The sequence below is a fragment of the Dermacentor variabilis genome, unplaced genomic scaffold (assembly GCF_050947875.1).
Source record: "Dermacentor variabilis isolate Ectoservices unplaced genomic scaffold, ASM5094787v1 scaffold_13, whole genome shotgun sequence".
NCBI classification, from domain to species: domain Eukaryota; kingdom Metazoa; phylum Arthropoda; class Arachnida; order Ixodida; family Ixodidae; genus Dermacentor; species Dermacentor variabilis.
The window spans coordinates 20,169,150-20,241,238 of NW_027460291.1; the positions used below are offsets into that span (position 1 = coordinate 20,169,150).

At 45.1% G+C, this 72,089-nt stretch overlaps 1 protein-coding gene and 2 non-coding genes across 3 annotated transcripts; all 3 read right to left on the bottom strand.

The window, feature by feature from the left end:
* Window positions 1-1,132: 1,132 nt before the first annotated feature.
* LOC142566620 (uncharacterized) lies at window positions 1,133-58,291 on the bottom strand. Its single transcript, XM_075677457.1, has 7 exons — window positions 58,166-58,291; window positions 57,026-57,140; window positions 48,657-48,729; window positions 32,037-32,082; window positions 18,041-18,057; window positions 2,625-2,697; window positions 1,133-1,153 (listed from the first exon to the last, which is right to left on the bottom strand). The coding sequence occupies exons 1-7, from the start codon at window positions 58,289-58,291 to the stop codon at window positions 1,133-1,135; spliced, it is 471 nt and encodes a 156-aa protein (XP_075533572.1).
* LOC142566871 (U2 spliceosomal RNA) lies at window positions 10,727-10,913 on the bottom strand. Its single transcript, XR_012825151.1, has one exon. It is a non-coding gene; the product is annotated as a U2 spliceosomal RNA (small nuclear RNA).
* LOC142566907 (U2 spliceosomal RNA) lies at window positions 33,088-33,271 on the bottom strand. Its single transcript, XR_012825173.1, has one exon. It is a non-coding gene; the product is annotated as a U2 spliceosomal RNA (small nuclear RNA).
* Window positions 58,292-72,089: the final 13,798 nt, after the last annotated feature.

The following is a 72,089-nucleotide window of genomic DNA, read 5'->3' on the forward strand; positions in this document are numbered from 1 at the left end:
GTACAGAACGCAGAGCCCCATCTGTGTGTTATTTAAAATCAGGCGCTCCTGTAAACGTGAAAACCTATTTTGTACTCACCAAGTATTTCTTTTAGCACGGAATTTTAGTGTCTATTAATCATATGAGACCTTTATAATCCATTAGTATCTGTTAGTATGTCATAATCGGCGTTTATTAACGATATGTGACTGCATCATGTAACAGCTATTAGTTTTGAATTCTTTTACGTCTTTGGAATGACGACCAGTGTGGCTCTTGGTAAAAAATGTGGCCATACTATGGTCGTTTAAGCTTCCTGCAAAGTGCTTGTGACACTTTGCACAGTTCTTTGTTACAATATTTATACCAGACACTACACAGGCCATCCACACCTGGGGACTTACTAAGGCGCAGTGTCCATTGCGCTTTCAATATTTCAAGCACTATTGTAGGCGCTTCTTTTTGATTAGGGAGGTAATGTGGCATGCGGCCTAGATGGACGGCTTCAAATTTGTTTACGTCAACTTGTGCAGAGGCAAAGCGATCTTTGTAGTGGCGAAAAAAGTACTTCGCGATAGTCCTGGTTTCATTTAGTCCTACGTTACTTCTTCCATATAAGCCATGCATCTGCTCTCTAATGAATGAGTGATCCATGGTATCGTTCCTTATAGAATATTTCAATCTTTCGCTTTATGATTCGCAGGTCATCCTCAAATGCAGCGGACTTTTTTCACTTTCGAAAGCTATTATATTAAAAAGCTTTTCTTGGAGCCCCCTTTCTTTCATTCCTTCTTGATTATTTGCAGCACTATATCTCGAAATGGGCTCTCATTTCGACACATGGTTTTAAAGGTTCCCTTTCATCGGCAATATTATAGGCGTGAGTTACCTTGACGTTGTTCATGTTTTCTATGTCCCAGTTGATAAAATTGTGATCCGGAAGTAATTTTGCTTTAAACTGTATATTTGCCAACAAAAAACAGTTTTTGTTTCTTCCCAGCGTTGCACCTAACAAATCAACCCTTGGAGAAGCAAACTGATACCACTGCATAAATACTGCTTGTGGGTATCGCTTCCAGTGGCAGATACATCCTGTCAATTCGCGCATGACTAGCTCCTTGACGATGCATCAAATGAAATTCCTGCTCCCCTTCAAGCACTCAGCTGCATCTCCTATGTCGTAATAACTGAGTGGGTCAAATCTTTGGCACTTATTTCTCTGACATGATAGTTACTAATTTTTTCCCTCGTGCTCAATAGACAGCCACCCAAAAAAGTAAGTTGTCTTTGTAGAAACAGATTATTGCTTTATTATATCACAAACATTAGTTTCTCGTATCGTTTCCGCATTTTGTGCTTTACCACAGGTAACACGCCATGATGTGCGATTTGCAAGGAAATCACAAGTTATTACTTTTGCTGACTGACAACAAAAGTGATTTTAGGCATTCGGCCCCACAAATTTTTAACAACACGCACGCCTCGAGCGGCAATTACATTCGCACGACTTACAACATTATAGGATTTTGAAGTAAAACGTAGCATTATGTTCCGGGTCTAAACAAGCGCTTACTTCCAACTCTGTGTAATGAGGAACGAAACTATAATTTTGTACATGCTGGTAGGAAGCAGTATCGCAACGAAGGGAGAAAATACGGCACATTAGGAAACAACACTGTGACCAAACTTGGGGCGTCAGCAAATTAACCGGAAAACAGGAGCTCACATAACAGCCTAACCAAATCCTCGCGAACGCCTATCGTACGGGCCAACTCATTCCAAGAAAGTCGTTTTTTTTCAGTTTGTGACACAGAAGGCTTAGTGCCACATGTGTGATGACATTTTTTTGTTATTATAAAGACTCACACAAACTAAAAATATTTATGTGGTCAAATGAAGGAGAACGCAAAAAAATGATTTTTGTAAACGCGTACCCTGTCAAAAGATGAAGCCAGCTGAACAATTTTGGAATAAGTTTTAAGAAAGACCGGTAAGCAATATTTAGGCGCTTGTATACCGTATGCCGTTCCGTCTATTCTAAACAGGTTAGTTACAGATAATAGCTGTATTTATTTCAGAATACTAGATCATCAGGTGACGTATGCATGGTTATGAGAAGGCTAGTTATGCATGTACGAGTTAATGCAATGGGAAATTAACAATTAATGCATGGGAATCGTGATTTCCTTAGGTGTGATTGAGAAGCTTTGTAGAAAAAGTACAAAGAACGCTATTCGTAGTAGTCATCTTGGCAAGTACTCAGTAATGCAGTTGTGTCTTTTTTATTGCAGGTAAGTGTGAATAGCACGAAACATTGAATAAATAGATTAAAAATACGAAACATTATACCACTACAGTGAAAATACATTGGGTGATCGTAATACTCCAATATAATACATTATTAGGCGATAGCTTATTACAGAATAAACTATTTCGCACTTAAACCACCTGGAAAGTTTAATTTATTTAGCACGCAAGCTTTCGTTGATTAACTTGTTCTTAATTTAGAGCCATGCTTTGTCCCAAATAACTGCCATTGAAATAAACGCTTTGCAGCAGATCACGCAATTCACAAGCAGCGAGGCAGCTCACCTCCTCATTGCGCAAGCACTGTTCAAAATAACCACGAAGAAAGGAAACTGACCTTCATTGCAGGCTCGTAGAGAAATACTTCAACGGCGGATGTGGCGAAGCTCAGGTGCAGTCCAAACTTGCCCCTGGATTTCAATGATCAGGAGAAAACAAAATGAAGCTTGTTACAGGTGTCCAAGGTGAACTGTAGACTAAATACTTTTAACGCTATAATGAAAGCACATGTAGATATCACGCCAAAAATGTATCAATGAAGAGAGATATAGAAATAACTTTATTGAGTGCGCAACAATTTAGCGAAAAAGGCGGGGAGCCTATGGGCTGCCAGTAGCCCTTGGGCCCTCGCGGCGTCCTCGGCCACCAGGACAGCCAGCGGTTGGTCTGCCGGGCTCGAGCTGAGCAGCACTCTTTCCCATTGCTCATAATTAGCTATTACGAGGCGCTGTAGGGTCGCCTGAAGGCAAGCCCGCAGAATGTGTGGCAGGTCTGCCCATTCCTTACATATTCACATTTGTCCGAATACTGGCCTAAGTAGTAGAGACTACAAACCAGCGGGTTCCGGTACATATTGATTTGAACGAGGCACCAGGCTACTGCTTGCTGCTTAGTAAGTGTTGGGCACGTGGGGGGGATACTGGACTCTTCCCAATCTATAATGACTCGTGGTATTCCTGTAGTAAACAATGCGGTACCTTCTCGGCCCTAGCAGGGGTGGCTCAAGGGCTCGGTATATAACTGCTCGCGCCATGGCATGAGCAGCCTCGTTGCAGGGGAGGGAGGAGCGCGCGGGCGCCTAGATGACTTGGATAGCCCGCTGGTCACCAAAGTTAACGAGAATCAGTTTTGCTTCCGGAGAGATGGGCTCCCTAGTGAAGTTGTGGACGGCGCCTTTGGAGTCGCTGATCACGTATTTGGCTTGCTTGGCACCTATTTTTTCTAATGCAATGACCGATTCCTCGCTTACTTGGGCGTTGTGGGTTCGAACGGAGCCGCTTACTTTGAGATCAACATCTTGTGTACTACCACGATGGAAAGGTTGCGGTGACCTATGCACTCTGCCGCGTCGACGAAAGCCACGTACAGAAAATCTTAGAATCTTTTCTCCATGGTTTTAGCACGTTCTTCCGGTCTTTCTTTTTAGTGTTCGGGATGTATGCTTCTGGGTAGAGGGAGTATCTGAAAATGTTTCCGTATGTCGTGGGGAATGTTTACCTTTATGCTCTACGTGATGCTTCGTTTATGTCCACTTTGCTGAGTACATGTTTGTCAGTGGAGCTCTTTGTGAGTCTTTCATATTGTGCTGTCTTATAGGCGTGTATGAGTTATTCGAGTCTATTGTGGATACCTAGGGCTACCAGTTTGTCGCTAGCAGTGGGTATGGGAAGTCCTGCTGCTTGTTTGTGTGCCCGTCTAATGATACCTTCGATTTTTATCTTCTTCGAAACTTGGAGATTTAGGTAGGGGTTTACGTACATTACGCGGATAATAACGGAGACGTGTACTAGGCATGCCAAGTTGGCCTCCATCATGCCAGGATGAGGACTGCCTAATCTCGAGATGAGCCTCATCGTCTGTTGGCCTCTCTTTTCTAGCATTTTAACGATTTCCTCGTTACACCCACTCACAAGGGCGTGAAGCCCCCGTACTGTTACGCTATTTATTGACCACTATTGCCTTCTGCTTCAAGTGCAATGTTTGGTTTGTCCGTAGAATTCTTGCAGCCAGGAACTCTGATTATTGCGGTGCACATCCGAACCATCTATGCATCGCATACTTTTCAACCTTATATAAGGTTGCTTGTAGAGCTTCTTCTATCTGAGTGTCGCTGCCACCTGTTGCCCATAGCTTGATGGCATCAGTGTACAGTTATGCTGTAACCTTTAATGGTCTTCAGTTCTGCTGGTAGGTTTAAGACAGATACACTGAATAGAAAGGGAGACAGGGCAGATCCCTGCGGCATGCCCTTCCTTCCAAGTTCTATATCTTCCGATCTTATCTCGCCTCCCGTGATTGGCGAGCTGCGTTCTGCGTAAGTCCTTAACTTAGACGTAGGCTTGTTGACCCACTCCTATCCTTTGTAGGTTCTCTAAAATAGCCTTTTGTGGGATGTCAAAGGCCATCGTGAGATCCAGTCAAAAGATAGCTTTGGTATTCGCTGTCTGAGATCACATGTCTATTATGTGGTGTTTAATTTGTAGCATAATGTCTTGCGAAGAAATTGTTCGCATCAACCCGATTATAGTGTGCCGGAAAAGGCGGTTGTCAAACATGTACTTATTTAGATCCTGAGTGTTCCTTCTGTAAGAAACAATATATCGGTGAAACAGGACAATCAATGAACGTCAGATTAAATGGACATCGCGCGGGCACAGCTAAAAAAGCTGCCCAATGCCGTCGCCGAGTATTTCAGCCAACCAGGTCATAACATTGACGAACTTAAACTCTACTTCTTACAGTAAATTTCCGTTCTGAACGAGAAAGCGAATACAGAGAATCATACCTTATCCATAAGTTCAAGACATTGCAACCAATAGGCATAAACGTTTCAAAGGGACCGTTAGAATCTACGCGCTATGCTAAATTTCAAGCTAATAATAATATTTGGGGTTTTACGTGCCAAAACCACTTTCTGATTATGAGGCACGCCGTAGTGGAGGACTCCGGAAATTTTGACCACCTGGGGTTCTTTAACGTGCACCTAAATCTAAGCACACGGGTGTTTTCGCATTTCGCCCCCATCGAAATGCGGCCGCCGCGGCCGGGATTCGATCCCGCGACCTTGTGCTCAGCAGCCCAACACCATAGCCACTGAGCAACCACGGCGGGTAATTTCAAGCTATAGGCAACAACACTTAGTTTGATTTCTTGGCGTATCCCCCCCTTTTTTATTCCTCCCTTTCTTGTTCAACCTGCCTGTCAGACGCACTGACGCGCAGGCTAACAAGCGTGCGTTGACAGACCGGGGGGGGGGAGGGGGTGGCCCTGGCCTAGGCCTTGTGCACAGCATTCCTTTACTCGCAATTCGACACGCTAACGCACCTTCCCTCTTGGCCGCACCCTCCCGCCTTACGTCCTCTCCCCTTTAGAAGAACCCCACCTATATATATACTGTGGCGAGGAATGCATACCTCGCATTGAAGAATAGGTGTCCACTTGTGGAAACGTTGGCTCCTGGTTTCTCATTGTTCACGTGTTGCTCATCATCTTGAATTTCCATATCCCGCATTCCCCGTGTTTTCCATGTACTTATTTCGTTGTTTTGAGAACAACGTGCTCTAGAGGCTTTCCTGTGCGCCACGTTAATGTAATGGGCCAGAGATTTTCTAGTTGCAGCGTGTTGCCTTGCTTTGGGATAATTGGCAACTGAGTGGTTTTCCACTGACTCGGGATGCTGCCTTGCTCCTAGTATGCGTTCACATACCTGGCGAAAGCCGTGATCGAATCATCATCGAGATTTCGCAGGATCTTGTTAGCGATTTGTCGGGGCCCGGCGCGGATTCCGTGCACCTCAGCAAGCACCGCTCGAACCTCCCCATCAATTATCGGGCTGTCAAGGTTAGGGTTTCCCTTGCCGGTGTACGTGTGCTCTTCCTTGGTTGTACAACCTACGTAACACGTTTGTATTTCTTCTAAAAGGTCTTCCTCCTTGCCTAAGTATGTCAGAACTAGTTTGTTAAGATTATGTCTCTGTGTGGTCTTGCCATTCTCCGAGTCTAGACGATAGAACGCGCGCAGTTGCTAAACAAGCGGACCAATGTGCGTTTGGCACCGCGCGTCACTGTATAATCATGGGTCGACTGGTCCTTGGAATGAATGACAACGCACTGAGAGAACGTCTTCTACGTGAGAAAACACTCAAACTGGCGAATGTGATGGACCAATGCAAGACGGCGCAACTGTCTAAGACGTACGCCCAAGAAATGCAACCACAGGAAAGTTAGATGTTCGCACCGGATAGGCGCTACCAACCAGTCTCACAACCTGATGATGGACCCCGGGAGGTGCACCATCATACCCTCAACCGCCACAGCATCATTCTAAAGCACAAAGGACGTGCTTGAGGTGTTGTGAGTAGCACCAACGACGCCAGTGCCTAGCATATGGTCAAGGATGTCACAACTGCAGCAAACTACGCTGCATTATGTCGACAGCCACCACACCAATTCCACTGAGATCATCCGCGTGTTGCGCGAGCATTGTACGAAAACAACGAAGATGCACCTCTCTCGGTCGATGTGCTGGCTGTTCGTGGCGTCCACAACTCATTGTCACCGTTGCTCCAAACGATCGAAGTGACAGGACATGACGTTTCATTCAAACTGGCTACTGGTTCAGATGGCAAGCACGTCTCTGCAGATGAACTGCAGAAATAGCTCAATCTCCCACTGCTCACTGATCCCAGTGCCTACATAACCACCTGTACTGTTGAACCACTGACATTACAGGGAGAGTGCCTTCTTAAGTGCAGCTCGTGAGACACATCAACAACATTGAAGTTCTGTGTATTTGGTTTTCCAGCTGCTCCCTTCTTGGGCATCGATATCTGCCGGACGCTGAAGCTAATTCAACGCGTCAGCCAACTGGACTGCAGCGTGGCTGATGACATACCAACAAGGAATGAGACACCAAAAACATTCATGAAGTTAATTGGATTTGTCTTGACCCTCCAAAATGCAATGAGGCAATCAAGCCTCAGACACCACCAAAGCCGCCTGCTCCGCAGCCAGTGACGACGTCTCTGATCGCGAGCACTGTACTTGTCGGTGTCACACCAGCAACAGATGCCTCGGCAACAGCAAATGACCCTACAACAGCAAATGTCACAGAAGCAGCCACCTGGCAGTACCGTGGTGCGACGATATGGCACGGTGGTCTGTCCTGTCACCCAGATGCAGCTCATGCAACAGAAGCAGCAATCGCTCCAGCAGATGTAGCAGCATAGGCAGCTCGAAGACTCAGTAAGCCAGCAGAACACGATTTCATTAAAACACCCGCTGTGCATCGCTGAATAAGTTTCTGTTTGCAACATTGTATTGCTTTCTCGTTGCATTTTCCCACATAAATTGCGTGATCAAATGAAGGAAGTCAGGCATCCTGGCTATTTGCCAACGTTGCGTTAGTACACTCGCTGCCATCACAGGCCAAAGATTAACATTTTTGAAATTTGGAGGTCACTGTACCACCTCCCCTAACCTTCCACGCCTTTCAAACTGGCGAATCCGAAAAGAGATGCCACAAGAAAATACTGACATCGTTGTCCATGTTTGCTTCTCTCTGTCCACGTGTAGCCTTGAGCCCTAAGCACATATTTTAGGATGACGCACCAACTATCCCAAATTTCGGCAGTTATCTAACTAGCTCCTGAGCGTACCATTAGTTACGCTAATATCCCTCGTTAGTTATCATGGCAGGTGTCAGCAAACCTAACTTGATGCCTCGCTGAATGCATGCAGAAGAAGACAGAATACTAACAGATGACGGGTATTTGAATTTATGTTTCGAGTAGATCGGTACGTCGATGCACGGATCGTGCTGCTTACCAAAATGTCTATTGCATGGCATCACAAGGTATCACGCCGATACAGAGCCTACGATAGGGGACCACGCATAAATTTACAATATTACTTTGCGGCAAGATAGGCAACAAAATGCGGTATAAGAACGATTCACATCGCCGATTGGCAGAGGTCGTGCGGCAAAGTACAGTGATGGGGATGATGATATTTATCAGCACCAAAAACCTTTCAAACAGGGTGGAGCCAAATCGTCACCTAGCCTGCTTGAGGTATTCAGGTTTTCAAACATCTCTAAATGGTGACCAAGACCCGACTCATGGATGGATGCTATGAGCGTCCCCTTTGAGCGTCCCCTATGAGCGTCCCCTCTTATTATTGTTTTGACAAATATCTTACAATATTTTGAAAAAGAAAAGAAAGTAAGACAAGAAAAACTGAATTCCCAGCATCAAGCTTTCTTAACCACTATTAGGAATGTTGCTTTTGTACGCCCCCATTGTTTGTGATCTCCATATTTTCCTGCCACCAAACTTCCAGTCGCCTCTTACTAATTTCTATAGCGCACATGTTTACTTCCTCCCTGCTATCACTGAATCCAAGGGCTTCAAGGAGCATATAGGTGCCTAATCCGACCGCTAGGCAGATAACTTCACATTCTAATCCATCACGTTTCATCGTTTCCGTAGCTTTACGGCAGTAGGCGCATGATTCTTCTTTTTTGTTGTACCGCGCTTTATAAATACGCGTTCTAAGGTATCCTTATCTTGTTTCGAAAACTAAAGAGCTTCCCTTTGAGGTATAATAAAAACTTTCTTCCCTAATTTTGTTTTTCTTATTAGGTAGTTACTCAAGGCAGGTTTATTTTCCATTGCCGCCATTCACGAGATTGTCTCATCCTCTCTGACTTTGCGTTTGACGTTGTTTATTGCCATGTTGCTTACTATAGATCATTTTATCGGGGAGGAGGAACGTAGCCTCGAACTAGCGCGCCGCGCCGTTCTCCTTGCCGCACTGCTATGTGCGGATTCCGTTTTTTCCCAGTAGCAGCTTGGAAATGTAGCGGTTTGATTGCGAAACATTTCGAGTGTAACGTGTTCTGTCTGGGATTCCTGCGATGTCAGATGACTCAAGGATAACGGGCTACCACTCTGCTGTGTTCGGCTGCAAAAATTACTTTCGGAAACAAGCGTCAAGTGCATCTTCAGCCGCGGCGACTTCGTGTACACCGCCATTGCGATAGCAGAGAAGCGTCCGCTCTGTATTGCCAGCATAAACAGAATGGACTTGCTGCCATCGATTGTATGTTCGGACAGTTTTGTTCCCAGTTAGCGCACGGCGACAAACTCGGAACTCGGAACACATGATCAAACTGGGATACGAAAGAAAGATGCGTATTCCGAGTCGGTCAACTATTGCGAACGGATGAAGTTAACTATTTCTTCGTGCACGCACAATAAACTTATCTGTTCAAACGTGTTATGAGGTTATCATGCTTGGCAACCAACGTTCTGGTGGAAGTTGACCGAGGTCGTATTATGAAAATAGTACGAGCAGCTAATAAGTGAACATATGTTCTTTTCCGCTCTGTAACCGACCGAGGGCCGGCGGGCCCTTGTTCACATGGGCTCTACTATGCTGCAGAATCTCGCCGGCAAGCTGTTGATGCCGCTCATCGCGTGCTGTATTAGTGTAGAAAATAAAGTTACTGTTGCAATGAGTAGCTATTCGTTTATCAACTCTCTTGAGGAGGCGAGGTACCCTTGCATACAGAGGCACCATTCGAGACCTAGAGTGCGCATTATCTTCCAACGCGTCACGTGCGTCTGGTAGGTCGTGGTACATTCGCGACCACTGTCATCAGCTCATTTTATCTATGTTTACAGCCCTTTTTATGCAGGTATTTAACGGTTCTTTATTTTGCAAAGCTTGATGTCCATGTTCAAGATAAACAATGTTTAGAAACTCGTACCACGAATTCTATATGAGCACGAAAGCTAGCAAAACGTGTTTCCTCGGAGCTTCGTAGTTACCTGGACTGAGCTTTAAGCTCGTGCGGCACACCACCTGACACATCGACATATCTGATTGTCGTCGCCTGAGTGATACCGTAAGAGTTCAAGGCTAGACACACTCGCGGTACATGAACGCGGTACATGAACGCGGTAACGCGGTACATGAATGCGTTACGTATCGACAATGTTCAGACTTGACTCGCGTCCTATTTCGATCGTGGGCATAGCTGCGGGAGCCCCTCTAGGCCCGTCGCCGTTCTATATTGCCCCAGTTCGAAGCTGAAAGTTTACTGACGACATGCTAAGAAGTTTCTCAATCCAAACATCTTGTTGACATCTTTCTGGAAAGCGCCAAAACATGCCACTCGTCGTGGACAGCACGTTCGCCGTGCACCTTCCAGCGCGATCCCACATTTCAGCATAGCGCCGTAAGATAGACGGCGCTGTGATCGCAATATCGCGGCGCCCTCAATAAAGCGGTATATACCGGTCGCATATTTGCTAGAAAGCTTTCTAGTTGTTTTCATCCACTGTGAATCAATGTTTTTACAGCCAAGCTGCATATGGCTAGGTAGTAGAAAAAATTGCGTGCGTTATTGAGCCGTGCCAGATCGAGAATTTCTGCGCAGACATAGGCTGATACCGAAGATAGTGAAATACCGGCCGACCAGCGGAGGAGCTGCAGCAGGCTCCCAGCACTCCGCCAAATTGCAAAACTAAGTTCAATATCTGAGGTCCTAATGCAACCCGTATCATATACGGGTTGATAAAAACTGATAAGAATGATGCTACACTTTGACCCGCGTCGGCCATGTCCACGTTCGCACAGCCCTCTCTTTGTTGGCGTGCCAAGTGCTTGCGTATCTCCTTTCCTTGCGCTCTCCCGTAGTGGTGGCAACGTAAGCGTGCTGCCCGCCAGGACCACGAGGTGGAAATAAATGCGAACCGTCCATGTGGCCCCGATCCCGCAAACTTGGAACGTTTCACAGGATGTTGTGACTTCGGGGGGGGGGGGGGGGGGGGGGGGGGGAGGACGAGAGACGGACGAGAGACGAAGAACCGAACAACTTTATACAATATTTACAGATAGTGAATGATAGCCTACATGTATATGTGAGAGCGCATCAGACCGACTGGGCGGCTGGAGGCGACTCTCTCCTTCACAACGGGCCGGTTCTCCCTTAAATCCCTTTGGCGACTTCTCGTCGGCAGGAACCAGGCTGGGCGGTTGATGACGTCATTCGCGTCGAATACTTGATTCGTCGTGGAGACCGCTGGCTGCTTCGTGAAGTCCCCTCCCGTGTCGAATTCTCGATTCGTCGCGGAGAAGTGTGAGCTCTCATCGCCTCGATGATAGACACCTAGTATGGCAGCTCTCGTCGCCTCGATGACAGGCACGTGATTTGGCTCTACAGAACCCCAACCGCCAGATAATACATCCAGCAGTCGAGCTGTTCGACGTGGCTCGACGTATGCGATGCGCTGATTGAGCGACGTTCTTGATGGGGTTAAGGAAATGGCTTTGCCGCCCTTTCAAGCACTGGTCTTTCCTATTCTTAAATCTGAGAGAGGTCACGGAGTGACCGAACATCAACGCCAACCACTTCGGCGAAAGTGAGCACCCTCCCGATGTTCTCCACAACGCCAGACCAAACGCCACGAAAACAAACGCTCTAACCGCCTCTGTGCTCTCAACAGAACCATTCCGTTTATAGTACTGAACACTAAACACGCAGCCGATAAAGAGCCCAGGATACAGACCTCTACAAATAGTGCTCTAAAAGAAGACACATTCAAAGAGAATAAACAGCTAAAGAATAGATTGCAAAGTTATTGCTACCAGTCATTCGGGCATGCCAGACACAGCTGAGGCGATCGAATAAAGTTTATATTTTGCCATGTGTCGCTCCGAGCGAAATTCTGTCACTTGGTTTGCAATGATATGCCATTCGCGTAGCTGCGGTAGGCTCTCTAGCGATCCGAATGCTCATTTTAATCGGTGACACTAACATTACGATACCCTTCACATGCTTGTGTGTCATAAGTGATTGTCAATGACCTTGAATGTGCTAAAATAATTGAAGAGGCAAGAGTATACATGAAAACGTAGCATTAAAGGTTTCAACTTCTAGGATAAGCTCTTCGATAAGCATACGCTGCAGCCTAAAAGGGTCTGCTAAGTCCGTCAGCATTTGTACGCAGCTTCTAAAATTGTTCTCTGATATTGGGCGCCAATTTCATTGGGGCCTTCCACTTGTCGTTTGATTTACCAACTCGCTGACATGCGTTGCATGACCGAACGAGTGTTTCAACCTCTTTCCAGCATCCTGGCCTATAGATATCTTGCGCTAGCCTAGCCTTTGTCCTCTTGATACTGAGGTGACCCGCCCAAGCATTCCCATGCGCTAACTCTAAAAGCTGTGTTCGCTACTTTTCTGGCACGCGTTCTTGGTTGTACGACTGACCCTTCGAATCCTGATATTTCCGGTACTTGAGACCTGACCTACTGTAGAACGAGATGTTCTTTCGGGCCACTCTTTCATTCACATTAGCCGGTAGCACAGTTAGCGAAAGGTAAATTTTCGGTGCCGCGATACGCGCCTCTCGTTCAACCCTACTAAGCTGCTCCAAGTAAATTCATGCGGGACTAAGCAGTGAAACTTCCACTTCAGCCCTAGGCGCCCCGTTTTCCCGAGTCTCGAAAGGCTCCTCACCCACTGTCGCTGATCCACTAATTTATCCGTCACAAGTCTGAGTCCTCTTCTTTTCATCAGCCGTATCTCCCGGTCTAGGCTGCCGCTGTGAGGACGTTACATTGTCAGCTTCCTCGTTTGAAGATGAGCTTTCTCGTTTCTATGAGAGGGCGCGTGACCGCAATCGCGTTAATGCCATGCAAGCGAGAATTCTAGAGAAGGACGGGCCCTCCTTTTCCAAAAGCTGCTCCAATTTGTTCGGAAAAAGATATGAAAAGTGTTCAGGTGAACTTGGACTCACGGCTGCCTCCGTTTGCAACCTTCCAAAACGCCCTCGATGTTTACCTAGGCAAGTCGCAAGCACGCGCTCTGCCCTTCTGCGACTTGTCTGATCCAGGCGCATTCCCCTGTACGCATGAATAACATTTATGGTGGCGGCGGAATCGCGAAGTGTCATGCACATTTTCCCGTTTACCACGACCTCCTGCATATATGGCTCGAGCAGTCCAGATTTTCGTCTGACTGGTTAATGCTGGCGGATTCGATTTTATCCTTGCAATTTGAGGAAATATGACCTTCCTTGTTGCAGCTGAAACAGATAATTGGTCTCCGGGCCTCGAACGCGCACTCTACGTCTGCCTTACCTTTAGCCACCCCAGCCGACTGGGCTGTCTCTGCTAGCTCTTCCCTCGCCACGTCAGCATTAGTCGATACTCCTTTGCTGAACTCCGTTGCTTGCAGATGATTTCTTATTCGGCAAAACGGGGTTGCGAGGGGAAAACCGCTTTACAGAATAGTCCTCTTTTTTCTAGCCTATCTTCCGAAATAGGTTTTTCTTGGAAGTTTCGTCGCGTGTAATATTCCTCCGCGAGCTGCGCTGCCTTCTCAAGGTCTACCTCTGGGAGCCTGTCCTGCAGCCAAAGTCTAACTTCTTCTTTAAGAACTCCGTAAAACTGCTCCAGTGCTACGCATTAAAGCACCGTTGTCGTGTTTGCCATACGCTTCTGCACTTTTGAGCCACTCTTTTAGGTTAGACTTTAACTCTTACGCGAACTCAGTGTGTGACTCGCTGCCCCTATTCGCCTGTCTACACCGATGTCGAAAGGCCTCGGCAGAGAGGCGGTATTTGCGAAGAAGCGCGGCTTTTACCTTTCTATAGTTCTCATAGTCTTCTTTAGGCAAGCATGCGAGAACTTCCGCGGCCTCTCCTGGGACAATTGAAAGGAGTTTTTGAGATCAAAGGCTTTCGTCCCGCCCTATCTTTTCACACGTGCGTTCCAAATTCACGAGAAAAAGTGCGATATCACCGTCTATCCTGTATGGCACCATCAGGTCCTGTATTCTCAGTTTAGGCGTATCGCCTCCACCGGAAAAGGGACTTGAACACGCCGAGATAATTCGACTTGGCTGTATTTCCAGTTCTCTTATTTTAAGAGCATGATCTCGCTCTTCGCGACTTTTCTTCTCCTCTGCCTCCTCGCGCCTTCTTTTCTTGCCTCCTCGCGCCTTTCTTTTTCTTCTGCCTCGTGGCGCATTTTTTTCTCGCTTCTCCTCTCAACAATTTCTCCCCATACCTCTTTTACTTCCTTCTCAGTTACCTCTTGTGCCCTCATAACGTCCAGAATGGCTTTCTTTCGCCTTGCCGCGGCAACCGAAATGCCCATCTCCTGACAAAAATCAAGAAGGACCTGCATCCTGAGCTTCTCCATTGCGATCTGCCGGCTCGTCTCCGATTTTGCCTTTAAATTAGCTTTGCTTCCGAAGCCGGAACTCCATGCAAGGCCTGAAGCGAACTAAGACAAAACCACTACAACCCTTTCAGAATACTTGAGCAATTGTCCTTAGCATTTACGTGTGCGACAGAGGTCTGGCGATGCGAAAGGCAAACGTCGTGCGCTCACCCCTCCAAAGTAGCTGACGCCGGTCGACCTCATGGCTGTCGTTCAGCGGAGTAGCGGGTGTTATCTGGCTTTGAATCCCACCACTGCCACCACTGTTGTGACTTTGGGGTGGAGGACGACAGACGGATTCTTTCCGCAGACGAAGACGAAGTGGATGATGGCGTACATGTAGCTGTAAGAGCGTATCCGACCGACTGGGCGGCTGGAGGCGACTCTCTCATTCATAATGGCCCGATTCTCCTTAAATCTCTTCGGAGACTCCTCGTCGGCAGGAACCAGTTTGGTGACTTCTCGTTGGCAGGAACCAGGTGGGGCAGGTGATGATGTCGCCCGCGTCGAATTCTTGATTCGTCGCGGAGATGGCCGGGTGCTTCTTGAAGTCCCCTCCCGTGCCAAATTCCTGATTCCTGGGAGCTCTTGTCGCCTCGATGATGGGCACATAGTATGGCAGCTCCTGTCGCCTCGATGATAGGCACGTGGTATGGCACTACACGGAGCCACAGCCAGCTTTCAGAGGGAGTATGTGGGGAACCAATTTTGTGTGGTCTGTGTTATACGTGACTACTTGTGGTTTTAGAGTGACCTAACAACCATGACTGCACTGCGGGACGTTGGCCAACGCAAGTTTGCCCTTACTACAGTGAAGCAATGCGTGCCCTAGGAGTGCGGTGAGGTGCGTGTCTGTGCTACGCGCCGCGCTTCGTTGGTAAAAGGTGTGGTGCGCGTTTTACAACAATACATGGGTATGTATACCCCCCCATCGCCCTCCGGTGCCTCATCTTCAGAGGCACCACATCAGAGCAGAGCAGGGACTAGTTGCGTCTCACCTTCCATTTATCATGCGCACGACGTTTGCGCACGGCAATGGACAGTTCCCCATTAAGAGGCTCCCATACACAGCTTCGCTAGTCATCCACCTTCACAGAGTTGAGTGGCACTGAATTTTTTTTCTTGTACAAATATCTGAACGCTTTAGCAACCCATTTACGATCTTGAATATTCCTAAGTCGTTCAAAATAAATCTTACCTTGAGCGCCCATCAGTTAAAAAATTGTCCAGCCCTGCACAGCTTCATTTGTAAGGTTCGCGTGAGTTCCCAATACAAGACTTCCCGCTGACGTTTGGTTGCCAGCAAGTCCTGATTGTTTACACCATGTTTACACCATGTTCACACCAGCAAACGCGACCTGCCCGTCGCCACAACAAAACAGTTCTTGTTCGATGCCGTTCACGTATGCTTGCGCTGTCATTACCGCGTAAAATGGCCTTCAGCGTGTTGCTTAAGCAGCTTTGCCACTGCATTCGTGCGACGGAAAATCGAGCACTTATCGACTAAGGTAAAACAGTTGTGATGCGCAGCCTTTTGCGACCGGTCGCTTGGAGACCAACTTGATCGAATTCTGACCTTCGAGATCGTTAGGACACGCCGTCGTTGAGGTGATCTCGGAGGCTATGCCTCAACATTGCCCGTCTTTTTGTTGTATCGTCATGAAATAATTACGCAGAAATGTCGTGAATGATATTGTGTCATGTATAATAAGCGCGGTTGATTAAGCAAAACAGGCTGGTTCATCGTTCTCGAATTGAATGGTAACGATTCTCTTTTACTTTGATAGTGACAATCTCTTTTTATTTTTTTCATTTTTGCACGCCACACAAGAAGGGAATATGCAGTGTGTTCACCGTCACAATTAACGCAATAAAGTACACCGTTACAGTTTTCTGAGGCATGACTGTGGTCGCCGCATTTAGTACAGGTTTGTCGGCCTCTGCAGCTACGCAAACAGTGGCCGAACCGGTGACATTTGAAACATTTACAAGGGTTCGGGATTACGCCGTTATGCGTATATCAACATACCGAGCCTCAATTTTCGCGGGCAGTTTCCTTGAACCAAAGGTAAGTATCAAATGGTTTGTTGATTTCTTTATCCTCCCAATTCATAATTACTCTGTGTACCTACATGCCGTTCTGGTCGTTCAAGCGCTCTGGGAGCTCTTCACTGAAATTCCAAATGCCATCGTCTGATATCACTCCTTTGCTTGCAATGACAGACCGATGTGGTGTCACCGTGACTTGGGCATCCCCATATGCCACGACATTAGAAATCATTTGACGCGGGAGCTTCCCGCGTGCCTCAAGCAGGGGGTCGGCGCTAGCCATTGTTCTCAATTTGTAGCCAGTTCGCCGCGTGTCTGTGAGGCATTTAGTAAAAATTAATTGTGGGATTGTTCCGACAGGCTTTCCAGGGTTCCCAGCGTGTATGTCATGGTTAGGCGGAAAGTTTTCTCTGCGTCGGAAAAAATGGTTAAAGTTTCTTCGATGCGTCCTCTCGCAAAATGGACAATCAGGTAGCTTGGGCAAGGAAGGTAATGTCAAAAAGCTTTAAATAATTTGGCCAGCGATACCAGCTACACTCCACCCAGCCTCTCAAGGGGACGTGACAATAGCTCCTGCAAGCGAAGTCCTGCCAACGCGGGTTGTACTGTGTTGTTATAACCAATTACGACATAAACAAGACAGGATAGCCACACAAAGGTAACCCTTGTCACCAAGAAAACAAAATCAAGTTTTAAAAAGATAAAAGGGGACAGGACAGGTATGAAAGAAAAACACGAAGAAAAAGGCAACGGAGGAAGAGGACAGGAAAAGATGACTGCCGATTCCTCCCGAGTGGTTGAATTCATGGGTTGCCGTCTACGTGAAGCAGAGGCCAAAGAGGCATGTAGCCTTTTTGGAGGGGCCTTGCAGGTCCAGTCCCTCAGCATCGACTCAACCCCCAGAGTACCTTTCGCCGGACACGGCTAAATTCTAAGCTTGATAAGCAAGCTTGAATGATAAGCGTGTGAGCATGCTTTGGCTTGCTTTGCCAAGAACTACCTACTAACTACGCCAATTTGCACGGCCAGCGCCTGCTAAGGTCCCCTGCTTTGGAACACACACAGAATGAGGCCGACGCATGAGAAGCATGAATATAGGTGTTAAGAATGCTCATGCTTCACGTATATTAACGTGAAACATCCAAAAACCATTTAAATATGTCGAATTCTCTTGCATAAAAGCCCTTTAGGATCCTTCGAAAGTACCTGCAAAAAAGTTAAAGGGAGAGAGCTGACGTACATCTAGCAACGTCCTTTCCTTAACGTGATACCGTGCGCACGCAGCTTCTTTGCTTCGGCGTGAGTCTGATAGGTTCACCTGTTAATAATAAAGCTTTTGCTGAAGTGAGTGCTTGTGCGTGTCCGCATCGACAGCGCGCCTAAATGATACCGAATATGTCTCACCGGGACGGCCGCACGTCTACGCTCCCACCCTCTCCCCAGTGCCCGTATTTTGAGCGAGACTTACGTTGTTTCGTTGAGACCCTGAAAAAGAAAGAAACAAAGGAAGCGTCAAATAATGTGGTAAGTGAAGTTTCGCGCAGCCATCAACATGACTGAGCAGTGTTACAGCATACACCAATGTACGCGAGACCACGCACAGCACTGTGTGTCATCGCCTCAGCCAAAAATTAGTGTACAACTGCGAACCTCCATAGTGCTTAAAATACCGGGACATACATAGACAGGACAACACACAGCACGAAGTTCCTATGATTTCTTCCGGAAAGGCAACTGTCCTTTATGGGCTAATAAACAGTTGGAATAAACGTTTGGAAGTTAGTGCAGTGTGTTGTCGTTTCTACGTCTGTCTCCGTCTTTTTAGCGCTATTGAGGTTCCGAGTATGACAGACCAACTAGTCTAAATCAATGCGTTTATTATTGTACAAGTATCTTCCTACAGGTCTCTTATTGGCAATGAGGCAGTACGAACCACTCCTCAGAAAAAAAATGTTTCGCGAGTATATCTGCCTTGTTTTCAGCTAGATCAAGGCAGAAGCCAACCTTTCAGCAAGTGGACTTTGCTTTTTCAAGGCGGAATATGCTATCCTTGGCACTGTATATATAGGTACGCTTCTTGTAAAAGTGAGAGATGGTAAGGTGAGCGGGCGAGGTAGCAACCGAGGGTCTGTTAGCGGCGAGGGTGTAATTGAAAAGACAGATGATGCGCTACTGAACGACGGTGGACGAATGTGAGGTAGCACCGTGTTTCAGCCGGTTGATGTTTCACTCTATATATATTGTGACACTCATACGTGCGTAGTGGGTTGACGCCTCAACAGTACGTGGGGCCTTAAAGACAAGTGAAGGAGGAAGATAGCGCGCGGCTGGCTAGCTGAATCTCGTTTGGCGCTCAGCTGATGAAGGCTGTCTCGTCTAATTGTACCTGGCTTGTCAATAAACGTCCTTCGTGGGCGTAACAGAGTGGTGGAGGTGCAGGGTGCGACACAACGTATCGTGCAGCCGCAATACCTAGAACTTCGTCTGAGCCATCGTCGTACCGGTCTCTTGCTAGCGACTTTTCCCATGGCTCAGAACGGAAGTGGACAAAGGCCAGCGCTAGTTGTACCTGCTCAAAGGTCAGAGCCAGTTGGACCTTTGCAGCACTACATGGAACCGCGGTCGTTTGCGGGAAAAGCGGGTGAAGATGCCGACGAGTGGCTGACGCATAACGCAAGCGTGAACCGCTACAACCGTAGGGACTCTGTCACTCAGCTTGAATGTGTCGCATTTTTTGTAAGTGAGACAGCTTGAATGTGGTATTAAAACACGAAGACTCCATAACAACATGGGAGCGCTTCGTTGAGAAAATTAAGAAATATTTTGGCGTGTCGTAAGGCCAAAGAGAAATGCGCAGAGATAGCACTAGTTCAAAGAGCTCAAACTCCTGGAGAACCGTGTACTACATACATAGAAGAGATCCTCAAGCTGTTCAAAATAGTAAATTCACAGATGTCTGAGGAACACCGAGTCGGGCATCTCTTTGAAGGAATTGGAGATGACTACAATTTCCCTATAAGCAGGGAACACGTTAATTCCTTCTAAGATGTCCTACGTCAGTGCCGTGCGTTTGAAACATCGAATACACGTCAAATTGCGCCAAAATATCGACGCTAGGCGAATGTGACAACCGTTGCCAGAGTCGATGAGAGCCCATCCGACGATCTTTCGCCTGCTATACGGCAGATCGTGCGTGAAAAGCTGCTGGGACACCAGGTAATTGCGCGCAACGTCATGCAACCTGATACTTATTACCCGCAACACATGGTGTCAGCAGCACCGTGCGCTTCATGGTAATCGTCGGTATGTGTCACATACGTCAAACACACCGAAGCTCCATAGCCACGTCAGGGCACATTTACGCCCTAAGACGTACTTGGAGAACACCCTTGCCCCTGCAGATTCACACACAGACCAACGGTTCCTCAGGTGAAGTAGGCTCAGCCACTGCACTCTGCTACACGGCCCCCATGTCTGCGCGCTTTGAGGAGCAAATCATCGATCGTCGTTTGCCTGTGTGCAATGGTTATGGCGACTTGGGTCACATTGCTAGGTACTGCAATGCCGCCAACTACTGAGGTTCGACCGACCGACGATGTCTACGCCGTACCGCGCTGCACTTGGCGAAACGTATTCGCCTTCGCTCACATATCCAGAAAGCCTGCCTCACCAACACCCGGAGCCGCTGCGGAAACGTTCTCGAGCATCCGATCACAGCTTGACAGCAGCACTACCCTCTCCTCGCGTAAGCTGGTCCTAGTCTCTGCGGCTCCGTTACCCGTCGCCACTTCCGGAAAACTAGTCAACGTGGCCCTTGGAGGTGAAGTCACTGGACAATCTTCGATGTCGACAGAAATACCTTCACCCATTTGTATGTTTAAGAATAAGACGTCTGTTCTAATTGACGCAGTTTAATCAATGGCCTAGTGGACACGGGAACAACTGTTTCAGTGCTCAGTCTTTCAGTTAAAAGCATCCTAGGACGAAAAGTGATGTTTTGTTGGGACCGCGCTAATATGTTTCGCGGAGTTAGTGGGGATTTGTTGTATTTTGTCGGTGTGTTCTATGTAGACGTTATCTTGGGTGGTGAAATATTTAAAGCAGCGTTCACTGTTCTACGTCATTCTACGCATGATGCAATCCTGGGCCTCGATTTATTTAAACTGTGTGGTGTCACTGTCAACTTCAGAACGGGAGAAAGCAGTGTAGGCACAAGCTTTTCTGCTGCGTTTAATGGAAGGCCCGCCGTATCACGAACGTGTGCTTTGTATATACAGGGATATAGTTTTGCCTTTGTTATTCGCAGCGTGTGTTTCAGTCGCTCGTTCTCCTACTACCAACGAAACGTTTGACGCTACCCTGGAGCTAGTTCATCTGAGTTGCAACAAGAGAAATGTGCTGATACCGTATTGCCCACTGTGAGTTGTTCAGGGACACACTAGCTTATTGACCTTAAACTGTTCAAGATAACCTGCAATGCTACCACAGGGTCTGACACTTGCCGCCTACCATGAAGATCAAGTTCTGTCCCTCACCATTCTTACAGAGGTCCCTGATTCTGCGGAAGAACGCCATTTCGTTAATACATTGCCCTGCTGCGCACTCTTGCATTCTAGCTATGGTGAACAAGTCACTCAGCTACAACCAGGGTCATGAAGTGGCGAATATTTTTCTAAAACATGCCAGGCTGTTTCACTTTTAGAAGGTAGATGGGCCACCATTGTGTCCTCCTTCTCGAATACATCATCGCATAGATACGTGATCTCGCCCAACCTTTGCGACAGAAGTAGCTTAGAAGAACTTCTTATTGTGCTAGTTGGTGCATATTAGCAAACAGTTTTATAACTGCGCAAACAAACGGCCACAGAGAGAGAGCACACAAGGACAGGCGCAGACTTGCAACTAATCTTTACTTCACAAAGATCACATATAAGTACAGCCGAGAAATACACCATTCCGCTTGCGCGGAGAAAGCATTATCACCCAAAAGCTTTCTGTTGAAGCAACGCGCAACCTAACTACGTTCATCAACAAACCTCATCACATTACTTAACATGCTCGTGTAAGCCGATCCTGAAAGAAGTGAAAATGCTGTGCCGGTGCCGAAATAGCCGAGCGAGAGAGTTACGCGAGGCGTATCATATAAGAAAGAAGGGCGATGATTGTGTCAGTGGCACCTCAGTTTTATCTGTACAACAATGAGGTGAGGTTTCTTCATCAACGTACTTAGGTTGCGTGTCACTTGATCAGAAAGGTTTCGGGTGATTATGCTTTCTCGGCGCACCTGCAGTGGTGTATTTCTGGGATGTATTTATATGTGATCTTTGTGGAATAAAGATTAGTTGCATGTCTGCGCCTGTCCTTGTGTGTTCTCTCTCTCTGTGGTCGTTTGTTTGCGCAGGTTGGAAAACTGTTTGCTTAGCGACAGAAGCAGTATATCATCAGAATTCAAGGTGATCAACGGCCAAGTGCGTGAAATGCTAAATAAGAACGTAATCCAAGAATTCTGCAGTCCGTGGGCAGCGCCAGTGATTATGGTTAAAAAGAAAGATGGTATATGACGATTTTGTGTTGACTAGCGCCGCCTCAACACCATCACGATCACTAAATGGACGTATATCCTTTCCCGCATATTGACAATGCCGTCGACTGCCTTTCATCAGCTTCTTTATTTTTCGTCTGTTGACTTGAGGTAGGGGTACTGACAGATTCGTATGCCGAAGGCAGACAAGGAGAAAAAAGCATTTGTAGCACCAAATGGAATTTTTGAATTCGATGTGATGCCATTCGGGCTCTGTAATGCGCCTGCAACTTTCGCGCGCTTTATTGACAACATCCTGCGTGGTTTGAAGTGGGATCCCTAACTTTATCTAAAACTGTTGGAGCCCTTTCCCGGTGTCGTGGCATTCTTCCAGTGCACATTAAAAAACAGATGTATGTTTGATTATTTCAATCACACATTGCATATTGTCATCTTGTTTGGGGCACGGCATCACCGACTAACATGAATAGAATTGTGAGCCTGCAAAAGAAAGCGATTCGTGTCATTGCAGACGAAGAGTACTGCGCACACTCGAAACCGCTTTTTATTCGGTTAAAAATTTTGCCCATCAGTGTTATGCTACCGCACAGAATTGTTTCTTTATTCACCACTAAAACCACGTTTCGTACTAACTTCCTTATCAGAATAGCAGCGCTCAAGGAACGTGTACCGGCAGCCAACACTCGACAATTAGAAAAGTGGTGTCTTCCCAAAACTCGAACGAATTACCGTCAACGAATGTTAATGTATATAATACCTTACACCCTGAACAATAATACAAGCTTAATTGATGGCTCCGCAATAAATAAACATGCTTTAATTGAGTAATTTTTAAACAGTATAGCTTAATGGGCAACATATTTATATCATGCAGCTTACATTCGGCGTTGTGCATTCTTTTGTGTGGATTAGTGTGGAATGATTTTGCAGGCATTGTCTAATTTCACTTTTTTTCTCGCTCTCCGTTTTTGTAACAGTTCATTCTTCATAAAATATTTAACTTAACGTTATACATGTGTGCACTTGAATTGTGTGTGTATATATGCCATGTACGCGTGTATATGTAAATGTATATGTAGGTGTACATATATGTATGTATAGGGGCGTATGCGCGCCACTTCTACGGGTGTTTGCGTGTGTACGTGTGAATATAACATGTCAGTGTACAATATTGGTTTGTTATTTGTTCCATTATCATCATCATCTCACCCAATCTGCTCTTTTCTTATCCCTTAACGTTACACCTATCATTCTTCTTTCCATAGCTCATTGCGTCGTCCTCAATTTGAGTAGAACTCTTTTCGTAAGCCTCCAGGTTTCTGCCCCGTACGTGAGTTCTGGTAAGACACAGCTGTTATAAACTTTTCTCTTGAGGGATAATGGCAACCTGCTGTTCATGATCTGAGAATGCCTGCCAAACGCAGCCCAGCCCATTCTTATTCTTCTGATTATTTCAGTCTCATGATCCTGATCCGCAGTCACTACCTGTCCTAAGTAGATGTATTCCCTTACCATTTCCACTGCCTCACTACCTATCGTAAACTGCTGTTCTCTTCCCAGACTGTTAAATATTACTTTAGTTTTCTGCAGATTAATTTTTTAGACCCACCCTTCGGCTTTGCCTCTCCAGGTCAGTTAGCATGCATTGCAGTTATTGGTGTATGTATATGTAAATATTTTTTCTCGTTCGTCACAACTTGGTGCCAATAGTTTCTTTCTTTCTTTATTTTAGTTTTTTGTTTCTCGAGTTGCTTTTTTTTTTCTTCTAGTATGGGTGTACGACATACACTGCTGTTTTGCCGCTGTTGCCACTGCCTGTAGGGCCTCAGGCCTCGTCAAGCTGCTCAATGAGCAGCTTTTTTTCTGGGGTCCATTTTTGCTTTCCTTGAGGAAATGATTCTGCATTGTGCATGTGCTATCTACACGATGTAGTGATTCCTGAGCGCACGTTTAATGAGCACAACGCACGTCTCGATCTTGTGGTAGACTTCTTGGATAAGCTGCTTTGGTGCTCAACTTGAAGAAAAGTCATTTTGAAGAGTGCCAAACACTGGTTATGGGTCATTTACTGTAAAAGGACGGCATGCCACACGATCCCGTGAAGACTGCTACTCTGGAAGCATTCAAGCAACCTCGCCATGTAAAAGAGCTACGCAGTTTCTTAGGGCTTTACTCACATTTCAGCCGGCTTATTCGTGGATTTTCCAACATCTCCTATCCGCTGACATGCCTCCTTCAGATGGACTTTCCCTTTCACTGGACCCCTGATTCTGAAGGGGAGTTTTCGCGAGCCGAAGTTTCTTCTGATGTCCTGTCCCATCCTCCGACGCTTCGGCGATGCGGCTCCCAAAGAAGTTCATACAGACGCTAGCGGTATTGGCATCGGCGCTGTCCTGATCCAACACGTCGACACCAAGGAACACGTCGTCGCCTACGCGAGTTGCTCTTTAAGTGTGTGCGAGCGCAACTACCCGGACACCGAGCAAGAATGTCTTGCAGGGATTTTCGCACTACCGCACTTCCGACCATACCTTTGGACGCCCCTTTACGGTGGGGACAAACCATCATTCTCTCTGCTGGCTCGTTACTCTGCGTGATCCGTCGGGATGGCTTGTGCGTTGGACACTTCGCTTACAGGAATATGACTTTAGCGTTTCTTATAAAAACTGCCGAAGGCAAGCCGACACTCACTGCCTCTCGCGCTTGCCGCTTCCAACGAGGTACTGCGACGCGGACGACTTCGACCACTATATCGCATCACTGGGGCCAGGAGTAATTGATATAAATACCTCCAAGACTGAGCAACAAAAACACAGAACTTTAGAATCACTGCTCAATACTGCAAGAAAATAGACCCCATCCACTCGTTTCTGCGTTCATGATGGGGTTCTTTACAAAAAGAAGTAATCTGCTACAGGCCCAGGATATTTTCTAGTGGTCCCGCTGAGTCACCGTGTCTCCCTCTTGGGCTGTATGCATGACTATCGAACATTCGGTAATTTGGGATGTCAACTGACGCTGTACCGCGTTCAATAAAGGTTCTACTTTCCTAAAATGCGCCAGACTACCGACCACTACGTATCCAGCTGAAACGAGGGTCAACATCACAAGTGTCCGATGAGTGCTCCTCCTGGTCGACTACAAACAGTGCCACCTCTCAGCACTTCGTTTGAGCAAGTGGGCATCGATCTTTTGGGTCCTTTCCCGCAGTCATCTGAAGGGAATCACTGGAATGTCGTGTGTGCCGATCACTTGACGGGCTACTGTGAGACAGCTGCGATACCATGGGGTATGGCAACCGAATTTGCCACTCTCTGACAAGGACCTCCCGGAGTCACCATCAACGATTGTGGGCGCCAGTTCACTGCAGACGTGGTCAAAGAGATGTTTCGTCTATGTGCCTCAAGTTTTCGACATTCAACCCCGTATCATTCACAAACAAATGGCCTTACGGAACGCATGAACATAACTCTTACTAACATGCTGGCCTTGTATGTCACGTCAGATCATAACAACTGAGATAGCATGCTACCTTTCATTAAGTACGCATTTAACGCCTCACAGTACCAAATTACGGGTTACAGTCCCTTCATTCTTTTTTATGCTCGTCCGCCTCGTTACACACTACACACAGTCTTCCCCTTTCCAAGCCACGATAATCTTTGTATGTCCTACACCGCCTCTCTTGCTGAAGAGGCCCGATGACTTGCTTCTTTGCGCACTCTTATTTCACAAGACCGCTCGATGGCACGCTACGAGCGCCGAGGCCAACAAGTGATATATGAACCCCGGGAGTTATTTTCTCTTGAAAACAACAAGAAAACGTGTATTATCTGAAAACTGCTGGTCCACTATGTTGCACCCTGTCCTATTACTGATCGTAAATTCGAATTAACCTACCGCATAGTACACCTTACATCAAATGGCCGACGGTCAGCAAAGACTTAACTTTCGCATGCAGCCCGTATAAACCCTTTATTTCACGACGACCTGTTTGACCTGTCCGGCGGGGTTTGTCTGCGCGCAGGGAAATGTGACACTCTTACGTACGTAGTGGATTTATGCATCAACCATATGTGGGGCATCCAAGACAGGTGAAGGAGGAGGACGACGTGCCGCGCCCTAGCTTAATTTCGATAGGCGCTCAACTGAACAAGGCCGCCACGTCTAACTGTACCTGGCTTGTTAATGAACGCCTTTCGCGGCCGTAACACTATATATATATATATATATATATGTGTGTGTGTGTGTGTGTGTGTGTGTGTGTTTGTGTGTGTGTGTGTGTGTGTGTGTGTGTGTGTGTGTGTGTGTAACGTAGAAATTTGCTACGTATCAAATATCTGACGGAATATTTAATTGTTGATCTTGGAACTCCTCGAAGATAATCTAGGCTTTTGAGTGACCATTTGAAACCACTAAAAATCTCATAGCCTGAGACTCATACTTCGGTTCTATGGTCATATGTGATTCTCGCAAATGTGAATGCTTCAGTGAAGTTTGAGAGAATCTAGATTCTAAGATTACTTAAGTGAGCGTCAAAGACAATGGAAGAACTCCCTGAATATAACAACGTAGACATAGTAGGTAATATTTGATATTCGGACTCATCCTCAAAGAAGGTCGAAGCCAAGATCTTCTTCGCGTTTAAGTCGGTACCCAAGACAACTTACAGGCTCATTGAGTGAAAAGCACACTTTAAATTTCTCAGTGATTCACACGACTGCGACTCCTCCGAGAAGTTCGACAAAAAATGATTTTTTGACTGCTTTATTGACTGTTTTACGATAACGTAGGAATTCGCTGAATAAAAGAGCTTTAACTTATTATGCCATTCAGGTACGCTCGAGGTCATGAGGCATTCCGTATACAGGGTGGCCAGTTTTTCTAGAACAATCTGCCCGCCATCCTTCAACAAATCTGCTGTTACCTGATCCTCCCCAGCTGCCTCCCTCCTTTTCATAGCTCCCAAGGATTTCTTTTCTTCTTCCAGCTTTACTTGTGGGATTTCAAATTTCTCTAGACTATTCTCTGTTCCGTTATCGTCGTGGGTGCCACTGGTACTGTATAAATCTCTATAGAACTCCACAGCAACTTCAACTATCTCATCCATATTACTAATGATATTATCGGCTTGGTTTCTTAACGTATACATCTGATTCTTGCCTATTCCTAGTTTCTCCTTCACTGCTTTTAGGCTTCATCCATTCCTGAGAGCATGTTCAATTCTATCCATATTATACTTCCTTATGTCAGCTGTCTTACGCTTATTGATTACCTTGGAAAGTTCTGCCAGTTCTATTCTAGCTGTAGGGTTAGAGGCTTTCATACATTGGCGTTTCTTGCTAAGATCTTTCCTCTCCTGCGATAGCTTACTGGCATCCTGTCTAACCGAGTTACCACCGACTTCTCTTGCACACTCCTTAATGATGTCCATAAGATTATCGTTCATTGCTTCAACACTAAGATCCTCCTCCTGAGTTAAAGCCGAATACCTGTTCTGTAGATTGATCCGCATTTCCTCTATTTTCCTTCTTACCGCTAACACATTGATCCGCTTCTTATGTACCAGTTTCTTCCATTCCCTCCTCAAGTCTAGGCTAATTCTAGTTCTTACTATCCTATGGTCACTGCAGCGCACCTTGCCGATCCCGTCCATTTGTTATATGATGCCAGGCTTAGCGCAGGGTATAAGGTCTATTTCATTTCTAGTCTCGCCATTCGGGCTCCTCCACGTCCACTTTCAGCTATCCCGGTTACGGAAGAAGTTATTCATTATCCGCATATTATTCTGTTCTGCAAACTCTACTAATACCTCTCCCCAGCTATTCCTAGAGTCTATGCCATATTCCCCCACTTACTTGTCTCCAGCCTGCTTCTTGCCTACCCTGGCATTGAAGCCGCCCATCAGTATAGTGTATTTTGTTTTGACTTTACCCATCGCCGATTCCACGTCTTCATAGAAGCTTTCGACTTCCTGGTCATCATGACTGCATGTAAGGGCGTAGACCTGTACAACCTTCAATTTGTACCTCTTATTAAGTTTCACAACAAGACTTGCCCCCCTCTCTTTATTGGTATACAATTCCGGTATGTTACCAGCTGTATACTCATTAATCAGGAATCCGACTCCTAATTATCGTCTCTCCGCGTAGCCCCGGTAGCACAGTACGTGCCCGCATGTTAGCACTCTATATATGCTTCTTTTGTCCTCCTAACTTCACTGAGCCATATTATATCCCATTTACTGCCTTCTAATTCCTGCAATAGCACTGCTAGACTCGCCTCAATAGATAACGTTGTAGCGTTAAACATTGCCAGGTTCAGATTCCAATGGCGGCCTGTTCGGACCCGGGTATTCTTAGCACCCTCTGCTGCGTTACAGGTCTGACCGCCGCCGTGGTCAGTTGCTTCGCAGCCACTGAGGGCCGGGGTTTGATTGTTGTATTCTTATAGGAGATTGTGGTCAAGTACTGCAGAGGGTGGCCAATCCTGCTCTGGTGAGGGAGGGCGTTACCGGTTCGGGTCACGTGGATCAGGCAGGCCTGTTTATGCAATTTTATCCACACGCGGATATTTTTTGTTTTTTTGAAATCCGGTCGGAAATTGCGCGGCACCGGGATTCGAGTCACGGTCCGCGAGGCGGACACTCTACCTCTACGCTACCGCGGCACCCAGGTCACAAGATGCACCCATTCGTGCCATTGGCCCTTTTCCGCGAGCATCAAGAAAGCAAAGATCATCTCAGGGTTTGAGTGGGCATCGAAGACAACTTGGTATCTCCCTGAGTGAACCGCACACTTCCGATTTCTTATCTCATTCTCACGATTACTACTGTTGTCAGAACGTCGACCAAACCAAGGTTCTTCCATTGCTTTAGGAAGTCTTTCGTGATAACGTGCGAATAAGCTGAATATAACAACTGGAACATAGTACGGTATCAGCTCTATTCCGCCTCCACCTCGAAGATTAACAAAGCGAGGATTTTCTGAGGATTTGATTGGACTTAAAAGACAATTTGAAATTCCACTGCGTGAAACGCGCACTCCCAATTTCTCGTGTCATTCTCTCAACTCCTACTGTTGCCAGAACGTCGGCAAAACCAAGATTTTTTAATTGCTTGAGGGAGTCTTTCCGGATAACGAAGGAATTGTTTCAGTGTAACAGCTTCTACATGGTACGTTATTAGTGCTATCTGTATGCACCTCCAAGATTAAGAAGCGAATATTACTTCAAGCTTTCGTTGTACATCCAAGACAACTTGAAATATTCCACAGTGGAACACATACATAGGATTCCTGATATCATTCTCGCAACCGCTACTGTTGCCAGAACGTCGACAAAACGAAGATTTATTTATTGCTTTAGTGAGCCTTTCACGATAACGTAAGAATTTTTTCAATATACCAGCTTAAACGTAGTACGTAATTAGCGCTATTGGGTCTCCATTTCGAAGATTAACAAATCAAGGATCGTCTGAGCATTTGATTTCACAGCGAAGACAATTTGAAGCCTCCAATTTCTCATGTTTATCTCACGCCTAGTTCTGTCTCCAGGAGATGGACAAAACAAAAATTATTCGATTGATTTAGTGAGTGTCTCAAGACAACGTAGAAATTCGCTGAACATAACTTGAACTTAGTACGTAGTTAGCGCTATCAGGTCTCCACATAGAAGATGAACAATGCGAAGATCGTCTAAGTGTCTGAGTGGGCATCCAAAAGAACTTGAAACCTCCCTGAGTGGAACGCACACTTGGAATTTATCATGTTATCCTCGCGACCACTACTGTTGCCACAACCTCGAGAAGACCAAGGTTCTTCTATTTCTTTAGGGAGTCCTTCACGATAACTTAGGAGTTATTTCACTATAACAGCTTGAACGTAATACGTTATTAGCACTATTGGGTGTCCACCTCAATGATTATCAGAGCGAAGATCATTTGAAGGTTTGGATGGGCCACAAGATGATCTGACATATCCCCTGAGTGAGACGCACACTTCGAATTCCTCGTGTCATTCTCGCGACTACTGCGGTTGTCAGAACGTCGACAAAACCAATATTCTTCGATTGCTTTAGTGTATGTTGCAAGATATTCTAGTAATTTGTTTATATAGCACCTTAAAAGTAGTACGCCATTAGCGCTATCAGGTATCCATTTCGAAGATTAACAGATCGAGAATTGTCTGAGGATTTGATTGGAAATCGAAAACAATTAAAAATCTCCCTGAGTGGAGCGCGTACTTCAAATTTCTCATGTCAATCTCACGCTTAGTACTGTTTCCAGGAGATCGACAAAATCAAGATTTCTCCTTTGTTTTTGTAGGAATTCGCTGCATATAAGAACTTCAATTTAGTACGTAATTAGCCCGATCGGCTGTTTCTCTCCGTGATTAACAAAGCGAAGATCACCTGAATGATTGAGTGTTTATCCAAGATGACTTGAAATTTCCCTTATTAGAGCGCACATTTGGAATTTATCATGTAATTCAAGCGCCTAATACTGTTTCCAGCAGATCGGTGGAACCAAGATGCTTCGATTGTGTTAGTGTTTCGAGACCAACGTAGCAATTCGCTGAATATAATAAATTCAATTTAGTACTTAGCGCTATAGAGTCATTACCTCCAAGATAAAGAAAGCGAAGATCATATGAGTGATTGAGCAGGCATTCAAGATGGCCACTCAATCATACATCAATCAATGCATGAGGCACAACACCTCAAAGAAACAGGTCTCCCTGTGTGTTCTTTGTGTTATACGAACTGCAGTGGTCCACGCAAGAGAACGTGTAATATCAACTCAACACACTCATATTGGACTAAGCGCTGAAGAAATCACACATTCGTTGCCAACATCACCGCTAATTATCGTCATTCAAAGAAAACAGCACACACAGCTTTGTTTACATCGACCCACACTGCGTGGGATCCGCTGATTTTTTCTTCTCTTATAAACTATGCCCTGAAACGTCAAAGGACAATGCTCAATTTCCTTTCAGCTTCTTCATGTACAGCCAGCCACAGCCAACAACGACCGCGCGTGACATAACCCTACTAACTTGTGAAAACTAAGCGTCGAGGATGACAAGGCCGCCGTTGACGGAAATAGGTCTCCCTATCTAAACATAGGCTAGCCTTTCTCAAGCATCTCATCTTTCTTTAAAACTGTTAAACTACACTTTTCTATTCCAAATTCTGGCTCCGTTCTTCATTTTAGGATTGAGAGCTGGAATTGAAGGATGAAAAAGTTCGGCCATCTTATGTGTGGTTTGTTTTGCGATCATTTGCAGCTCTTGGTTTCAGCCCAACGCAGCGGACGGGATAAAGTTATGTGAAATGTAGAAGTCGGCGGCGGCTTCAAATAGCCATGGTTAAACGTTTCATCCGCTGTGTACACAATTGTTCACGCTGGGATGGTCAATGATCAGAAACAGTATGGATGAGGCTAATGATATGGAAAATTTTTCGCATGCATCTTGAAAAACTTCGTACTAGAAGTGTGCCGGAAGTTTGTATAAAGTGTGCAAAATGTTTTAGTAACAAGAGTGGAAAGGTTCTCGGTTGGCTATGTTTGGTCGATGTGGGTTTTGTCGTTGTATGTATGGCTCCACTTTTTCATTGTTTTCCACAGTGTGCGCACTATTTATACTTAGAAAGTGGCTGGATCAGTGCTGTTGAAGCCTGCTGGGCATGAAACCGTTAATATTTTCATATCTGATGTTCCTATTGTGAGCATTATCATACCATCACATACTGTAGACCTGAGAAAACTCTCTATGTACCAAAAATTTTTCGTCACTTCTGCACCTGTACATATTTCGTAATTTTGGAGATGTAAGAAATGCTGTGCATATAAGTTTTTAATTAAAAGAAGTATTGGAGGCCTGAAAGTTGTCACCAACGTATTCCTCGCTAAACATCTTACCTGATATTTTGAGAAACCAGCCAGCCTCGCATCATACTCGGTTTCCCTAAAAAGGATAAAAATATGCCATTAGAGAATCCGTGATTCTCGGCGACACCCAACCGTTACCGAGAGCACCACTGTGCGAGTCACCGCTCACATAACGTCCAGCTAGACTCTTGAGGTATAATTGAACGAATAAGTGAATGAATAATTGCATAAGAGGGCTGCAACATTATACAGTTTTTTTACGTTAAGAATTGTTACATATATATAAGAAATAATAATTGGGATATATATATATATATATATATATATATATATATATATATACATATTGTCACGTGGTGGTGACGTTGAAGAACACAGTATCAATACTGTGAAAGACACAACTAACTTTTATTGGGCGAACCTGTGCCCACAAAAACAGGCTACACTTATAGCACAACGATAGCGGCGAACACGGTCGGCGATCGTCGAAAATCTCATCAGCGGGCCAAGCGCGTCGGCTTTTATAGATCGGTCGTCGAATGTTCCAGATTAACCGCTGGTTCTCGCCTGTCTTACACAAAGTTCTACACCATTCGCGTCGCGCATAGATGCAATCAGATTACACAAGTTGCGGTGAAAGACAGCGGACGCAACCATCGATAACATTCCAGAAACTTCTTTTATATGCAGGCGCGTCGTGCGCTGTGCGATAACATTTGTTAGGCGGCGAAACGTGGTCGCGCGATAAAGTTAAGTACACGTGTCAATGTCATGTGTAGCCAACTGCCAAAATTTCCTCATTGAACTGGTTTACTAGAGCACACGGACTTACATTATTTACAGTTCTTACCAAAATTTTACTAAGCTGCTTTCGAACGATATACTTGAGCACACATAGAGCAATACGCGAACTGAAGCGAGTAAGTTCACAGGAAAATCAACCTAAAGCGAACTTTGAAAGTCAGCGGTTTTGAGATAAGCGCTGCCAAACTTGCGGTGAAGATGTACTGTTGTTCCACTTACTTTTACAGCGAAGCTGCTTATGGCTAGGGTTCCTGGCATTTATGTTCTGCGCGAGCAAAAACTGTCGCCCGATCCCGAAGATAGAGCAATACCGGGCCGACCCGCGGCGGAGGTGAAGCAGGCTTCAAGTGCTCCGCCAACTTGCCAAAATAACTTCAGTATCTTGGGTGCAAATGCAAACCGTGTCACAAATTAAGCTGACAAGAAGAGATACTACACATTGACCCGCGTCTGCCATGTATAAATTCGCGCCGCCCTCTCTTTGTCGGTCTTCCAGGGGCTTGCATATCCAGTTTCCTTTCCTTCCGCTGTCCCGTGGTGGCGGTCCCGTCGAACGTGTCTACTTTCCTCCGGCTCCTCAGGGTGCTGTCGTCCACGCGATTCTCTAGAATTAAACACAGCCTCTGTGTATCGTGTGCTTAGAGCGTCGATGGTCGTCGAGCTGCACAGAATGGAATGGCTCATAATTTCTTTTTTTTTTACATAAAACGTTTTTTATGCGTTCAACCTTTACAATAGGTAGACCACGAATAACTTTCATCGAAAAGTTTGGGAACGCTTGTCTCGAAACTTGTGTCCTCCTCAAAATTAATTCCATTTGTATATGACTTTCGCAGTCACCGGCTATCAATCGTCACTTGACATATGTGTCATGAAATAGTTAGCTTGAAAGTTATTTAGCGAATTTTTTTCAGCTTCACAGATCGTTTTAATTGCTCGTGGAAATAATGTCTGCCTCTAAAACTTAATCTAGCTCTAGAAGTAGAAATTTCTTAATGGCATTGTTGCTTTGTAAAAAATACTGTGCACAATGAAGTCACATCCCGTATACAAGTTCCGGCGCAAGCCAGCTTGTGAGTCAACTCTGCACAACGTAATTAAAAGAAAATGAGAACACCGACGCTGCTGCCCCCATGAATTGCGCCCTCGCTCCAGCTTTCAGGAGTATCTTTCTGCTATATTTTCTAGTACTCGAGTGATTCCGCATACACATTCATTCACGTGCACTTGGTAGATGTTTTTCTTGTTTTACCGGCGAAAGAAGGCACTCTCACATTGGCAATGCAGTGCGTGATAGATTGGAGAGTTTCTTTAGCAGATGGTGGATGAAAACGGGTGCGCTATCAATACTTACGCAGTGGGAAAGGTGGTGTGGATGTAGTGGTAAGCTTAGAAGTGCGGGCTTGTTAATATTTCAAATATCGTAAATAAATTCAGCACCATTTCTGATGCCAATAAAATATAATTAGGAAATTCAGGGTTGCATGTTGTCGACTATTCGCTTTGTTCGCATACTTCCGAGAGACAACAACGGTCTTTGCAGTTAACCGGGCGCACAAATGTTGCACATGCCTCGTCTGAATAATTCCGCTGCAGGATAACCGCAGTTGTTGTACAGGGGATCTACATTTTTGGCAAATAGATGGAGGAGGTCACTTATGCAAAAAATTTACTAGGTGCAGAGCAGCATATCTGGCCTTATGCAGTCTATGAATGCATTGTCTCTATTTATACAAAGCAATTTGCTATTTGGCCTTTCTCCCCAAGTTTCGATGCCTTCACACGACTCGGTGTGGTTGGATTGCACTTAGCTCCATAGACGGGCACTAAAGTGTAAAACAAATTTGGGCTGAAACCTCCCTACTTTAGAATCGTCAATTAGTGAGTAGTATTCTTTGTAGTTACTTATTCGTTTCAGAGCATTTACTGTTTTCACCTTTCGCTGCCATTCCATAGACTGTTTCATTTCTTCCACCTATGCTCCCTTGCAACAAAGTCAATTGCACACCAACCAGCTGTGACGCCTGTCTTTGCTGAGAAAACCTCCCCAAGTCACACTCACAATGCGGAACTACTTGAGCGCGGCTTTTTGTGTGTGCATCACCGCCTCTTACAGGACGTGTATGAATTGCCACTGGCGCATCATACACCAATTATGGCTATTAAATTGCTTTCCTTTGCTCAACGCCAGCATGCGCTCAATGTATTCTATGTGCCACTTTTTGCCCGACTGTTTCCCGAAAAGGAAGGATATATTACAATTACACACGAATAATAATAATACCATATATCTTGACGACTTACACAAGTCAGCCAGCATTCATGGTTTTGCAAACCCTGCATTTATTCTTGCCCTTTACAAAAACTTAAAATGTCCCAGAAAACCATCGGTTCTCACCCGGTGCCTGGGACCTCTATGAGTCCCATGTGTGACAAGAATAGTTCAAGGGCACGTTACAGGTTTTCAAGCCCACAGGGGTATGTGCCATTAAGCTTTTCAGCTTGGACACTTTCTGCAATATCACCGGGATGGGCCCACAGGATTTTTTCTGTTGCCGGACGCCGAAAGAAACTACGGAAGGTTAGTCATATACAGCTTTCGTTGTATTATTTAAATTGATATTCTGTGGTTTACGTGCCAAAACCAAGATATGATTATGAGGCACGCTGTAGCGAGGGGCTCCGGCATAATTTTGACCCCCTGAATTTCTTTAACATGCACGCAATCTACAGTACATGGACCTTATTGTGTTTCGTCCCAGTCGAAATGCGGCCGCCGCGGCCGAGATTTGATCCCTCCACGGTATTGAGAAAAGCTACTCCAAAGAATACCTCGCACGCTATGGTGATCTCCCCAGTAAACTAACTTTAAGGAATCTCGAGCTTCATAAGTGAAAGATTCTACACGTAATTTGTGTATACACTGGATATATTAATATGAAAATTGCAAGCTAATGCTTCGCACTATGTGGCAATCCCCTAGTTCCTGCCTCAATTTTTTATGCTTATCATATTTGAAGTGTTGCGGACAACTGCCTAGAACAGTTGGCGTTTGCGTATTGGTATGTGGCGTTGCTAATTGAAACACTAACGACAAGTCACTGTTCGTTTCAAAAAACGAACCAAAACAGCTGAAATGCACTTTGTTGGTAACAGATGGCACCACTTGTTTTTCGTTGCACAGACGAATTCCTGGCCATCTAGCCGCAGAATGCTGCACATTAAATGTTTACACCGTTTGGGACTAAGCTGTTCATCAGAGGTTGCCTGTCTGTTCTTTAGACGTCTTCTTTAGGTCAGGAATGGCCGGTGCATTTGAAGAATTAAATAACATTCTATACAGAAAAGTAGTCGCCGCAGAGTTTCCAAAAAAGGGAGCGCAACCAAGACGGATGACAATTATTGTTTTGGCACAAGATACATTCTCAAGGATGTGAAGAACTTTTAGAGTGTACGCTCTACTTCTTGAAACCGCAAGATGCGGTTCTAGCTTTTCATGCTGTCATTGGCAATGTGCGCTAGTTGTGACTGTATTTTCATTTTGTTGTAATTTACTAGGTTCTCAAAGCAGCTGCCCTCCAGCTGTTCAGGGAATTAGAAGCATCAAATGCTGTACTGTGGTCTTTTATTATGTTCTTCCTCATATGAAATCAAACAATTGAATTGCACCTCGTGTAGTCTGGAAGTAGATCTATATTATTATAATATAAATTATTTTGATACATCATGAACATTATTAGGAATTATTCATCGTACGCACATTAACCAACCATCCAACCAGACACCATTGCTCTTAGCGACGTACACATTAATGACATTAACATTACTAAAGGAGGTGTGTTGGAATTTAGTATTGAAACTCGATATTAAGAAGTCTGCTGGGCCAGATGTCATTCCGAACTTGTTTTTGCTACGGTACTCATTATGGACCTGTCGCTACCTCCCCGTCATATTTCGCAAGTCCCTGGCATCCTCTACAGTACCCTCATCCTGGAAAATGGCTCATGTTCTTCCTTTATTCAAGACCGGTGACAAACACGTTTTATCTAATTATAGACCACTTTCTATACCATCTCATTCCTGTGAAATCTTAGAGCATATTATTTACAAACACATCAGGGAACATCTTGAGTCACATAAATTATTAACTAACGTTCAGCATGGCTTCAGACGCAGGTTCAGCACATTAACACAGCTAAGTGAACTTACACATGACATTTGTATTAAACCCGACACGGGCAACCAAACTGACGCAATCTTTATTGACTTTTCAAAGGCATTTGATACAGTGATTCATTCGAAATTGATGCATATACTTGACGCCATCCTTACCGATCCCCGCCTTCTCAGATGGATTTCTAGTTTTCTTTCCAATGGATCCCAATTTGTGTCCTTTAACAGAGCTAATTCCAGGGTGACAGAGGTGCCCCCAGGAGTGCCACAAGGTTCCGTGTTGGGTCCATTGCTTTTCTTGATTTTTATAAATGATTTGCCTCATCACATAACCTCACATACACGTTTGTGTGTTGTTGACTTTGTTTTATATCATAAAATTTTCTCATTTCATGACAATTTACAGCTTCAAAAATAATTTTCTAATTTTAGCTCTTGGTGCGCTACCTGACAAATAATAATGACAAATAAAATCCGCTTTTACTTACAAGGTAATAATACTCCAATCCAGAGCGTTAGTGAATATAAATACCTTGGTCTTGTTTTCACACACAGTGTGTTTTGGTTGAATCACATAGATTTAATAACCTCAAAAGCAGTGAAAAAGTTAGGCTATCTGCGCCGCATATTGACCACAGCCCCACTGATCTGTAAACTACCGCTGTATAAATCACTAATCCGGCCTATACAAGGATATGCTTCTCCCGTCTGGACTCCGCACAAACAGTGCGACATTAATCAGATTGAGGCCATCCAAAAGAAAGCGATCCGCTTCATAAACCAAAGGTACGACAAGGATTTTTCACCGTATACAGCGCTTTCATCCATAGGCTTACAACCGCTGTCAGATCGCCGACGCACGGAATCACTGAAGTTTTTGCATTGCATTGAGGCAGAAATAAAATTTATTATTATTATTATTAATAACTCTTCTTGTCGTATATCTTCAGATAACTATTTAACTCCTGTAAAACCATCTAATACTAGAAGTCACCATGACCTAAACATAGCACCTTATTTTGCCCGTACTGATACATTTAAATACAGTTTATTTCCCTGTGTAATCGAGTACAGGAATTATTTGCCTGGTCTTACTCGTTCTCTTCCTTTAAACTTATTCTTCGCGACCATTGAATAGTTTTGGCTTGTATTGTTCGAATTGCCTGTCTTATTTATTATTTTCATTGGTCTGCCTTTCACACCCACTCCTGCAATGTCCTGGTCGAGCTGTAGTATGTACAAATAAATAAAATAAATAAAATCATCGCACGTGTGCGTCTTCATTGATGTGCCTCTGTTCACACATGAAAGCGTCAGCAGCCTCAATTATGCCTGTTGCATCCACGGTCTTTCTCGACCTGTATCAAAGGTCCACCTAACTGCTACGTCCCACGTGGTGGAGGGGGCTGCATGGTGATTCTAAAGCAACGTTCAAAAAAAAAACACGATGACAAATAAAAGGTAGCTGTGACGTGCCCTGACTTCAAAACAAACAGTCATTCAGAAGCACACAGGAATATATACTTTTCTTATTCCAGAGATGTCACACTATGATACATTGAAAAGACAAAAAAACAAAAACGAAACTGTGCAAAGCTATCACTGTGAAGCATAAGTTGAGTAGTGCAGGTGCACATGTAAGTTAACAATCCCTAAAAGGAATGACTACTGCGACATCCAACCAGGCATCTGCCACGACACTTTTATTTTGTATTAAGGTACGCCATTTCACAATCTAAAAGGTGCAGCGAAGGTTGGCTCCCGCACGAGGCGCCCTGCCCATTAATATAAAAAGCTTCCGTCAGCTCCTTAATTAACTCACCTCTACGGCGAAAGGAAAAATAACTGTCGTCGCTTCCATGATAGGCATGATCCGCATTGCTCACGATGTATAACTCAAAAAGAATATTTATTTATTTATTTATTTATTTATTTATTATTATTTATTTATTTCAAATTTCCCTGCAGTCTTCGTATATGGTATTGGGTAAGGGGCGTCACAGTAAGAACTTAATGAGTGTATATAATGGGTACATAACAAAACATAATATGCATACACAATAAATAGGAGAATAAGGTATACACAAAATTTTACGCATACATTAGAGCACCGCACGAAAATAATAGGTTACGGTAGTGTGCAGCATAGACACACAAGATGCGGTTGATTCAGTAAACAAAATACCATTGCACAAAATTAACCATTCCATCATCCTAATATGAAAAATATAAGAATAGTAAACATAATAGCGAAATCACAAATAAGAGCAAGAGAGTGTACAGAACGCATAAAAGTGGAAAACAAAAGAAAAGACATCAATCATATTGTTGAATTTACGCAGTGGAATATTAACTTATCAACTACTGGAATTCATCAGGATTGGTTTCGGAGACGATGGACTCAGCAATACAATCCCATATTCGAATTGCACGTCGAAGCGCCGACCAATTGAATGCATGAGTGTTCCCCCAGATGCGCGGGAAGCTGAGATTAATGTGTGGAAAACGACAAGAGTGCAAAATCACGACGAGTGCTTAAGGGCAGAAGTCATATATTAAGATTTATTTGTGGGATGCTTAATTTGTTGGGATAGTAACCTGAGCTGCACCTGGCGGCCCTATTTTGAACTGATTCTAATGACCTGATAAGGTTGCTATGACAGTGTGACCAAATCGGAGAGGGAAATTCGAGCTGCTAGCGAGCAAACGTCTCATAAGCTAGCTTGCGGCCGTTGGAGAGTGAAATATATAGGTTCCGGCGTCAGTACCCCAGCGATTTTGAAGCATTAGTACATATGGTAGTAATGTGAATGATCCAGGAAAGGCTTGGTAAGAGATTAATGCCTAAGTACTTGTATGAAGTAGCTGGCAAAATCTGGTCAATATTTATGTGATAAGGGAATTATGAGAGTGAGTGTTTGGGACATTAAATTGGCATATAAATGAATTTAGCGCCGCTATCAAAATTGCACCAATCCAAATAAGCTGCAGGTCGTTTTGAAGAATGAGGTGTTCAGTGGGGGGGGCGAGGGGGGGGCTGGTTATAGGTGATAAATAAGGCACTCGACTGCGAATATTCGCACTCGGGAAACTAATTCGGAAAATTATTACTGTGTATTACGGTATGATAGTATTAAGATAATATAACATGGTATTACAGTATTATAGTATCATGTGCACTGATAGCGTTAAACTTTTTTCTATTGTTTTTTTTTTGTCGGTTGATACCTGATTTGTGAGACAGCGCGCATAAGAAAAGTATATATGACTTGCGTGTTTCTGAATAAATGTGTATTGAAGTCAGTGCATGTTACGTGTACCTCTTCTGTGTAGTCAACGAGAAGACAGGCGATTAACCGAGGGTACCCATTTTTATTAGTCATATCAGAAGCCAACAAACACTGACACCAAGGACAACACAGGGGAAAATACTTCTGCTTAATAAATGAAAATAAAGAAACGATTAATTAATGGAAATTGACGTGGATGAAAAAGCCACTTGCCGCAGGTGGGAACCAAACCCACAAACTTCGCATTTCGCGTGCGATGCTCTACCAATTCAGCTACCGCGGCGCTGTTTCCCCATCCACTTTCTTGGGTATTTATGTGTCCTATTAGAACCCTGGGAGTGTTAGCCAGCGCCACCACTCGCATTCCTTGGCGGCCCGCGTGGAACGTCCTTTTTGCCGCAGGCGTCGCGAGAACGTGATCTTTTTGGGTGAAGGCAACTGGTCAATAAACCCACACATGCGAAATGCGAAGCTTGTGGGTTCGGTTCCCACCTGCGGCAAGTTGTTTTTTCATCCCCTTTAATTTCCATTAATTTATCGTTTCTTTATTTTCATTTATTAAGCACAACTAATTTCCCCTATGTTGTCCTTGGCGTCAGTGCTTGTTGGCTTATGATATGACTAATAAAAATCGGGACCCTCGGTTAACCCCCTCTTTTCTCGTTCATTACATAGCAAATGTCTCGAATCCGGCAACAGTGATGCCTTCAGGTAGCATGTGTGGGTTTTGTTGACTAGTTGCCTTCACCCAAGAAGATCACGTTCTCATGACGCCTGCGGCAAAAAGGACGTTCCACGTCCACCGTCAAGGAGTGTGAGTGGTGGCGCTGGCTAACACTCCCAGGGTTCTACTAGGACACATAAGTGCCCAAGAAAGTGGATGGGGAAACAGCGCCGCGGGGGCTCAATTGGTAGAGCATCGCACGCGAAATGCGAAGGTTGTGGGTTCGGTTCCCATCTGCAGCGTTTTTTTTTCATCCCCTTTAATTTCCATTAATTTAACGTTTCTTTATTTTCATTTATTAAGCACAAGTAATTTCCCTTATGTTGTCCTTGGTGTCAGTGTTTGTTGGCTTATGATACTTCTGTGTAGTCGTCTTTTTGAGCGCCGCTTTTCAATCACCATGCACCTGAAAGAAGTCGGCCAATCTGCCGCACTGGTGGAAGTTCCTTCTCCGTTCTCTGCCCGCCCTGGAGCTTCATTGAGGTCGCAGCTGTCGCCCGGAATGTCGCAGAATGATCAAGCTGCCTGGCCATGGCAGTCGTATTTCAATGGGGCGACATGCGAAAACACACGCGTGCTTAGAATATGGTGCTCGTTAAAAAGCCCCAGATGGTCCAAATTTCCGGAGTCCCCCACTGCCGCGTGCATCATAATGAGATCGTGGTCTTGGCACGTAAAAGCCTATCATTTAATTTGTAACGCTCCAACTGGCGCTTTTTATCAACTACCACGCTACTGGCAGATTAGGCCTCATGTTTTCACACGTGGACTTGTTTATCTTTTTCGGATGAGCACTTTTCACCGTCTGAGAAATGCTATAGCTTAGCGCGGGCTGTCCGTGTATGAATCAGAAGTTTCTGGAATGTTATAGATGGTTCTATCTGTTGTCTGCTGTCGCCGAACCTTGTGTAATCTGATTTCATGTATGTGCGACACGAATAATTTAGAACTTACTGCCTCCGGAGCACGGACTACTGCCTGATACAACCAGGAAGACCGTGGCTCAGCAACCACAATGAAAGCTCCAGCGTCTCCCATCGTGCTTCAACAACCCAGCGATCCCCTCCCTTCCGTGGAGCTTCATCGCAGGATCCGGAAACCTGGCTCCAAACATTCGAAAGGATCTCAACCTTCAACAACTGGACCTCTGAGGATAAGCTACGCCATGAGTACTTATCCTTGGAAATGCGGCGAGGACTTGGTTCGAGAACCGGGAGTTCACCCTTACAACGTGGGACCTGGTCCGCAACAACTTCGTGAGAACCTTATCAAGGCAAAAAGAAAGGGCCGAAGTTCTGCTCTAAACCACAGGGATACTACCCAACGAGCCCATCGCCATCTTCACGGAGGAGATGACCCGTCTTTGGAGAATGTCCAAGGAGAAAAAAGTCCACTTCATTATGCGATCTGTAAAGCGAGAACTTTTCGCCGGACTAATACACAATCCACCGAAGACCGTAGTTGAGTCGTTGACAGATGCAACGACGATTGAGGAAACTCTCAATATCCATACTAGGCAATATAACCGACAAGTGCTCCCACCGCAGTGCGGAACCCTTGCACTGGGATCCAGTGACCTTCAAGATGCCATCAGGGCCATTGTGCGCGAAGAACTGCGCCAGCCGTTTCCTTCGTCGGAACCTCAGTCACTGACATGGTCAAGGACGAACTTCGACGGTCACTCGGCCTTTAAGAAGTGCAATCCGAATCGCTGCTTCCCATGTCGGAAGCGATGACCTACGCCGCCGTCGCTGCCAGCATGCCTACCTGGCGCACAGCGCAGCTACGCGTGGAAGATGGCCATTTGGCGATCCCCCAACCACCTCCCGCTCTGTCATCATTGCGGAGAAGCCGGCCATGTGTACCGCCGATGCCCATACCGCGACATGGCACTGAGAGGGTTGGCCGTAAAGACGCCGGGTCCACAGCTTGGGAAGCGCCCACGTCATATTGCCCACCACCTCAACACCACTGAGTGGAGTCCTCAACGACCGTCCCGTTGGTCATCACCAGGCCGCTACCTGTCGCGGCAACGCCGACCATACAATGGCCCAGCCCTGGGGCACCCTGCGAGCCCATATCCGCAAAACTAAAAGCAGAAATCGATGGAGGTGGGGTTACTGTTCGTCGAAATGACGAAGATCTTCAGCCGCCGACAAAGACGCCGAAAATCCTGTCTCGACGGTATATCAAGGGGACGCCGCCATCCCGATGCTCTGGAAGCAAAAAAATACGCTGACGAAAGACGACCTGACGACGCCAAGTACCAGCCACAGGTCAACGTAGCCTAAGCCTAAGGCTGCGAGAATATGACATCACTGTAACCTACAAGTCCGGAAGAAAGCACTCTGATGGCGATTGCCTATCACGCGCCCCCATTAACCCGCCGGCACAAGACGACAACGCCTTCCTTGGAATATTAAGTGCGGAACACTTCTCTGAACAGCAACGAGCAGACACGGAGCTGAAAAGCCTAGTCTAGTATTTGGAAGGAAACATCGACGTTGTCCCTAGGGCATTTGAGCGAGGATTGTCTTCGTTCTTGCTTCAGAACAACCTATTCGTAAAGAAGAACTTCACACCAGTTCGCAGCAACTACCCGCTTTTTGCCTAAGCGCTGCGTCCAGAAGTACTGCACGCCCTTCATGACGATCCTACTGCTGGACATGTCGGATTCTCCCGGACACTATCGAGGACACAGGAAAAATATTACAGGCTATGCCTGACCGCCGACGTCACCCGTAACGTCAAGACACGCCGAGAGTGTCAGCGATGGAAGACGCCGACGGACAAGGCCAGCAGGATTACTACAGCCGATCGAGCCGATTGACCATTTTAGCCGGTCGGGATGGATTTGTTGATGGATTTATTGGAACATATGGAAATAAGCGGATCGTCATGGCGACGGACTACCTCACCCGCTTCGCTGAAACGAAAGCTCTGCCGAAATGCAGCGCAGCCGAAGTGGTAATATCCTTTGTCGAGAACATCCTGCTGCAACATGGCGCCCCAGAAGTCCTCACCACCTATAGAAGAACGGCCTTTACAGCGGAGCTCACCCAAGCCATTCTGCATACAGTCAGACAAGTCAGAGGAGGATAACTGCCTACCACACGCAGACGAATTGTCTTACGGAGCGCCTGACTAAGACACTCGCCAATAGGCTAGCAATGTACGTCGAGGTCGAACACAAGACCAGGGATGCCGTCCTGCCATACCTAACATTTTCTTAAACACGGCGGTGCAGTAAACAACACAGATCACGCCGTTCAATCTGGCTTACGGCAAGAACCCGACAACGACTCTCAATGCCATGGTGCCGCGCGTCTCTGACGAAAAGAATATTGAAGTCGCAATCTATCTCCAGCGCGCCCAAGAACACCGACAGCTAGCCCGCCTGCGGATCAAGAACCAGGAGAGGACCGACAGCCGACCCTACAACCTTCGACGACGCTACGTTGAGCACCACCCCGGCAACCGTGTTTGGGTTTAGACCCTAATACGCCGACGAGGACTTAGCGAGAAGCTTTTACGCCGCTATTTTGGATCTTACAATATCATCCGGCGCATTGGCGCACTCGACTATAAGGTCCTGCCAGACGGCATTTCAGCATCACAGCGATGCTGAAATAGTCCAGGTTGTGTGACTTAAACCATTATACCAGTGCTAATGAACTTTGGGATTTTGCGTAGCTGATCTTTGTACATTCTTTTTTTGGATTGTGTTTCTTTGTACTTTGTTTCTTTGATAAATGTCGTTTTGTGTTTCGCGATCCTGGTATGTTTGTAGCATCCGGACTATGAATTATATAGGGGGGGGGGGGGAATTGACGCGTGGAGTTGTTTATCTGATCCGGTTGAGCGTTTTTCACCGTCTAACGAATGTTATCAATCAGCGCGGGACGCGCCTGCATGTATCCGAAGTTTCTGCATTATTATCGATTGTTCTATCCGATGTCTGTTGTCGCCAAACCTCGTGTAATCTGATTCTATGTATGCGCGACAGGACTGGTGTAGAACTTCGGAACTTCAGAAGGTTCGATGGCTCGTGTATGAATGCCGACGCGCTTGACCGGGAGATCAGATCTTCGACGATCGCCCTCTGTGTTCTCCGCTATCGCTGTCTTTTGAGTGTAGCCTGCTTTTGAGACCACAAGTTCACCCAATAAAACGCTAGTTTCACGAATCAGAGTTTTGCTGCCTTCTTCACGGTCACTACTATGAGACAGTATTGTCAGCAGTGACCAGCAGGATCGGCATCTGTTTGCTTGACTTCATAGTAAAGATATAGGCCGGGCATACCACCACCGGACATTCGCTGTCTTGGTCTAGAGACAGTGCATGTTCGCCGGCAGAAGACATACTATGACTCCTCATCTTGTCTGCTCCGTAAGTCGCCAGGCTCCCTTTCACATCCGGGTCCATTGTAATGAAGCAGACGCGCGTCGCGTTTGTGAGTTACCTGTGCTATGATTGCAAGACAGCTCGGGCTGTTCGCATCAGCTAGGCTGCTGCTATATTAATTATCACCTTTATTTAAATGTCATGACAGACTGTTGTATGCGTTGTACCTTCTCAGTACTTTGGAATTTCAGTATGCATCTATACGTCCACATAAAATTCTTGATCCAATTTTTTCCTTTGTTTTGTGCTCCTTCAACTTTTATGTTTATTCCAGTCTAGATACCTACAAAAGTGTGCTCCAGTTGTTTACTTGCATAAACTTTGCGTGAGCCCTTGAATAGCAGGAATGCCAAGGACTCAAAAGAAATGTTCGGTAATACACTATACAAATTTCAACAGAATAAAATCTTCATTTATACCGACCTTCACGCATCTCCAGACCGTAGTTACGGTTGGGGTTCTAAGACGCTGACATAATTCATTTTAAATTTGTTACTTACTAAAGCAATAATTGCTTTAATAATAAAGCATTGCTGTTCTCGGAAGAGAACAGCAATTTACAATAGGCAGCGAGGCACTGGAAGTCGTAAGGGAATACATCTACAAAGGGCAGGTAGTGACTGCGGATCCGGATCATGAGACGGAAATAATCAGAAGAATAAGAATGGGCTGGGCTGCGTTTGGCAGGCATTCTCAGATCATGAACAGCAAGTTGCCATTATCCCTCAAGAGAAAAGTGTATAATAGCTGTGTCTTACCAGTACTCACCTACGGGGCAGAAACATGGAGGCTTACGAAAAGGGTTCTACTCAAATTGAGGACGACGCAACGAGCTATGGAAAGAAGAATGATAGGTGTAACGTTAAGGGATAAGAAAAGAGCAGATTGGGTGAGGGAACAAACGCGAGTTAATGACATCTTAGTTGAAATCAAGAAAAAGAAATGGGCATGGGCAGGACATGTAATGAGGAGGGAAGATAACCGATGGTCATTAAGGGTTACGGACTGGATTCCAAGCGAAGGGAAGCGTAGCAGGGGGCGGCAGAAAGTTAGGTGGGCGGATGAGATTAAGAAGTTTGCAGGGACGGCATGGCCACAACTAGTACATGACCGGGGCTGTTGGAGAAATATGGGAGAGGCCTTTGCCCTGCAGTGGGCGTAACCAGGCTGATGATGATGATGATGATGATGAAAGCAATAAACCCGCACGTTTTTTAATTCTGCGTGTGATTTGCAGCTACGTAATCCTACGTATTCGAGCCGGTTGGCGAGAGCAGAGATGTACTACAAAATCGGTCTCATTAGTGCCGTGAATGTGCTAAGCATCCATTGCGTTGTGTGTAGAATTGTCGCAGATTGCACTCAACGAGGCACCATTACCTCTCTAAAGTTCGGCTACACCTAAGCCGCCAACCTGCCTATCACCTTCGGATCTATGGGCCGCGCATAGATCCAATTTAGATTTAGTTGGACACTGCGAACTATGCCTGCATGCGGAGGGGCTTTTTTTTAGCTGCACCTAATTTTATCTGCACCACAGCACCGTTCTAACTCTTGAGCTAAATAACTCGATGAAACGGCCACCACTTCTACGAGAAATCGAAATGCTTATTTGAATAATTACCGTAATTGCACGGATATTCGTTTTTTTATGCCACATATTTCAGTTGACAAATTGTAGCCAGTGAGTTCGTAAGTCATTATCACTTGAAACAAATCCTCATTAATAGCCGAGTTTTGTGATGATAAATGGCGATGCCCGACGACATTCATTGACGTTCTAGATCATTTTGTACTTAACTGCATAAAACAGCGTTTTCATACAAATGCGTGGAACAACATTGTATTTTTCCGTATGTCTACGGCGAATGTCTCAAAATCGGTGCCACCCTTTCAATTCGTTCACAGTCGATGTACCTTTCACACTATCTAGTTACAATTCGTAGATTTAAGCATATGCCGTAAAGTTATTATTTATAATATGAATTTGCGTAAATATATTATTTGTTCAAAGAGGCAATTTGATTTTTCCTAAAAGTAATGGCCCGCTCATCGAGCAATTTAGATCAAGCGTTACAATTTCCTAATCTTTCAAAGGTAATCTTTAATAATTTGGTGCCGCTAAAAAAGAACACTCTGTATAACTTGCACGCTGGAGACGTTTAATGCCGAAAGACAAACTTCCAAAAAAAAAACAGCAAGCTTGCCAAGTGTCTTCAAATAAAAGCCATCCGCGTGATCTTCTACATGAGAGATGATAGACCCGCAGTAGCCACATGGGCAAAAGGTAATGGCATGTTGTTCTTTGCTGCTGCCATTAAGAATGCCACCATAACATTAGTTTGTTGCCGCGGATTGCTGGAATCACAAATGAAAAAATAAACGCCATTTAAAAAGAGGTCGCCTATATTCTGGGCTGCAGAATACATAAAATGGCGAACGTATATATATTCTCAGTTTAATTTGTTGATTTTCGCGTAATAACGTTGCTAATAATGATCAGTTTCATGCCGCTTGTCTGGGTATCCATGTATGTAACCCCCTCACAAAAGCGGCAATATCGTTATTGGGGATGTCCTACCGAGTCGAAGAAGGTAATAAAATGTAGGCCTCAACGTGAATAGAAGCGATAATTAGTCACCAAGTAGGTAAACACTAACCGAGCGGGTGTAATCAGTACCAATATAGTTGAAAGTTGACCACATTGCTCCGTAAACTGCACTATCACTGGAATCGACCAAATTGACCTTTTGGTTAAAAAAGGCGTGACAACCAAAGTCGTGCTGACATACGACATCGATGTGCATGTGCGTAAAAAAATTTGATATGAATAAAAGAAATAGAGGATCTTGAAAAAAAGTAATTTCCCACAATAGAACGAAGGAAAATATGCAAATAATGCAGAAACATCAAATTTCAGTTCTTATACCATGTAACGAACTTGTAATATTTTTCGCTGACCTTCGTTGACAAGTTCTGTGTATTTTCCTGATCTTGATCTTGATGAACTTGATCGACTGCAGAGCAACAAATTTCCCTTACTTTAATGGCTACGTATTTCTTTATTGAATGTACAGTACAGATGAAATAATTTCTTTTTTCTTCGAAACTAAGCTACCAATAGTTCGTGATGAGTTATTCTTGTGGCTTCCCACACTCACTTTTGTTTAGGAACAAGGATTGCGGCAATAACAAAGGTAGCGAGCTCCAAATTAGTCGTCATACTGGGCCATTTGTTTATGGGTGCGGCCTTACTTGCAAGCGAGGTCACAGGCTGTCTCGCAGTGGTCGTAGTGGCCGCTGTCCTTGGTTTCAGCGATACAGTCGTCTGGAAAAAGACAAGCAACAAAATATATCCATTCCACATAACAGTTTATCTGATAAGCCTATGTTGGCAGCTGCAAAATACGCCGACGACTAAAGAAACCACCGACGGCTTCTGCAGACCATTTTCAGCCTAACAACATTTCGAGTCGAGCCATTTTTCAGCGCATGGCTTAACCTACACGGCCATTTTCTTAGGAGTCGAGTTAAGTAAGGGAGAATTAGAGTATTAGTAGAACAAAATCAAGGAAGGGAATGATAGAACTGGAGTCATTGTAAGTGTAGCTCACGCTACAGCATAGTTAGATGTTTGGAATAAAGGTTAGCTCGAGATCAGATAGGCAAAAAATACATAGTAACACGTGTACTTATTTACGCTTTTCTCAGGACTGCATTTGACCCACTAACAACCTAAAGTTCACGCTCAGTGCAAGACACGCCCGCATGATTGGAACTTACTGGAATCTTATCGATGGTTCTATCGGTTGTCTGTCATCATCGAAGCTTGTGCAATATAATTGTATGCGCGACGCGAATTGTGTAGTACTTTCTGGAAGAAACGCAGGCACCCGTGATTACTGCTGTACCTTTGATGACTTATGTATAAAAGCCGATGCGCTTGACCGGTATATCAGATTCCGTAGATCACCGACTGTGTTCCCCGCTATAGTTGTGCTTTACGTGTAACTTGCTTTCGTAGGCACAGGTTCGCCCAATAAAAGGTTAAGTTATTTGCAGCTTCCCTGCTGTGTTCTTCGCCCATCTCTACTACGCGACATCTGGTGGAGGTGCTTGTGCGTACATGTACCGGACGCCCCCAGGGGAGTGAATCTCCGCATGACTGCCACTGGCTGTTTTCGAGCAGACGCTCTTTCGACGCTAGCGCCAATGTCCCCTTCAGTTACGGCCCTAACCAATGGGCGACGCAGAAGCAAAATGGCGGCGCACACGATTGTTTACGTTCTCATGGCAACAGGAATAGCAGCCGCGCGGCGCCTCCTCTCCCAAACATTTTTCTTTTCTTTTTGTTTTGACCCGCTCCGCTCACTTTCACCCTTTCACAATGTACGCGGCGCGTTTTTTTTTTTTTTTATCGCGCGCGTTCTACGGCGCACCACGCGCCAGCTCGCAAGCAATGCGCGCGCTACACAGCGCATAGGCATTGCTTGCGAGTTCGCGCGTGCTGCACCGTGGGCTATGCGTCGGCGCGCACGCAGTCTTGCTCATACTTATACCAGCATGTGCCGGGACATAACAAAAAATTCCACTTCCAACACAACATATGTTTAGTCTCGCTCTATTGACTTCGTTTCCGAAAAGAGATTTATCTTATAACGTGGTGTGATACACGCTCAAAAAAGGAGCAAAAGTGAAAGGTGCATGACATATACAAGAGTACTAAACACAAAAGTTCACAGACGGTGAAATAACAAAAGAAAGCGCTAGAAAACACGAAGGCCGTTTCATGTACACACACATAAAAAACAAGATTTTTATATAACGCCCTCAAGATTGAAATGTAGACGAGCTTCTGATATGTCCACTAAGATATTGCACAAAATTGGACATGTATGACATAGTCATGAGAACTATAAAAAAGGAAAACTCACTGGTAATGGCAAAAACAATGACACGCAAAATACCTAAAAATAGAGAAAAATGCTAACATTATTTGATTGAGAGCCATACCAAAAAACAAGAGCTTACTTATAGATCTGCACGAAAGTATATGAAATGCGCGACATCTTGATTACTGCTCAACAAATTGAAAAAGACATGGCAGAACAAAAATAACATTGTATTAAAAACTGAAATACACATTATCACGTTATCTTGCACTTGGCCACAACTTGAGTAACGGTGGCAAGGGGAACCGAACGTAGTAGGCTTTTGCAGCAGCACATAGAAAACATTCGCAGAAAGGCTTATTCCTTAATCAAAGATCAGATAAAATAAAACAACAACAGGACTGTTCTTTCGACCCGAATGCAATGCTTTGCAATAAAATTACGTCACTTAAGGCACTAAGTCGTATCTACTGGGCACTCCTTTGTATAGTAAACACGAACTGCAAAAATCTCCATGTAGGACACATGCCATGCATTTGCTTTCCAGAAGAAAAAAAAAGCGTATCATGCCTACACATGAAGGTCATTCGCGCCGTTTTCCCATCGGGGGTTACGCAGATAGTACACAAACACTAACAATTATTTTTCAGCTGTTAGTACGTTTGTAGAACGCGATGCAGAGAAAAAGCACTGAGGGCGGTATGGAAAGCTGGGTAAGTTACTGAAGTTCCAGAATGAGCCTTGGCACAGAAAAACGCAAGTCATAGACCAGGTGACAATGAGGAGGAACGTCTATTTGTCAGCTTTCTCTACCGGGAGGAGGCAAGTGTAGCGCAATCAAGGCGCAACGACGTCCGGAGCCTCATGGAGCACACAAATGGACAGGGTTGTGTTCGTGTACATGCACCTTCTGATGTCCTTGGGTCTGAGCGCTCACCTGTTGGCTTTACGCACCCTGAACTACCTTGCAGGGCTTGTTTTTTAGGTATTTGTGTACCACTACACGATGCACGAGCGGTACGAGTCGTGAAACAGGAGAAACATCGCGGAGCACAAGCGCACAGCTACCGAGGACCACGAAACTGACGAAACTAGCCACGCCGGTCAACGCCCAGTTGCGCACGCTTTGCGATAACAGCATATAACGAAACATGGAACGTCATTCAGCGGGCTGAGCTGGCTCCGGGCCGGCGGTGCGGCACGGCGTGCGCGCGGAGACAGTCGTAGGTGAGGGCGTTGAGAGGGAGTAACGAGGGACGGCGATTGGAGAGGAGTTGGGGAGGGGGAAGGGCTCGGCCACCTGGATCGGCACGCGTGCGCGCGAAGATCTACGAGGCCATGCAAGGGAAACGGATTTTCGGGTTCGCCCAATACAGAGATGGCGCCAATTGCCTCTGCCACCGAAACCGGGGAGTTTCCCCCCACTGACACCCCCGCACAGGGGCGATCCAAGCGCGCAACCTGAAGACCATACCAACTTCACTACGTACCGTCGAGCAAGCCGCAGGCTACAAAACTAGCCTGCGGAGCATAGACTTCAGCCTGACACGACCAATAATATCGTGGCCAAGTCAACAGCACGTCGCCCCATCGTCACCCGCCGAGGCGGCAACAGCCCAGGGAGCCACCGACCTTCCGTGGCTCAGCGTTTGAAGAGCCAGAAAACTAGCTGAAGACATACGACGGGGTATCTGCATTCAGCAACTGCAACTCCAACGTCAAGCTACCCCATGCTTACTTCTGCTTGGAAGACGCCACCACGACATGGTTTGAGAATCACGAGTTCTCCCTCACAACGTGGGACCCGTTCCGCCGCGCCATCTTGAAGACTTTCATGAGCGTCATCCGCAAGGAGCGAGCTGAAGCGATACTGGAATCCAGTTCTCAATTCCTAAACGAGAACGCTGCGATCTACACGGAAGAAATGATCCGCCTCTTACGCCACGCCAACGCGGATGTGTCTGAGGACAAGAAAATTTCCTTCCTGATGCGCGATGTGAAACAACAGCTTTTCGCCGGGTTGATTCGCAATCCACCCAAGACCACAACCGATATTTAGCGCTAGCCAAATGTGTACCCGGCAATACAACCGCCATGTGCTTTCGCCGAAAGGCGAAATTCAACGACTAGCCTCCGACGCGATCAGAGACAATCAGAGCCGTCGTACGTGAAGAATTGCGCAATATGTCCCGTTTTAAATTTTTTATTTTATTGTACCCTCAAGATCTAAGTATTACAGAGGGCTGTGGGTAAGAAACATGCAAAAGTAAATAAAGAAAGCAGCAAGAAATGGTTAGTAATTACAGCAAATTTGATTAGTTAATTGTATCCGGGAGTGATGATGTCTGATAAGGCCGAACGAAACTTTGGGTTGTCCTAGATTGCGACAAGTGGCCCGGGAAGGTGGTTCCATTCCTGAGAGGTCCTAGGAATAAATGATTCGTTACAGGTTCTGGTGCGGCACTGGATGATTCGAACCTTATGGCTATGGTCAATGCGAGAGGAAATGTAGGTAGGAGATAATATTATACTATCGCGCAGATATGAATTGCGGAAATATAGTTTATGAAATAAAACAAGGCGAAAGCACTTACGCCGGGCTGAGAGAGGAGCAAGCAGCAAAGAGTTTTTCATGGCAGTTACGCTTGATGTGCGGCTGTAAATGCTATGAATGAAACGTGCGGCATTGTTTTTGATTAGTTCAAGTTATTGAATAAGGGTTTCGAGGTGCGGGTCCCAGATGGATGAGGCGTACTTCATTTTACTCCTAATAAGCGTTTCGTATAGGATTAATTTAAATTATGTAGGAGCAGAAGAAAAATTTCGGAAGAGATAACCTAGCATGCGATTAGCATTGTTGATTACGTTGTCGATGTGCAACCACCAGGAAAGTGACGAGGTTATGTGGACGCCTGGGTATTTATAGGAGGTTACGACCTCTATGGAAGTATCATTAAGGTAATAGTTCGGTGGAGGAATATTGCTGCGAGTTACACGCATTCATTTATATTTAATTACGCTAAGTTGCACTAACCATACGTCACACCAGCTAGAGATAGCGTTTATATCATCTTGTAAGAATTTCTTATCAAATTTTTCCGAGATTTCACGGAGGATAACACAGTCATCTGCGAAAAGGTAAATATTAGAACAAACGTAATTGGGTAAATCGTTAATGTAACTTAAGAAAAGAAGAGGGCCTATAACTGATCCTTGGGGCACATCAGAGTCTACAGGATTAGATGGGGACATATGATTTTTGACACAACATACTGTGACTGATTAAGGAGAAAATGCTCAAGCCATGCAAACAGCTAAGAATCAAGATTAAGTTTACTAAGTTTAAAAAGAAGCAATTTATGACACACTTTGTCAAAGGCCTTGGCGAAATCAAAGAAAACACAGTCTGCGAATGAACCATTGTCGAGAATAAGATGAAGGCTGTGAGTAAAAGAAAGAAGTTCGGTTTCACAAGACAAGTTTTTTCGGAAACCATGTTGTGCTTTTGTAAAAAATGAATCATTGTGTAAGTACTTTCCTAAATGTGAGTACAACATATGTTCAAGAACCTTGCAAGGAATACTTGCGAGGGAAATGGGGCGGTAGTTTAGGGTCGAATGTTTGCTAGCGGACTTATGAAGTAGGACCACCTTCCCGACCTTCCAATCTGCAGGTAACTGATGGGTATCTAAGGATTATTGAAAACTTTTCGAAAGCAGAAAACCAACGTCAAAACAAGTGCCCTGTAACGTAAAACTATTCGGATTTGTTTTTATTCAAATCTCCTGACGTCAAATTTACGCAAGCACCAACGCAAGCATCGGGCGGTCACCCGCAGCGTTGTTTGATAAGCCCAATGTAACGCACTCTTCATTTTAGGAGGTCACTTTCTTGCTTTCAAACGAATAGCATTGCCTACATTGAGCAGATTTGCTGAGCCAATTGGCTGGCAAGAGGCGAGGAGCACGCTAAAGTTGAGAGGGATTTGATGGGGCCGAGCCAGAACAACGAAAGTAGATAACCAGCTGATGAGGGTGGTGCAGGCGTCTGTGATTGATCCGCCTCCCCTTACTTAAGCTGTGGTGGATGGTCGAGAATCGTGGTGGTGTGCAACGGAACGTTAAAATTTCCGCCAGAAAGGATCCTCAAACTCTCACGGCATCGATAAGTTCCATCTTTCTTGAGAGCAAAAGGCTGCAAGCCCTGCTTTTGCAGCTGGTTCACATCATGATAACATCTGTGTTCATTGAACCCTAATACACCTATTTTTCCAGATGCTTACTAGCTGCCTTTGTTTCCCCCATGGCATTTTTCCTCTATGTCTCCCCTTGCCTTTCTCCCTCTATTCATATTATTTTGGATATTTGTTACTCCCCATCTTCACTGATCAAGCCCATCGTGGCGGTGCATACCCTGTGTCACATGGCATTAACTGCATGCTTCATCTCCATTACCTCTTCTTGCCTTGCTCCCCCTCTTCCCTGCTCTCCGTCTTTGTTGCCCTCACTAGCTGTGATTGATCCCGCTTTGTGGTCTTGAAACACAACTAAACACGCTTTGCACATTCTATGCCGTTGCACTTGGTGCTCGCACTTTATGCGTTTGCGGGGCCGTGATTCGCGTTTCCTACCGGTTCCCTTGACCTTGCTGCCACGAGACTGTCCTTGGAAGAAAATAGAATTGAGCACGGGCGCCGTTCCCTTCCTCTTCTGATGGAGCTGGCTCTCATCGTCCTGACTACAATGAAATAAAAACGCGGAATCAAGATGAACGCAGATCCCTGCCATAGCCGGCCTAGCTTTCTATTTAACCTGCACGAGTTGGAAACTAGGTAACTCAGCAGTACCGTTTTGCCCTGCTCTATATATTTTCCAATTTCTCTTTCTTGAATCACTGGCTTCAGCTCCGATCGTTTTTTTTTTTTTACATAAATTGGCTTCCGGTACTAAATTTCTTTTGGATAGTTCGTAAAGACAACCCCTTCAGTTTTATATTTGATTGACCTTCAATGCCCGTTTACCCATTACGGTGGTGCGTGCTTACTGCCGCAATTTTCCCCCCTCTAACCGAGGAAAAAACTAGGCATAAAAAGGCGAACAAACAGGCACCGAGGGCGGTGCACGTGGGACATGTGTCAAGGACGCTATTCCTTCATTAATCATCTCCCGCAACTTAGCAGGAGGAGCGCGCAGAGACGCAGTGGCTGTGTTGGCGGAAAGCATGGCAGGGAAGGTACTCTCTCACAATGATGAGGATGAGCGCTCGCAATTCCTCATTGTCTATAAGGCGAGCGTCGTAGGAGGCGCGTGGAAGACGAAAGGAGCAGAGCGTGGCAAGGCACTGGGAAGTCGTGATAATATCACGAACTTTAATAGGGCTTTGAACGATAAGAGGGTTTAAGGCAACGGAGTTGAGGCCCTTCAGGATATTGCAGATACGGTCTTCTTACATGTCACTGTGAGCGCGACGGCAGAGAGCCAGGGCGTCTTCATGTGAGAGCTGTAAGATGCATCGGCTCCCTGGATGCGGGTAGCGAGCTTCTGTTTGGCTACCTCGGAGCGCCCAGCAGGCGTGCCGAAGATAAGACGCAGCTGCTCAGTAAATGTGGACCAATCACGAAAGCCGTGTTCGGGGTTGAAGTACTTCGTTTTAGCGATTTCCTTAAGGTAGAAAGCAACATTACGGAGCATGTGTGCCTCGTCCTAATGGTTGTAAGGATTCACGCTGTCGTAATGGCCAAGCCAGTCTTCCACTTCTTCGCCGCAAAGACCACACAAAACCTGAGAAACGCGGTGCGGTGCATTGACAGACTAAGTAGTCCCAGCAGGTTGATCCGGGGTGGGTACAGAAGTGGAAGCGTCCGTTGGTGTCATGACTGTTCATGGCGAGCACAATCGGCGACCAGAGCAGATCTCCAGGGGTGACCGGTAGAGCTCGAGGACGTGAGGAGCAGCGCATGCTCTGCCACTTGTAAGACGACGCCTGGTACGAAGACAGAACCCTTGTATTGCAATGCAGCCGCGCGAGCCAGTCAGTCAGTACCAACCAGAGAAAATGATTAATATGATTATGAAAGGATGGGCATATACAGATGAAGACGATGATCACCTACACAGTTTGCGCTCACAATATATATATATATATATATATATATATATATATATATATATATATATATATATATATATTTTCACCACGTCGCGTACGGCCTACCATTACCTCCACCCCGTGCCCGGCGCCCCACACGTCACACACATACCCTTTTTTATACTTTGACACTCCTAATGTTCAAGCATTACCAGCAGTTCATTATCGAAACGTCATAAAGACGGCAATTTTACGCAAGCGTCAGCCCTACGCTTGATGTTATAGGCCCCCATTACCTCTCTCTCAGTGTTTCCTTTGCCTCTGCCGATACTATGCGCACTTGTTTGCATGGAATTCGCGCTACTTCCTTAATGTTTCGAATTTGTAGCATCCTCGCCATAATGACGCGTCTTGGCTCCGCGCCAAAGTGAATTCTTGTTTTCTTTTATTCTGCGACGTGGTTTTCCCAAAGAAACTGTCTAGCTAAAGGCAACATTCTTGCTTGCCTGTATCACTGACGTCGTGTTAATAAATGTGCGTGTTTACGCAACAACACCATTGTTTCCTTGTCAGCGCACTGCAATTAGGCTTCGAGTATTTAAGTTCGCGTATTCGGTCAGCACCACGGCATCATAACGTACTTACTCATTTGAGTGAGCGAGCATATCTTGGTGGTGAAGGAAGGTGAGAGCTCTCGGGTGTAGAAAGCGCAGCCGCATTTCTGCATTTCCACCTCGATGAGGCACTTTTGAAAACACACCTGCGGCAGTGAGAGAGCAAGAAAATATTGACAGTTGAGGCCACACGTATTCCAGCAATGATGTGAGCAAATAAATGAGAATAAGAATCCAAAACGAAGTTAACACCTTCAGGCACAAGTAGGTCTGTTGAAATATTGATGGCAACCCGATAAAGCCTACTTTGAACGCGCGCTGCCTTACAACTCAGGAAGAGTAACACAGAACAGAGAAACATACACCTATTACATTAAGAGATCTCGTAAAATAGTTCAACAAGAACTTTACAATCAAGCAAACATTGTTCAGAACTTCAAAACTGCCTTGCTGATCTGGATTTATTGACATTCGCTTTGAAAGGGGGTGGTGACGAATAGTTTCCTATAGCCTGTTTGAGTTACTCAAGTATGCTATACATGCTTTTCATTCGTGCATTTTTGTATAAATCTCGTTAATCTATTTCGCCTTCCTCGACACTTCTTTATCTACCTTGTACCGCACCGCTACCTGTGCCCGTAACAGATCCGGTTGTATCCATCTCAACCCTGCATTTTTACGGCGACGCTTAACACTTCTGTCGCTCGATCCACTTGTCGTGTCCATGTGCAAAAATAACCTCTCTCCTGGGCCTGTCCAAGATGTAGTGCAGTCGTAGGCTAAAAGTGAAGCGAAAAGTGTGCACATTCTTTCGAATAACACATACAGCATCCAACATAAGTCGTTTCAATGCAGCAAAGCATAAACTACGTTTCGTGTCAACATGGTGAATGATAATAAGGTGGTCGGTAACAAGGGGAAGCACAGAATAATTGATAACGACATCCGCTTGCGAGCCGGGGCGTGATGCCACTACACATGTAAAATATAAAGTGCAGGTTTGTGATAGCACAGTTTGCAACCCAGTACGTGACGCGAGTATATATATATATATATATATATATATATGTATTGTAAAGCGGGCCCGCCTATCAAGACATTGCATTTGTGTTGTGACACTGTTATGCGAATGCATCGCACAGTGAGAAATTCTGAAGAGCAGTGTGCATACGAGTAGCAGCGAAGGGGACCAAGACGACAGAGTGAACAACGGCGTCAGGCTCATGCCACGGATGAACATCGTGTCCAGGACGCTCAGCGCAAGCGCCAAGCGCGGCAGGATGATGATGAATGTCATGAAGCCTAAAATGCTCATTCGCTTGACGGGTGTAAACTCCAACTTTAAGTTGAAAGTCCCCGACGCAGAATTTTAATTTAGTTGCTCCGCGTGGGATTAACTGTGGTTCCAGTTTAAGTGTATTTGTCTTGTCTCTGGTCTACTCTTTGTAGGTGCACGAACTCGTGGCGCCAGCCAAGTCGCAGGCCGTCAAAACTTCTTTGGCTAAAAATTAGGTGTAGTGCCAGTGAGTGTTGCCTTGTGAATAATTGCAAGCCACGTAGCAGTGCGTAATCGTTCTAGGTGTCCTTTACAGCTTCGTTGTTGGGCTACTTTTGCAGAGTCGATTAGAGCGCAAGTTTATTCCACAAATTCTCTAAACGCCTCTTGCTTATCTCGATTGCTGAACGGTTGATCCTTCCGCCCTCGGTAGCGCCTTCTTATTGGGGGCGAGCGCCACCAATGGGCTTCGTTTGTTTTTGCATGCAGAGTTGGATCACAGGGCGCTCCTTTGCCTCGGGAGTGAACGCCCAACTCGCAGGGAACATGCGCAGGATAGGAGGTATGCGGTGCATTTTCATCCAGCATTACTTTGTCGCCGGCGTTGGTGATCGTATTAGAAGTAAAAAGACTACTTTGGGACCGGCACAATGCTAGGCCCTATAACGTGAAACTATTCCAACATGTTATAATTCCAATCTCCTGACGTCAAGTTTGCGTAACCGCCGACGCAAGCACTGGGCGGCGACCAGCCGTGTTGTCTGAAGAAACCAGCCAAACGCTCTCCTCTTTCATGGGATGTCCATTTTGTTTGCTCTAAAAACTAATAACATTGCCTACACTGAGTGCTTGTCTTATCTAATTGGCTAAAACAAAGGCATGGATCACCCTCAAGTGTAGAGGGTTTCGTTGGGGCCGATCCATGGATCGGCCCCAACGAATTTTTTTTTAGTGCGCTGCAGTGCACTAAAGATCGATAACCGGATGAAGAGGCTGGTGCCAGCGTTTGAAAGTGGTCGTTATCCCTTATTAGTGTGCGGTGGCTTGTCGAAAATCGCAGCGGCCTTTGACGGAAGTTAAAGAATGCTGCTAAAACACATTTTCAGCAAAGAAGATTTGGCAGAGCGAGGTCGTAAACGGGCCGAAAGTGCTCGAAAACGTTGCACGGCCACGCAAAAAGTTTTATTGCAGGCAAATAAACGCATGCTCTCCGGCAGGTGCAAGTAGCCAGTGTCTGAGCGTTCGGCGGCAGCCATCTCTGATTCCTTTCCACACGGGGCAGCCTATGGCTATTCAGAAAGAAATTCAGTTTTTTTCGGCATATTAATGCATCCTTAACGCATACAGGTAACTTTGAAGCGGTGAGCGGGGAGGCAGATGAAGCAGGTGCAGCCCTAAAACTGTTAACCAATAGCCGAGGTCTAATGGAAAAATGGTGTCGAATGAGAAATAACTATTTTTCTTTTGTTCTGTCAATTCAGGCATAATCAGTGTATACTGTCATATCAGATGAGGAGCTATCGCGGTTTTCGTGACGTCACGTGACAGACATGCGAAATAGAGGTGGTATAAAAAAGTTTGTGATCAATCGCGTAGGGCTGATGGCAGAACTGGAATAGAAAAGTTTGGAATTGTTTTACGTTATAGCTCACTCGCATGACACGCGTGAGTGGTCACGGATTACGCAGTCGATTCAGGGGAAGAAGGTTTGTTTGGTAACTTTTAAGCGCATTGTAAAAAAAAATGTTACGCCTAAATGACAGTGCATAAGATCTTATTTCCCATCCTTGTCGCGCTATGCAACCAATCGCAAGTCGCCGCGCCCTTGGACAACTTTGTGCAAAACATCAGCGTTAAGACGCCCAGGCTTTCGTTTCCTTGAGGGACTTAGCTGTTTAGCAATCAGTGACACGTGTTAATTATTTAGCAGCAAATCGAATACGGATTGCTGATGACGGCATGGTAGAAATATCTAACAAAATAGAGACGACTTCCACGCAATGATGTAAAAATATAACCGCTTGCGCAATAACAGTTCTCCGTGTGTTTACTTCTGGATGTTTCCCGCACTGAACGCAGGAAACTACGCCGAGTCTCATCCACCGTGGAGGCTTTGTGGCTTTAGCGTTGCACTACTAAGCCAGAGAAAATAGAATATACAGCTTTTTTCGACACGAGGATTCAGTTCGCGTGAGTTCCACCACTCGGCGTACTGACCTTAAGCTTTTCAAGCTTCCCGCGATGACGCGGTGATGACGCCAACAAAACAGAAATAAAATAATGAAAAGCTATGCCTGCGCAACGAACTTCGCAACAACGCTTGTCCCGCGAGCGTTATCAGTGTTCGTGATAAAGCGTAGCCGCTCGTCGCCTGGAAATTACTTATCGTCCTAAGAGCGTTTATTCGCGACGACCGATGATTGATTCTGGACATTTGATACGTTTTTTTTTCTTTTTGATGCTACGGAGTAAACAAGCTCGGGTAACCGGCAGATGCACTCCGCGGCAGCCTTTCTTCAGTCGGCACACATTTTGAACATCCGAATATGGCACATCGTCTACGAAGGATACCGTCGTGGACGGCTTTTGCTTTTGACCTATCCATTTCGTTAAGATGCCCACAAATATTTCCCTGCGGAGTTTGCTATTCGCACTTATGGCCCACCGCAGCAGCTAAATATCGAGATGTGCTAAAAATTAAAATATTTACATGAATATGTTGGTTTTGCACATTGAGACAAAATGCATGACACAAGAATTGAGCAAGCTGTCTCAGTGTCGTCATCCGTTAGAATGCTACGGCCGAAGCTGCTCGTAATATTACGTCTCATTTACTGGCTACTGGGCCAGGTAAACCTTTAGGTATACAATATATAGTACTTGCAGTTAGTTCCCAACAAAGTCTCCTGTCACTGTTATCCACGTGCGTGAAGAAAGAACGCTATTTAAAATTATTGTGCAGTAATAAATGCGGGATTTGTCTGTTCTCCATATTGCCTACCATGTCGCCGTTCCACCTTTATAGTTTAGCCGCAATGTAGGCTACCAGATATCGAATGCCATAAATGCTACCTACATACTCAAAGACCTCGCGCACAACTCCTGACAGTTGCATTCAATAGTTGTGGGACTGCCAAGGACATCCTTCAACAATGTTCAATAATAAATTGTGCGGTATTACCTGTCAAAACCATGATCTGATCATGAGGCACACCGTAGTGGGGCACTCCGTAATAATTTGGACGACCTGGGGTTCTCTAACGTGCGCCTAAACCTAAGTAAACGGGTCTTCTCACATTTAATACCCATCAAAATACGGCTGCCATGGCTGGGATTCAATCTCGCGACCTCATGATTAGTAGCCGAACCCCATAGCCACTAAGCAACTACGGCGGATAGGGAAAGTTGTCATTTCGAGGAAGGTGACAGTCGGCACGTGAGACAATTTGTTCCCATCCTCATTTCCCCAGAATCGGTACCAGCCGTCGAAGAATGACACGATAGAGTGCACTGTATTTAATGTGATGCATTCCATGTTGAATATTTCAGACCCGAATCACCCTAGAACAATTTACGACCAGGCATCTCGCTGATACGAGCAGTCACCTGAGAGCTGCCGTGCGCTGGCATCGACCACAGGATCTTGTTGACCTCTCTTCAACACTTGCCGACAACCTCGCCTTATTTCGCAACATCGCGTTTTAGCTGAATTGCTTCAACACCCAATTTAGTTGTGCCAAAATTTGGCCACCCTGTCAACGTTATGCTTTTTTTTAGGTCATCTTTTATATTTGAGCTAATGCTATCCTGAGATTTGCAGTGGTTTCAGCTTTCCCAAAATAGACGAATTTTGTTGGCCTCTGTTCATATTTTGGACGATTTTTAATAGACGTTCAAAGCATAGCACAGCTCCCTGACCACGCTGCTCAAAAAGTAATTTTATTTTCGTGAGGTCTTGTGCAAGCTTCTGCCGTCTTGCCGTTCAGCAACATTTGATTTCTCTTTCACTTGTACCCCATTTTGACGACTACGATCCCACGGAAGTTGGCCATGATGTAATGGCCATTTCATTCTCACTGTCAACCTAAACTCTCTTGACATCAGTACAGTTAATGAATGCTAATTTCTTGGAATAATTCTTCACTCAAACTTAAAATTTACGAAGCATATCGCCTAGTTGAAGCTCAAGATTTCTCCCGGTATTAGAATTTTACTTAAAACTAGATATTATTTTAGCCAACCAACATTTGCTAACCTTGTATTATTTTTTTATTCACAGCCATCTCAATTATTGCATTACAGCATGGGGTAACACATATCAAACACATATAACACCACTACAGCATTTGCAGAATCAAGCCATCCGGATATTGTCGTTCAGCTCATTCAACTGCAGTGCTTCTGATATGCTTCTCAATCACAGAATACTTTCAGTAAAAAATCTTGTTAAATATAAATTATTCGTTATGTTATTTATAGTAACACGTAATTCTCCTCCAGTAAATACATTTTCTGAGGCTACTTTGGTTAACTTGAACCGCACAAGATTTGCAGCTAACAACAATTTCTTATTGCCACTAATACGTACTAATTATGGAAAACAACCTGGATATTTCGCAGCATTATCCACTTGGAACAGCCTCCCAATGGATGTCAAGCGCTCTTCGTCTTTAGGTGTCTTCAAAAAAACGGCATTCACTTTTCTACTGGACGGCCAAAATAATCCACATATCTAAGCTATTCCCTTCACTCCTACTCATTTCCTTTTCATTTTTCATGTTCTTTAGTTTTTTTTTTCTTATTGCTAGCCTTTATAAGTATTTTTGGCATGTTCTGTTGCAAATGCCTTTAACTACTGTTTTAATTCCATGACTACCTATTGAATTTGTATTATTTTGCAGTTTACCACATTTACTTTGTATAATCTTCCACTTAGTGACTACTGTATTGCTGTTTGATGCTGTGTATTTCCTCTATTGTGTATATTTTCTGACAGGAGGTCCCCTTTCAGCCACATGCTCTGGGACCTCTTTCTGTATACTTGTGTAAGCATGCATGTCTCCTCCTTATTAAACGAGTAAACTGAAACTGAAACTGAATCCATGGAATGGAGGCCGTTTAAATCAATCCTACCGTGGATACGACAGCCGCTTTTGCTTACTGCGATTGAGAATATTGCATTAATGAGCGCCATTCTTAAGCACATAATTTCACAGCCTAAATATTTCGCGTATCCCACACACTGTACGAATCGTTCTAAGCGATGCTTTCTTTGTTGTTGCTTGCTTTGATTGGCGTTAATTAGCGGTAAGGCTGACTGCGAATGTGTGGTTTCTTCAGCGCATAGTGCAATACGAGAGTAGTGAGTTGATGGCCAAGTGTTACCTAGCATGCACTACTGCCCTTTGTCTGCGTAGTACACAACATACAGCGAGCCGTGTTTGGTTGAGGCGTTGTTGTGCGTCATTGTTTGTAACCTGTGAGAGGGTTGAGCATTGTGATTGCTTCATCGTATCGCGGCAGACGTGTTGGCAAAATTATGGTGCTCTACGTGCAAAACCACTATCGGATTATGAGGCACGCCATAGTGGCATACTCCGGATTAACTTTGATACCCTGGTGTTCTTTAACGGGATTCTAAATCAAATGTGCACGACCGTTTTTGTATTTGGCTCCCGTAGAAATCTGCATCCCGTGGCGGGGATCGAACCCTCGACCTCCAGAAATGCCATAGCCGTCAAGTTACCGCGATGGGCACAGAAGTCCTGATTTGACGTGCGAGCACTTCAGTAGTGTCACCTATAACCTACCATAATTAATTGTGGCTTTGTGGCTCGACGCCCTGCGTCAGTTGTCCACTTTACAAAATTTCATGGTGTTTATTTTTTAGAAATAGCAGAAACGCACAGTACCGTGCCTTCAGATGGCCCGCAACCACTGTCGTGTCTATAGTAGTAGAGTTTCGTTATCTTTACGCGTCGCCGTTTCCTTGTCACGTCTTTCCCCCCAGTATGAGAACTGCGAGCGAAGAATGGCAAAGCTGTTATTTACTCGTTTCACGAATACCCCGGTTTTGCGCATTCCCCACCTCTTCTCTCTGCCCCCTCTCTACCATTCTATCCACCTCTCTTGAGAGCTTGCATGTTAGGATAAGGGGAAGCGCTCCAGTTTCTTCAATGCTTTTTGCGGGGGTCACGGATAATTCCAGCTGTCTAGAGGCTTATGTGACGACACCCTGGGAGCTCCAGAGGGCACTATGCACATGTGACGCGATAGAAAGGTCCACACGTGTTGCTTGCGCCGCTTTTTCTCTTTCCCACGCTCCTTTCATGTATATGTACGCTATGAACCTTTAAAAATGTTGTCTGTCTTTAAAAATGTTTTAAAATGTTCACTTTAAAAATGTTGTCTCTTTAAGTGTTGTCTGTCTTCAAAAATGTTTTAAAATTCACTTTAAAAATGTTGCCTCTGTTAGCGTACAGTGGTGTGATGTCTTGGCGTCATCGCGTCCTTTGTGCGGTTTATAGGCTGCGGGCTTGCCCATGCCTTCAGGAGCCACCTTATCCTGTTGCAAGGACGCGAATTGTCTATCGAGTTTACTACAGGCCTAGAGTAATTTTTTTTCATCCTGTTAATTATTTGAGCCCTCCACACCGATACTGCTGAAGTACTTCCTTTTTACTATACTGCATAACTAAGTGAATTTGTTTTCGAGTTATATTCTCCATTGATGGTTGTATTGTTGCTATTATTGTCGAACGTGATCTACACAGAGTACTCAGGCACCCTCTAATGAAATGCTTTCAGTTTTTGAATGATTACACCCGCCATTGCGATGCAAATAAGAGTAACTTGAACTCATTTTCTCAGAAGTAAACGCTGACGTTATCCTGAACAAAATCCACGAGCGCAGTAGGACTCGATCTTTTGATGCCCCTATTCGCAAGCTTTTGTTTGGGGGGAGGGGCGTGGTGATCTTGCACCGTAGAAACGTCCCCCGGACATCTCTGATGTACTCGGTTTTATTCTCAAGCACCGAATGTAAATTGTTATCGCCGCAACTCCATGGTGTCCTGGTGGCAGGCCACCATGGCGTGTCGCGCGAGTATGACCACGGCGATTCATGTAGGTTAGCATACACTATTTTGTGCGTCATACTTCGCCACAGTCAAATTTAAACTATGCCAGAGCTCGAAGAGGCCGTCGAACTTACTGGGCCCGTTTCTTCTGTTTGTTCCCGAAAAGTGCGTGCCTTTCGCTTTGGTTACGAAATGTGCCCAACGGTATGCTGCCCCTCAAGCCTTTCTGGTGACCTGAGCAACTAAAGTCGCAGGATTTCTGCAACACGGCGTTGTCATTCAATAGGGCTATCCTCAAATACTTTTCGCCGATTTCGCTCACCACTACTACAGCTCTCCAGTGTCGTCTGTTACACTACACGCTCGTTCTAAACACAACACAAACACGCAACAACCTTAATGAAGTATCAATTACACGCTATTTGGAAAGATTGGTTGTGCTTTGTAGACGATCACAGGAAAGAAAACGAAACAGTCGCAAACTAGTTTGCGCCTGTCCCGTTTTTTTTCTTGTGATCGTCTACAAAGCGCAACCAATCTTTCCAAATACAATGAACCAACTTGCCCAAGAACGCATCCTGCTAAATTACACGCTAGATGAAATGCTGTCGGTGTACATTTCCGCTGATTACCGGGATAGCAGCGTGGTCCTGTCTTTTGGTAACATTATTGGTCTACAGACTCGCTCAACAACACCGCTCATTATTCATCACTTTTTTTGTCGACAGGAGCCTACTGTATTTCCTCTGAATACACTTTCGGCATCACGTGTGACCTTGCGCGCCTGCTTAATCTGTTACGATGACGGTGACCGTTGTCGTCAGGCTGCTGCCTCATTCTGAGCTTCGCCATCACCGGCGAGCACAGAAAGCTGTCTTCAGAAACAAACCACCGACATTCGAGCCTATGTATTCGCAGCATTCTGCATTTGGGAGCTGAGCACGCTAACCATTACGCTACCACCTCCCCCCCCCCCCCACTTTCGGTGTATCTATCTGCATTTCTACTTCTCATTTTCGTTGCGAACGCAGGTCGAATGGACACAGAAACGCAAAAGTAAAGATTGCTTGAGCCGCTAGCTGACACATGGCCTTGACTTTGGCAGGCTACTCTCACTGAAGCGCGTGTAGGCTTGCGGCTGCGTGCAGATCGTCACCTTAGCTTTATTGTAAATTTGTTTTCACTGACTCTTTTCGGGTAAAAGTGAAACGCTGGACAAAAATGAGACGTACCATTGCGTTCCTTTTCGTGATTTCTAGGTTTAAATCAAAAACGTTCATTCCTAACTTCAAAGCAGCAACTGCTTTATCATGAGCGGCTTGAACGCTCATTTACAGAAATAGTCATTTCTTAAGTACTGGCATAAGGATACTATATGTCCAGGTCATGTCACTGCCAATACGGGCCGGCACTACGTATCGACGTAAGGGCAGCACACTGCCGGTGCACCCGGAAGGTTACTAAATGATGAAAACATAAAATACGACTGCTTTTCAGTTCTCGCAACTTATTATACAAGAACACAAGGCACCTGCCACAATGACACATCTTTTTTTTATAACAGTGACACACAACGGAAGATTGATATAGTTCTTGAAAGGGTTTATATTTAATTTTCTATCACAGAATCACAAGCGCAGAGAGCACCGAACGTATGCTGCGGCCACGTAATCTAGCCACGCTCTTTTTCCTCTAGCAATACGGCCGCCGGCGCCTTCACGCGCTCTCATAGGCGGCAGCTGGGACTGGCACTCCAGAAGTTTAAGTATATAACCTCCATGCAGAGAAACAACAGCATGGTTGCTAATATGTTGTTGGCTCTGATATGTATGGCATGAAACCCAAGACGGCACACTGTCTTCTAACGCATTTTTATGTTTGCGTTCGCGTCTCTGTCTTGAAGGGACGCGCCCCATAACATCACCCTAAGGAGAGTTGCGCCCTTTGGGGTGTTTATTTGCCACACAACGATAATCGCCATCTGTCTTGTCCGCATTTCCTTTCTTTAACGCGGCGAGCCCGGTACTTTCCAGTAACGAACGGCAGGCGCGTTATCAGCATGACATAGCATTCCCGACAGGAAAGTAACGAGCGCAGCGTTTTCAAGAAAGGAAATGCGGGCAAGACAGATGACGATTATAGTTGTATGGCAAATATACACTCCAAAGGGTGTAAATTTTCTTACAGTGATGCTTGCGTTGAGCGTATGCAAGGCGAGCAACGCGTTCGTAAACTATCTGTTCTATAACTTGCGCAGTAAAAGGAAGTTTATAGTATTCCCACAATAGCAACATGCACGAGTATGGCAACCGTAACCGCAAGCGTCACGGTGCGGTCGCAACTTGTTGTGACAGTGTGGTTGTAATCTACAGAGCCTTCCACCAAGGAATACGTGGCGATGTGTGGCCGATGAATAAGTAATTGGCAAGATTGGTGTTTAAATGAGTTTGACTGATTCTTGCAATTTTAGACGTTTCGGATGACTGCCGGTCATTCGTTACAGTTATACCAGCTTTTCTCCTTTTTAGACGTGATGTTTGCACCGGTTTTATACAGTGATCATAGATAGCCGCACCACACCATGTTGGTAGAAGAATTGCGAATTTTAGTAAAATGGAGTTGCTCCATGTTGAGGTGCACCAGCATGTCATTGTAAATGGGAGCCAGAAGCAGCAGCATTTTAAGATATTGTGCCGCTCCATGCAAAGTCCAATTATTGTGCCCCCTCCACTCTCGCTGGGAAAGTCAACTGGTGGAGCACTGCCAGGGGGCTTTCGATATACGCTGCACTCCTCCCAAAATGGCGTCCGAGGCGGCTATCTATTTTGCCTACAGGGCGAAAAGTCCCTTGCCAGTACTGCATCATACATGTGGAAATAGCTGTCGATTGCGCTGCTGAATTTCTAGAGATTTACAGTTTTGCCCTCCGGTTGCAGAACATAGAAATGCCATAGCAAGCAGTATGGTGAAAGCTGTTTCAGGGCTCTACCAAGGCATAGCCAGCACTGCATGCACATACTATGCACACGCATGAGGTTTTAGCAGCAATACTGAGCAGCAAATTATATTTGTGCAACTTCATTCTGTTTTTAACAATGCCAGGTTTTAAAATACAAGAGAAGAGGTCACTCTCTTTCAGTTGATGTGTTTATACAAAAAAAGAGTGTGTGTGCGTGGAAGGGGTTGAGGCTCCTTTATCAAGCCAAAATGCTTCCTGGCATGTTAAAGTGAAGTCTAGTGCATTTAGTCTGTAGTCAATCACTGCATTTTTAAAAACGCAATCAGAAGAGCGAGCACAGGAAACGCACAAGCAATAGTTAAGCAATTTATTTGAAACCAATGCAACTCTGTTTCACAGAATGACCACATTCCAAAGAAAGCAACCATATGCTATGCAGACAATACAGCCAATTTACGTTAATTTGGACAGCTGTTAATGTGTCCTGCTTTATATGTGCAAATCTTTCAAGTCTTAAAGTGTGCCCCTACTTTGTAACTTGTCCCTTTAATTTGAGCAATGGATGGCCGGAGGTGAAGCATATGCTACGCCTCATTTTGCATTGCCTGTGCAATTATGCTACTAAAACCATTTGTGAAACAGTATGCCAACAATAATTCAGAATTGAGTACCATGTGTGTCCGAAAGCATCACACATCATAGCCACAACGACGTTCACTCATCGTCAGACGTAACCTAAACAACGAGGACACATCTATAGCCGCTTAACTTTGGAAGGAAGATGTACTTAGCGAACTCATTTATGACAATCCAACCAGAACTCTCGAGCATCATCAAAAGAACACGCGAAAAGGCACTCAATGTGCACATGACAGGGTTGCAATGCCGAATTTATCATTTATGTTATGCTTTGTTTCATACATCCAAATTGTGATTTAAGCATCAGAAACACGAGGTACCTATAGTAGTGTTTTTTCTATGCTTGAGCAAGTTCTCGGTTGTGGATAGCTAAGCAAATTTATTACTAATTAATTACTGTGTAGAGAAAGACAGGTACTAACAACGGATGTGAAAGAAGACTGTTGTTGGTGCTCATGCTCAATTTGCTTGGCAAATGACCAAGCTCCTATCGTGAATCTTTATTCTTGAAATAAATCACGCTTAGAGCTAGATTCGTGCTCACATTCGGTGGGGGTGCTCGTTGTATTTTTCAACCTGGAACTTTGTATGTGGATTCTACCTCCAGCCTTTGCTATGCCTGATCACAAGGGACAGCAAGATGCTACCTCATCGCCAGATGTCATCTCTTATGGCTTGTCATGGCAGTGAGACTGCACTGTATTCAGCGGCACTGACAACGATGATGCGGAGGACTGGCTTTCCCCCTATGTACAACACACGATACATCAGCAGAATAAGAACAAGAAAATGCCCCACACAGCTGCATAGTACTAACTTTGGCGCACTACCTGCTGTATGCAAGACAGAATGAGGGAGAATGAGCTTCCAGTTACTCTTAAGCACCTACCTACAACTGGTTTTACGGGCACAGCATTGAAGCTGCGATTGAGGTAATGCCTAACATCACATGAAATACAAATCGCAATACGTCAACATAGAGAAACGAAAAGAACGGCATGCACAATGTCTCACCGAAGGAGACACAACATTTGCTTTATGGTGCATCTGAGCTGAAACGGGTGAATCCCAAACCTCTGAAAGCATTAGATGCTACGAGCAATCAGATTATACTGGCACGCTATGCATGCATCTGTAGCCTAATGGGTAAAGAATTTGGCTCCTGCACTAAGGACCCAGATTCACGATCCACCATCAGGCACGTCACTAATCATTATTGACCCTACCTGGCCGGATGTACAAAGAAACCCGGAGATACATCATGATAATGCTTTGCACAAGAAACAACGAAGCTATACCCAAGTTTTCTGCCTTGTGCTTGCAATGCTCTACCAAGTGAGCTCCAGTTGCGGCTGTCCCAATGTCTATTTTGTTGGATAGCTGCGCATGTATACTAAGCATAGTCCTGGGGGCACTAGGCAGCAACACTGACAGTCATGATGGCAGATGGGAAGTATCCTTTAAAACACCCACATTGCATAGCACATGATCTTAGAAGTAGGCAACTCGCCAATAAACACTCGTTTTCTACCATGAGGCACCAAGGCAGCCAAAGTCAAGACATTTGTATTTTATGAGCGACAAAAATCAGCGGAATCGCGCGGCTCAATTTTTTGTTCATAACAAGAATGTGATAGAAACAGACAATGAAGCAGCAGTGACTATATAGAAAAATGGGTTAGAGCTGACGACAATCGCTAATGAGGATAGGAATAGGGGCTTGTTGGTACGGCATATCTTATTTTGTTATAGCGCAAGCTTGACAAGGACAAGAGAAGGCACATCTGAAACACACAGCGCTAACTTTCAACAATAGATTTATTTCTCATTCTCGTCGCTATATATGTACCCTCGAACCGTCGTACAGCACGCGTAAAATTTTTCGAAAAATGAACAAAAAAATAAACTGTGAATCACACGTAGGTAGTCTCTTGACTCACATATTCACAGACATGTACACGTTCAACGCGAACAAAGATAATTGAGGTCTTTTGAGGATAATGAAATGGAAGGTTTACTGAAGCATGCGTAGCCGAATGTTGATATGTGCCTGGCTTCTATTATCAAGCGCGTCATTTCACACCTGTTTCTACTAATGATGACTGTTTCTTTAAATCTTGGTTTGAATTTGCATCTCTGGCAACGGATGACAAGAAATCCGTCAGCGGCAAAGTTGTTAACTTTGTTACTGCGTTCTCGTAGCTTGTCATTAATGCATCTGCCTGCTTGACCAACGTAGGATCGTCCACACCCGAGTGGAATACGGTATACCACACCGCCACTGCAATCAAAGAATTTGTTTTTATGTTATTTTTCGCATGCGCTATGTGCGATTCTTTCTGGCCTTTATTATGCCGAAAATACAACGTTGACGCCGCTCCTTCCAGCAATCTTCTTTATTCTATTGGAGAACCCCTGTATGTAGGAGATGACGGCAACCTTTCTTTTGTTCCTGACAGTGCTGGAAACGTGCACCTGCTTCGAACTGTTTTGCTGCGTCTTTTTAAGCGTTCCTTCTGCGACTGACACAAGCACGTGGCTCGGGTAACCAACGCAGCTTAAACGCGAGGCTTGCCGTTCGAAGCTATCGTGCATTAGGTGTTGGCATGATTTTTTCAGTGCTTTGCGGAAACACATCTTCGCGATTCCCGTCTTCACAAGCTTTGAATGCGCGGAATGAAATGGTAAAAGTGGCTTACTTGCCCTCAGTTCGTAACACCAGCTGGTTTCGTTATTGGAGAACACCAACTTGATGTCAAGGAATCTATTCCTCCCGTCACATGGCATTTAAAAGGTCATTTCTAGTGAATTTAGACAGCCACAAATAGCGGGAAAAACTGGAGCTCATTCATTAGTAAAAAAAGCGGATATACAGTCAAAAAGAACTAAAAAGTCGTCGACATATCTAAAAACTTTTGCAACCTTAGATGCCTAGCACCAGTGCTAAGTAATCTGTTTTTAGCCAAACTTGACAGAGACCTGTAACCGCGCCTTCACTAATCTAAGGCTGTAAAAGTTTTACACGTGCTTTATGAATCAGATGTATGCGTTAAGAGACAAAGCCGGCAATATCATTACTAATATGGATGAGATAGTTCAAGTGGCTGAGGAGTTCTATAGAGATTTATACAGTACCAGTGGC

Bases quoted from the DNA above. Each gene is read 5' to 3' on its own strand.
- LOC142566620 (XM_075677457.1), bottom strand. From the start codon at position 58,291: ATGACATTCATCATCATCCTGCCGCGCTTGGCGCTTGCGCTGAGCGTC. The intron at 57,141-58,165 runs GTATGCACACTG...TCACTGCCGCAG, and splicing joins GGTCCCCTTCGCTGCTACTC to GTGTGTTTTCAAAAGTGCCT. The intron at 48,730-57,025 runs GTAAGTACGTTA...GTCTTTTTCCAG, and splicing joins ATGCTCGCTCACTCAAATGA to ACGACTGTATCGCTGAAACC.